At 43.0% G+C, this 71,211-nt stretch overlaps 3 protein-coding genes and 1 pseudogene across 5 annotated transcripts in view; all 4 read left to right on the top strand.

Moving 5' to 3' along the window:
• Window positions 1-9,705: 9,705 nt before the first annotated feature.
• On the top strand, window positions 9,706-11,003 carry LOC138145791 (cytosolic acyl coenzyme A thioester hydrolase pseudogene; annotated as a pseudogene).
• A 15,748-nt stretch (window positions 11,004-26,751) lies between these two features.
• Window positions 26,752-43,498, top strand: CAVIN1 (caveolae associated protein 1). The gene is made up of 2 exons (XM_069067650.1): window positions 26,752-27,378; window positions 40,742-43,498. Exons 1-2 carry the CDS (start codon window positions 26,914-26,916, stop codon window positions 41,441-41,443), a joined length of 1,167 nt encoding a protein of 388 aa, XP_068923751.1. The 5' UTR covers window positions 26,752-26,913; the 3' UTR covers window positions 41,444-43,498.
• A 5,502-nt stretch (window positions 43,499-49,000) lies between these two features.
• Window positions 49,001-59,128, top strand: LOC138145961 (alpha-N-acetylglucosaminidase-like). The gene is made up of 6 exons (XM_069067651.1): window positions 49,001-50,042; window positions 50,134-50,281; window positions 51,237-51,383; window positions 51,476-51,561; window positions 53,318-53,574; window positions 56,242-59,128. Exons 1-6 carry the CDS (start codon window positions 49,657-49,659, stop codon window positions 57,450-57,452), a joined length of 2,235 nt encoding a protein of 744 aa, XP_068923752.1. The 5' UTR covers window positions 49,001-49,656; the 3' UTR covers window positions 57,453-59,128.
• Window positions 59,129-61,033: 1,905 nt separating this feature from the next.
• Window positions 61,034-71,211, top strand: part of STAT3 (signal transducer and activator of transcription 3) — a 61,748-nt gene continuing 51,570 nt past the window's right edge. Inside the window, exons 1-2 of one of the 3 annotated variants that reach the window (XM_069067653.1) lie at window positions 61,034-61,452; window positions 65,161-65,291. The gene's annotated coding sequence lies outside the window, so the exon portion shown is untranslated. The remainder of the gene's footprint in view (window positions 61,453-65,160; window positions 65,292-71,211) is intronic. The other 2 variants (XM_069067654.1, XM_069067652.1) reach the window with 2 other exon arrangements.

Genomic DNA, 71,211 nt, shown 5'->3' on the forward strand with positions numbered 1-71,211 from the left:
GGGGACCTGCAAGCTTAAAGAAGACACAGGCATAGCTTTTAAAGAGTTAAGGCTATTCATTAGATGTCAATTAGGCTGACCAGGTGAGAAGAAGGTAGGATTAGGGAGGAGTTAAGGTGGGGCCAATGTTTAAAGGAACATGCAATCTATATGCAACTGCGAAGGCGCAGGTATATTACCCATGATTCACTGGGAAAAAGCCCAAGGGGGGGCTACCTAGAGGTGTGGTTTTAGGCTTAAAATGTCACTAAGTTGGCTAACAGTCAAGGGCTGATGGAGAAGTTCCCCGTCTGCCACCTATCAGTGTCATGTTTGACAGGATTGATGTCTGGGAACCAACATTAGGGAGAGATAATTGCTTAAGGAGTTAACCTAGAGATGGAGTATTGAAGGATTCATGGGGGCATCGGGACACTATACAAGGGGGAAATAATAGTTGCCTAAGCTGGAATGTTTATAGATACTTTTGTGAAGGATTCATAGGAATCGTTTGTTATTGTTCCAAATTGAGATAGTTGTTGCTGGGCAGTTATTGCTCTGAAGCTAGGGGCGGGGGGAGAAGGGGCAGAGTTAATTCTCTGAGACTGGGGGGGGGGTAATGTGATTTTACAAACTGGTTTTACAGACTGATGTTACAAAGTGGTATTATAAACTGATATTACAAATATAGATCCCAAGCACCCCATCATTACTGATGTTACAAATTGGTATTACAAATTAAGTTTACAAATTGATCTTACAAACATAGATCCCAAGCACCCCATCACTAAGAGGACTGGTCCAGGATGCCTTGGATTGTAGACAGAATCAAGGTTAGCACCATACTACATAATAGATTAGAAGAGGTTGTGGTTCAGAGGATTGCACCTGGCCATTAGCAGAGGATGTTCATATTCTGAATTTTGAGAGTCATGAGAATCTAAATTCAAATCCTGCCTTAGGCACTTACTGATTATGTGTCCCTGGGCAAGTCACTTAAACCGCTGTCAGATTCAGTTTCCTCATCTATAAAAATGGATATCATAACAGTACCTACCTTATGGGGTTGTTGTGAGGCTCAAATGAGATGATATATTTAAAAGGGCCTTGTAAACCTTGTTTGTTATACTTACTTTCGATGATGGTAATGGTATTTCACAAAGTGGTACCAAGAGTGGCCTTGACCAACCTTTTCAGGGCACAGAGGGATGAAGGTACCATTGCAAGAAGATGCTATTAGCATAGGAATTTGTACAATATGACTAAGTTGGGGGTGTAGACTGGATCAACTAGAGCCTTTTCATTTTTCTACACTAGCCATGTTCAGTGCATGAGATAGCATTCCACTACTGTGTTTAAAGAGAGGAAGGTGTATTTATACTTACTGCTATATTTTGAGACTGCCTACAGAAACTTCTTTAATGATAATTAACATTTACATAGTGCTTTAAGGTTTGCAAAGAACTGTACATGTGTTATTTCATTTGATCCTCACAACAGCCTGTGAGCTAGGTGCTATCTATTATCGCCATTTCACAGAGAAAACAGGCTAAAAGAGGTTAAGTGCTTGCAAGGATTAGAAGCAGAATTTGAATTTAGGTCCATCTGACTCTGGAGCCAGTGTTCTTTCCACTATACTATTCTGGCTTCTGGGAATTGAAAAAAAAAAAAGGCGATTTCAATTTGTAGCAGAGAAACATGGTTGTAGTTGTCCCAGTGACCTGGGTGAGGTTTTCTTGCCCATAAAAAGTATGTGTGTGCTCCACTGGGGCACTGACCATCTGGGAAGACAGCCAGAAGGCAGGGTAATGATTGTGCTATTTATGTGTTCCTTATTCCCTCTGCAGCATTGTGGTCATTTGGTGTAGCACTAAACTGACTTATACAAGAGTATGTTGAGATATGTAGCACTGGAATAAGGGCATAGGCACTTTACAACTGTAATGAACTCTGTAAGGAGGATTCAGTGACCAGCTGCATATCTAGTTAAATATTCTGAGCCTCCTTTCCCCTCCCTAAAAGGCACTGCTTGATTGGGCTTCAGATGTGGCACTCAGGAGTAAATCTCTAGATCTGAGAGTTTTCTGTAAAATAGGATGCCATAAAAATGCTCCCTTTTTTCTTTCTCTTTTTTAACTACCCTACTTCATCCCCCAATCCTCCTCATATACTCCCCTACACACATGGGAAAAAAATTAAAAAGCCCTCAAAACAAATATGCATAGTCAAGCCAAATAAATTCCCACACTGTATGCATACCAAAACCAAACATATACGCCCCGCTCTACCTTTTTCTGGAAGTGGGCAGCATTTTATCCTGAGTCCTCTGGAGTTGTTTTTGGTCACTGTACAAATACAATCCAGTAGGTTCACTGTACTAATCCTATAATATACAGTGGAAGTTGCTTTTGTGAATCAGTCCCTGATAATTATTTGTTTCTTTTTCATGTAAGTAGACTTTCTTATACCAATAGGAAGGAAGAATGTTCAAAGAAAAAGAAATTCCATTATTTGGCTTTCTGATTGCATTCTAAGTAAACAGCCATTACTGTATCATAAACTTCAAACTAAATGATATTTTATCATATTTTTAAAAGATAATAAGTTGAAAGTAAGCATTTACATTATATAAATAGGGCTAAGTGATTAGTTGTGAAAGGCTAAGGAAAAGCTAAAACAGTGTAAAAATAGTAGACCTGTAGAAAGTTATCAATCCTCTTTTTTGCCTTTTGGAGGGCAATTGGGGTTAAGTAACTTGCCCAAGATTACATGGCTAGCTTTTTTGTGTGGGGGTGTTAAGTGTCTGAGGCTGGAACCAAACTCAGGTCTTCCCGACTGAGGGCAGGTGACTCACTCACTGCGCCACCTAGCCACCTCTACCAATCCTCTTTTTGATTAGCCTGAAAAGGCCTAATTCCGAAAAGACCTTCTCACTTGAACAACATTCTCTGTTGCAAAAACCTCTTGTTACACCAGAAATTACAGGTCAAAAATGCTATTTAGAAGGAATAGGAAGGAGAGAATACTGTTTACATGGGACATACTTTGCTGTACATGAAAGAAACCCCTCATTTCAACTTCCTAAAAACCAAGATCAGATGTTTAACATCAAACATTAAATAAGCAGAATTAAGAATTTGGCAGCTGCCTGTATTTTAGCTAAATTAGTTTCAGTTGTGGAGTTTGGCATTTTCCCCAGGAAACCATGTTACCATTTCACAATGCAGCATCAGGGGAATACTATGAACTTTTGTTCTAATAGAGATTCCTTTTGCTCTATTCAGATTTCCACCGTTTAGTAAGGCCCTGGGTACATGGGAGTTCATCTGTGCAATAGTGGACTGACTCATCTTTCCATAAGACATATTTCTCTGAACTGCTGAGACCATTCATGGGTGTCAAAGAGCAGTCAGTATAGGGTTGGCTCCTATATTCAAATATGTCAAACAACGCAGGTTACTCTTTGTTTTTATGGATAAAATGAAATGGTCTCTTGAATTATTCAGAAATTTAAGACCTAAACTGCTTCTTTATACACAGTGACTGATTAAACATTTGGTGGCTCATAGTGTTATATGATTCTTGGGTGATGGGGACTTTTAAAAAGAGATAGTACTTTCTTGGAGCTTACCAAGAAAGTCTGGGAGATTTAAAATGAACAAAAGAAGAAAACAATTATAAATTATACACAAGTATTAAGGAGACAAAAAGTAAGAAAGTGATTGTTGAGTACTGTTAATCAATACTGAGATTCTGAGAATCATGGATCTAATAATTTTGTTGTTCAGTCATGTCCAACTCTTCTTGATTTCTTTTGGGATTTTCTTGACAAATACACTGGAGTGGTTTGCCGTTCCCTTCTCCAGCTCATTTTACAGATAAAGAAACTGAGGCCAACAGGGTCAAGTGACTTGTGCAGGGTTACACAGTTTCTGAGGCCACATTTGAACTCAGAAAGATGAGGCTTCTGACTCCAGGCCCAACACTCTATCCACTACACCACCTAGCTGCCTTAAAGAATAATGATAATAATAGCCAATAATAAATATTTACAAAGCACCTCCTATGTGCTAAGTACGGTGCTAAGTGCTGGGGATGCATTGTCTGTCCTCAGGGAAGATAGAAAACTAAAAAGGTGGGGTAAGGGGAGCCAGAGGTATGATGTTCATGGAGTTCAAATGTTATGTTTATATAAAACAACCCTGCATTCTTGGTATAATTCCAGCCCAGTTATAAGGTATAATCTTTTTCACATGTTGCTGTAGCCTTTTTGCCAATATTTTAAATCAGTTTTCCTTAAGAAATATTCTCCTATAATTTTCTTTCTCTGCTTCCTGTCTCTCTTTATGTCTCTTTAATTTAGGTTTTAGGACCATATTTGTCTTATAGAAGAAGGAGTAGTTTGTTAGGATCTTTTTTCCCCTATGTTTCCCAAATAATTTATGTAATATTCTTTGAATTCACTTTTAAGTCCATCTAGTCCTAGTGTTTTACCCCCATGGGAGTTCCTTAATGTTTTGTTTCTTTTTCTGAGATTGGGTTATTTAAATTCTCTTTTTCTTGTTTTGTTAATCTGTATCTTTTATATTTTTGTAAATATTCATCCATTTTATTTAAGTCATCAGTATTGTTATCATATAATTGGGCAAAGTAGTTTCTAATAGCTCCTTTTACTTCCTCTCCATTTGTTGTAGATTTTCCTTCATTTTAGATAAAGGGAATTTGCTTTTTCTTTCTTTTTTGTCAGGTTAGCCAATGGCTTATTTTAATAGTTGTTTTTAAAAAAAAAAGCAGCTCCTGATAGGTCAGGCTTAGCGGTTCACACCTATAATCCTTGTTAATGGTGGATCATTGGAGCTTCAGAGTTCTGAACTGCAGTGTGCTAAACTGATCAGGAGTCCTCACCAAGTCTGGGACTAATATGGTGATCCCTGGGGAGCAAGGGACCACCAGGCTACCTAAGGAGAAGCAAACTGGCCCAGATCAAAATGGAGCATATCAAACCTTCTTTGCCTATCAGCAGTAAGTTCCATTGCATGAGTGGCAGCTGCATATCCAGCCTGAGTGAGATGAGACCCAGCATCCAATCAATAAATCCACCAACCAATGATTAAATGAATGAATGAATGAATGAACAGCTTCTGGTTTTATCAATTAATTCAGTGGGGAATTTTTTTCTTTCAGTTTTGTTAATGTCTTCTTAAATTTGAAGAATTTCTAGTTTGGTATTTAGTTATTTTTTTTTCTAATTTGTTGCTTTTCTAGGTGTGTTTTTTTTTTTTGCTAGATATTAGCTCATTGATTAGTTTTTTCCTTTTTTGTTGATTAAAATGTTTAGACACATAAATTTTTCCCTAAGGGCAACTTTGTATCCTAAAAGTTTTGGTCTTTTGTGTCACTGTTATTTCCTTTGATAAAAGTATCAATTATTTGAGGCAGAGCCAAGATGACAGAGTAAAGGCAGGGACTCGCCTGAGCTCTCACCCAAACCCCTCAAAATACCTTTAGAAATGACTCCAAACAAAATCTAGAGCAGCAGAACCCACAAAAAGATGGAGTGAAACAATTTTCTAGCCCAAGAAAACTTGGAAGGTCAGCAGGAAAGGTTTGTCGCATCAAGGTGAGAAAGGAGCACAGTCCAGTGCAGACCATGCTGGCATAGCCCAGACCCCAGCAAACCAGGAGCAGGTCTTGGGAGCCACTGAATCACCAGCAGCAGTGGAGGCAGCAGCAGCAGCAGCAGCTGCTTCCAGAGCTCTCAACCCACAGACAGTAAAGGGGTAGAACAACTGGTCAGAAGGAGATTACAGGGATCCCTTTGCAAGCTCTTTAACAAAGAGCTAAAAGTCAAGTAATAGGCTGAGAATGTGAGCAAACAACAGAAAAAAATTCTGACTATAGAAAATTACTATGGTGACAAGGAAGATCAAAATACACACTCAGAAGAAAATAACAAAGTCAAAGCTTCTACATCCAAAGCCTCCAAGAAAAATATGAATTGGTCCCAAGCCATGGAAGAACTCACAAAGGATTTTGAAAATCAAGTAAGAGAGGTAGAGGAAAAAGTAGGAAGAGAAATGAGAGTGATGCAAGAAAATCATGAAAAGAGTCAACAGCTTGATAAAAGAGACACAAAAAATACTGAAGAATATAACACCTTAAAAAACAAGACTAGGCCAAATGGTAAAAGAGGTACAAAAAAAAGTATTTATTATTTTTCTATCATTTGTTCTTTGACCACCTATTCTTTAGAATTAAATTATTTTGTCTTCATTTAAATTTGAATCTTTTTTCCTTTTTTAAAAAATCTTATTTTTTTTAGTTTACAAAATTCATTTCCACAAAATTTTGAGTTACAAATTTTCTCCCCATCTTTCCCCTACCCACCACCCCAGAACAGCAATTCCACTGAATACCCCCTCCCCCAAATCTGCTCTCTCCTATATCCTCCCCAATCCCCCCTCTGTCTTTCCAGTATGGCAAGATGGATCTCCATATCCCAGTGCCTGTATATATTATTTTCCAGTGCATTTAAAAAATAATAATAATAATAATTTTTTAAACATTTGATTTTAAAACTTTCAATTCCAGATTCTTTCCCTTCTTCCCTTGTCAGCCACCCTTACTAGGAAGATAAGCAATTCAATATAGGTTGTACATGTGTAGTTACACAAAACATTTCCATAGTGGATATTATTGTAAAAGACTGACTATATTTCCCTCCATCCTATCCTGCCCCCCACTTATCAATTATCTACTTTGATCCTGTCCCTTTTCAAAGTGTGTGCTTCTAACTACCCTCCCTCCCAATCTGCCCTCCCTTCTATCATCACCCCTCTCATCCCCTTCCCCCCCTATTTTCCTGTAGGGCAAGATACCCAGTTTAGTGTGTATGTTATTCCCTCCTTAAGCCAAATTCAACGAGTAAGATTGACCCATTCCCTTTTGCCTTCCTGTTCTTCCCCTCCATTGCAACAGTTTCCCCTTGCCTCTTTTATATGATATAATTTACCCTATTCTCTCTCTCCCTATCTCCTCTCATTATATTCCTCTCTCACCTCTTAATTTTATTTTTAAAATATCATCCCTTCCTATTCAACTAATCCTGTGCCCTCCATCTATGTATACCTGTACATATATATGCACACTCACATATGTATTCATGTGCACATATACCCTCCTATATAGATATATACATGTATGTATACATATATATACATTTATATTCCCTTCAACTATCCTCATACTGAGAAAAATTTCATAAGTTACAATTATCATTTTTCCATGTAGGAATGTAAATAGTTCAACTTTGGTAAGCTCCTTATGATTTCTTTTCCCTGTTTACCTTCTCATGCTTCTCTTGCTTCTTGTGTCTGAATGTCAAATTTTCTATTCAACTCTGTTTTTTTTCATCAAGAATGCTTGCAAATCCTCTATTTCATTGAATAATCATATTTTCCCCTGAAACATGATACTCGAGGTGGCCAGGTGGCTCAGCGAGTAAGAGCACTGGCTCCAGTGTCAGGATGACCTGGGGATCAAATCTGGGCTCAGATACTTAGCACCACACCCAGAAATAACTGGCTGTGTAACCTTGAGCAAGTTACTTAGCCCTGATTGCTTTAAAAATTAAAAAAAAAAGAAACATGATACTCAGTTTTGCTGGGTAGGTGATTCTTGGTTTTAATTCTAGCTCCTTTGACCTCCAAAATATCATATTCCAAGCCCCTTGATCCCTTAATGTAGAAGCTGCCACATCTTGTGTTATCCTGAGTGTGTTTCCACAATATTCAAATTGTTTCTTCTTGGCTGCTTGTAATATTTTCTCCTTGATCTGGGAACTCCGGAACCTGGCTATAATATTCCTAGGAGTTTTCTTTTTGGGATCTTTTTCAAGAGGTGATCTGTGGATTCTTTCAATTTCTATTTTGCCTTCCAGTTCTAAAATATCAGGGCAGTTTTCCTTGAGAAATTCTTGAAGGATGATTTCTAGGTTCTTTTTTGATCATGGCTTTCAGGTAGTCCAATAATTGTTAAATTATCTCTCCTGGATCTATTTTCCAGGTGAGTGGTTTTTCCAATGAGATATTTCACATTGCCTTCTATTTTTTCATTTGTTTGGATCTGTTTGGATAATATCTTGATTTCTCATAAAGTCATTAGTTTCCATTTGCTCCAATCTAATTTTGAAGGGATTATTCTCTTCAGTGAGCTTTTGAAATTCTTTTTCCATCTGGCAAATTCAGCTTTTTAAGGAACTCTTCTCCTCATTGGCTTTTTGGACCTCTTTTGCCATTTGAGTTAGTCTATTTTTTAATGTGTTATTTTCTTCAGTCAGGTTGTTGACTCTCTTTTCATGATTTTCTTGAATCATTCTCATTTCTCTTCCCAATTTTTCCTCTGCTTCTCTTACTTGGTTTTCAAAATCCTTCTTGAGCTCTTCTATGGCCTATAACCAATTCATATTTTTCTTAGAAGCTTTTGGTGCAGGAGTTCTGACTTCACTGTCTTCCTCCTGTTCCATGCTTTGATCCTTTTTGTCCCCAAAAAAGGAATCTAAAGTTTAACTGCTGTGCTTGATTTGCTTCCTTTGCCTGCTCATGTTGCCACTCAATTACTTGACTTTTGAACTTTTTGCCACAGTTGGTCTCTGCTTCCAGAGAGGAGAGCTTTGTCCCAAATCACTGGGGTTTTCCCAGCTGCCCAATTAGTTGGGTGCCCTCTCTGAAGCCTCCACCAGTTCTGGCACCTGGTCACACACCCCCAGGACCTCCACCTAAGACAGGGATCCAGATTCAAGCAGATTAAAGCAAGAGTGATTACCCCTCAGAATGGTTGCTTGGCCCCCTACAATCTGCAGGCCAGGAGCTCTGAAGAAGCCATGGGGCAGCAGCTGCAGGGCCGCAGCACCTCTGCTGCTTCTCCCCTTCTCACCCCAGGGGTCAAAAGCCGAACCACACTCTTGGTGTCCCTGTACCCCCAAAGTCCACACTGACCTTTTACTTTGACTTTGGTATTTATGGGTTGATAATTCTAGAATCCACCACAGCTGCTGGTGATCCACTCTCCCTGAGTCCACTCCAACTGTTGCTGGTTGAGGCTGCCCTGGGGCTAAAACCCATGGGCTCAGCTCCCAGAGCACTGCAATGGACCCTTCCTGATGGCCTGCAGGTCTGCCTTCAGCAAGAGATTTGTTTCTCTCTATCACTTTGTGGATTTTGTAGCTTTGAAGTTTGTTTAGAGTCATATTTTATAAGTATTTGAGGTGATTATGGGGGGGAGCTCATGGAGTTTTCCTGCTTCTACTCTGCCATCTTGTTTCTGCTCCTCCCCCCCCAAATCTTTTTTTCCAAATGCCCTTTACTGATTACAACTATGATTGTATTGTGGTCAGTAAAGAATGTGTTTAATATTTTTGTTGTCTGCATTTGTCTCAATTCTTGAATTAGAACTTTGTGCCAGGGGCCTGCCTTCTCTCATCATAACTCTAACTGGGTTAAGTAGGGCCTTTTGGTCCTGCTATCTCTGTAGTATTCATATTGTTGTCAATGCTGCTCTAGATTGGGTGACTATTACTAGGTCCCTCCCTCTACCTCAATCCCCAAACATCTATCTGTATCAATCTCCTTATGGTATATGGTCTGGGGCTAGTTTCTGTCTCTTTCCCCTTGCACAATCCCTAATCAGAAGTTAGTTTTGTGATTTCCTCCCTGGGCCACTCGGAAACTGGCGAGACCCTGCAGTGCATCGGGAGTGGCAACACCATGTTGGGCGAAGAAACTGCATCCCCGTCCACCATCCAGATCAACAGGATAATGCGCCCAGATGATGCCAACATTGCAGGCAATGTCTATGGAGGGATGATTCTGAAAATGATTGAAGAGGCTGGGGCTATCATCAGTATCCGACACTGTAACAGCCAGAAAGGAGAGACCTGCATGGCTGCCTTGGCCAGGGTGGAATGCATGGATTTCCTGTCCTCCATGTCCATTGGAGAAGTGGCTCACATCAGTGCTGAGACTACTTACACCTCAAAGCACTCAGTGGAAGTTCAGGTCACCATGATGTCAGAAAACATCCTCACAGGTGCTAGAAGAGTGACCAACAAGGCAGCACTCTGGTATGTGCCCCTCTCACTGAAGAACATGGATAAAGTGCTTGAGGTTCCCTCCTTTGGTGTACACCCAAAAGGAGCAAGAAGAAGAAGGCAGGAAGAGATATGAAGCGCAAAAACTGGAACGTATGGAAACCAAGTGGAAGAACAAGGAGATGCTGCATCCCTCTCTTAATCCAGAGCCGTATACTGTCAGCTACAGCCAGTCCACCTTGATACATCTAGTGGGACCATCGGATTGCACTCTGCATGGCTTTATGCATGGAGGTGTCACCTGATGGATGAAGCTGATGGATGAAGTAGCTGGGATTGTGGCTGCCCACCATTGCAAGACCAACATTGTCACAGCTTCGGTGGATGCGATTAACTTTCACAACAAGATCCAGAAAGGTTGTGTCATCACCATCTCTGGACGCATGACCTTCATGAGCAATAAGTCTATGGAGATCAAAGTCTTGGTGGATGCCGATCCTGTAGCATTGCATTCCCAAGAGAGATACCGTGCTGCCAGTGCCTTCGTCACCTATGTGTCCCTGAGAAAAGAGGGGAAGACACTCCCTGTACCTCAGCTGCTGGTAGAGACTGAAGAGGAGAAAAGGCGTTTTGAAGAGGGCAAAGGCAGATACCTGCAGATGAAAGACAAGCGGCAGGCCCAAATGGATGCCACCTCTTCAGAAGTGACCTTCGACCTGAGCTGCAGCTCCTGGGAAGGAATTTGTTTGTTCGCTTAGAAGTAACTCACTTAGCCAAAAAATCCTATTCCCATTAAAAACTGGTGTTCTGTGAAGTATTTGTAATGCAGTGTTAACCTACAATATATTCTGAAAATGTGTACACCAAAGCTTATTTATATTACTCCAGTATAAATGCTATACAGTATTATTCCAAACTGTCTCAAGTCATTCCATGGAAAAACAGAAAATCCTGCTGTTGCCCATTGTAAGTTATATAAAGGATACAATTACATGAATAAAGCTATTATGGCTGGAGCAAAAAAAAAAAAAAAGAAGTTAGTTTTGTCCCATACTGTAGCCCTGCCAGGCCCCAGCTGAATGTTTGTTGAAGATGTATTGGTCTTAGGCCTCCTGGTATGAGCACCCGGGTGCTGAATTGGCACTGTCTTTTGTTGTGGCTTCCAGTGCTCAAAGGAATGTAGAGGTAGGCCCTTTCTTCCTGTGCAATGACGTGTATGGCTTCACTCTGTCCCCCCACTTCTTTTCTGACAGGCCAAGACCATGATCTGGCTTTAGTTCCTAATTACAGGAGGCTGTGCGGACTGGCGACTCCTCCAGAGCATCCTCATTCAGAGCTCCCCTGACTGCAGGCCCATTTACAGGGGCTTTCATGGACTTCCCAGTCACAACCCTTCTCCCAGCCTCTGCTGGTTTCTGGTCATCTTTTTGTACAGTTCTGGACTAGATGGAATTTTCTTGTTTCTCTTCCATTTTTCTTTGTCATTACTCTTTTTTCCAGATATTTGATGGGATGTATTTAGGAGAACTGGGCTTTTCTATCATTTTTCTTGTCACTCTCTTAACCTGGAGTCCTCATCTTCTTACCCAGAAGGTCCATCTTTTCAGTCCTAATACCAGTATTCTTATCTGGCAGCAAGATATGGAATACAGTTTCCCCAAAGAATTAAAAATTAGTATCACAAAGACGATAATGGAAAGGTGTATGGTGAGTTTGAGCAAGCTACTACTCATAGCCAGCAAGGAACTCCGAAGAACAGGAGTAAACAAGATCATCAATGAATTGTATGAAGGCAGAGAAAATGGGCCGGTTACATGGCAAAGTCAATGGATGACAGGCAGATAAGCAGAGTGAACATTTGGTACCCTTGCGCCATCTGAAGAAAGACATGAAAGTTTCTAACCCTTGTGGTAAACTTATGGGAATCTGTGGACAAGAGAACACATGATGAATGGGCATAGGTACTTTGCTGGAGGGAACTCCAGTGAGATCCTTTGAGCATTTATACATCAATATTCTCTTTTCCTAATCCCTTCCTCATTGACTTGATCACCACCTTTTATTAAATTCTTATCTGGCTCTTCCAGGACCACGTTGCTGCAAACATACCCTTCCTTTCATATACAACTTCTTATTTCTCCGTTTTCTTCTCATTTGTCTACAAACATGCTCTAGTCTTCCCAAACTATTCCCAGAAAGGAAATGGAAATATTCCTTGCTCTTTCTTGCCACTTCCAGATTCTCCCTTTGTCACCTTTATTTAACAACCTCTCTTCCTTTGAGGTTCACTCCATTCAAATTTATCATTCAATCCAAATCCTAGTAGAAGTTATCTAGCAATCTCCAGGTTTTCTCTTTTCTCAAGGAGTTCAGCATCTGACTCAGTGTCTTCCTTTTCACCCTAACTCTTGCCTTTATAGTAGGCAACTTCAGCATAAAAGCTGATGCCCTTTTAAATACTAGTTTAGTCTCCTTAATCTCCCATGACCTACTCCTTCATTCAACCTCAGCCAGACTTTGGCACTGTCACATTTTTGAGCTCCACTTCAATAATCAAAAACTCCTCAATCTCTTTATCAGATCATAACCTCCATCCTCATCAGGATTTCCAGTTCCCTCCTTAATTGTCCAAGATATCATCTCTGTTTTAATCTCCAACACATCACTTGCAATTGCCTACAAGATATTTCCACATAAAAATCCCACCAACTAACTCAGAGCCAAGCTCCAAGCCAAGCTTATCATTTTCTTCACAAATCTGCCCTCTCCTTACAATTTCATTATTTCTCTCTTAACACTCAATATGTGAAACGTTGATCTTTTATTCTTCCTTCTCCTTTATCTCTCCCATTAAATCTCTTTCTCTCTATTGCCACTGCCACCACCCCCAATACTACTCATTACCACCCTTCTGGATAACTCTATAGCTTCCCACCCCTATTCTTTGTAAACTATAATGATAATGCCTCACACTTATATAGTTCTTTGATGTTTACAAAGCACTTTACTATAAGTCATCCTTTTAATGCCACCAGAATATTTTATGCATAAATCTGACCATGTTGGCCCTCTGGTAAAAAAAAAAAATTTCATTGACTCCCTATTGCTCACAGAATAAAGTTCAAACTTTTTCTCTTAGTGTTCTGGATCTTCCAGAGTCTGCAATGACCTTTTCTCACTGTATATTACTTCCCTCTTTGGACCCTGTACTCCAGCAAAATAGGATTAACTGTCCTGTTACCCCTACATGATGGCCTATGCCCTCCTGATTTTGTGCCTTTGCTCATGTTGTTCCCTAAGTCTGGAATGTCTGCTTTGCTCTTCCCTCTTTGCTGCTGAATTCCTACCCATGTTTAGCTGTTGTTATTCAGTTGTTTTCAGTCATGTCTGACTCTTCATGACCCCATTAAGGATTTTTTCAGCAAAGACACTGGAGTGGCTTGCCATTTCCTTCTCCAGATAATTTTACAGATGAGGAACTGAGGCAAATGGTTAAGTTGTTTAGTTAAAGCAAACAAATTAAGACTTGCCCAGGGTCACTCAGCTAGGAAGTGTTTGAAGTCAAGACCAGGTTTGAAGTTAAGAAGATGAGTTCTCCTTACTCTAGGCCTGCCACTCTATCCACTGTGTCATGTAGCTGCCCTACCCATCTATTAAAACCCAACTCAAATGCCACATCTTCCATGAAACCTCCCCAAGTTTTCCTTTCTACCTCCTGCCTAATGATAGCCACCTTCTTTCTCTGACCTGACACAGTCCTTTCAACTAACACACTTAACATATAATATTGTGCATTAATTATCTGTGTTTGTGTCTTATTCCCCTGTTACAGGTAGCTGCTGACTGACTCACTATTTGAGAGGTACAGAGGCAGTTAATTATGGATCTAACTATAACAACAGAGAGGTCTTCTGTCTTCTCTGGACTTGACAGAGAACCTTTCAAGGACTTGTCATGACTGATCAATCAGAACTGGTTGACTGACCAGATTCAAAATCATTATTAAGGATGTAAGCTTGGGGGCAGCCAGGTAGCACAGTGAGTAAAAGCACCAGCTCCAGTGTCAGGATGACCTGGAGATCAAATCCCGGGCTCAGACACTCAGCACCACACCCAGAAATAACTGGCCATGTAAACTTGAGCAAGTTACTTAACCCCAATTGCTTAAAAAAAAAAAAAAGATGTCAGCTTGGAAAGAGGTCTTCAGTAGAGTGCCCCAGGGATCTGTGTAGGTCCCTCTGATATTTAACAGTTTTATCAGTGACTTGGATAAAGGTATAGATATCATGCTTATCAAATGCCCAGATGACACAAACCCCTGCCACTACCATCACTTCCCCTTAGATTCCAGAGGAGGCAGCCTAGGACCCCATGTCCAAGTGCTCAAGAATAGCAAAATACACCCCCTTTCCAAGGCTACTAATCCCACTTCTAAGTAAGGAACTCCCATTTATATGCAAACCAAAGCTGCATGAGAAGTGCTACAACTCCTTCTTCATTGTTAGCAGCTGAAGACTCAGAAAATAAAGTTCTCACCAGCAAACCCCGGGCACCATTAAATGATTCAACATCAGAAATGTATGTGATTTTTAACAGAAATTACAATAATGAAGCTGTACACCCTGCCATATCATTATACCCTAAAGACCATTGAACCTTTCCATTAGTCACACAGCTGAAATCTCCTATACATGTTGTCTTTCCATTAGAATGTGAGCTCCTTGATAATAGGGACTGACTTGCTTTTCTTCTTGTATGTCCTTTTCTTAGTGTAATGCTTTGCACATACTGAGCACTTAATAAATACTTTTTCTTTAATTAATTAATTAATTCATTGCTAACACACTGGATGATAATCAAATTCTAAAAAGATCTCATTAGGCTAGAACACTGGGCTAAACTGTATAAGACGAAATTTCAGGGGCAGTTAGGTGGTTCAGTAGATAGAGCAGTGGGCCTGGAGTCAAGGAAGACACAAGTTCACATTTGACCTCAGACACTTATTAGCTGTGTGACACTGGACAAATCACATAACCACTGTCTGCCTCAGTTTCCTCAACTGTAAAATGGGGATAATAATAGCATTACCTCCCAGGGTTGCTGTAAGGACCAAATGATTTATCTATTAAGTACTAAGCACAGTTCCTGGCACATAGATACTTAAATGCTTATTTCTTTCCTTCCTCCTTTCATAGGTATAAGTAGAAAGTCTTACACTTGGGTTCAAAATACTGACTCCACAGTTCAAGATAGGGGAAGTATCACTAACAATTTTTCTGGGCAGAGATAAGGAAGTTTTAGGTAACTTCAAACTTTATATAAATTAACAATGTAATCTTGCAGCCAAAAAGACTCATACAATCTTGGGCTGCATAAAGAGAGGTGTAGCTTTTAGGAGTAAGGAGTAAGGCCACTGTACTTGGCAGACTACTTCTTGAATATTGTATTCAGTTCTGGAAGCCATTATTTAAAGAGGAACTTGACTGAACTATTCAGCATCCAGAGCAGGGAAACCAGGACAGGGCTATGAGTCTATGCTATTTTGGGGATTAGTTGCTGAAATCAGGATGTTTATCCTGAAGAAAAAAGGTCAGAGGGGTGGGGAAAAGGCAGGAGGTAAAGAATGATTCACAGGTGGAGATTGTGGAAGGAGTCATTGGGAAGTGACAAGAATTTAAAAAGGGGGCTTTTTTTTTTTTAGCAAGTTTTTTTTTTTTGCTTTTTTTTTGGAGAGGGAGGGTAGGGCATTTGAGGTTAAGTGACTTGCCCAAGGTCACACGGCTAGTTTTTGTGAGTGTGTGTCAAGTGTCTGAGGCCAGGTCCTCCTGACTCCAGGGCCAGTGCTCTACTCACTGTGCCACCTAGCCGCCCCGCATTTTTATTTTTTAAAGAAGATGATACTTGAGGGGATATGATAAATGTCTAAGCATTTTAAAGACTGTCATGTGAAAATGGGATCAGTCTTGCAAAAAACCAGAAGAGATAGGAGTTAAAAAGCAGCAAATTTCATCTTGGTGGAAGAGTGGGAAACCTTGAGAAATAGGGGGGGATTCCCTTCCTTTCCTCGGAGGTCTTTAAGCAAAGACTAGATGATCACTTCTTGGATTTGTTGTAGTGCAATTCACTTTAAGTTTTGGGTTGAACCAGATGGCTGCTGAGGTCTTATCCACCTCTGAAATTTTATGATTTCTGATACTTCTGGTGATTCATATAGTTCAAATGATACAAAGAATCTAGAAAATATTGTTAAGAATCACGATTCTTTGATTTCCTTGAGGGTATATGCTTAGTAGTGGTATTTCTGGGGAAAAGGGTATATACATAGTTTGGTAACTATTTGGGCATAGTTCCAGACTGCATTCCATAACAGCTATACCAACTTATAGTGCCATCAACAATGTATTTAGCGTACTTTTCCTTTTGCAGGTCATCAGCATTGTTGTTTTCTATTTTTGTCATGTTTCCTAATATGATGGGTGTGAAGTAGAACCTAAGTTTTTTCTTTAATTTGCATTTCTATAATTATTAGTGGACCTTTTTCATATGGTTGTTAACTCAGATTTCTTCCTTTGAAAACAGCCTATTCATTATCCTTTGACCACTTAGCTACTGACAAACAGCTTGTTCACACACATTTAAATATATTAAATAAATATATTTAAATTATATATTATACAAAATATTGCACATATATAATTTAACATCCAATTTTATTGTCAGTTCTGAATTTTCTCCCTGCCACCTGCCCATCTCCTCCATTGAGGAAGCAAGAAAAACAAAACCTATTATAATATATGTACTCAAGCAAAACAAACTCTCACCTTAGTCATGTCCAAAAAAAATAAATATGCCTCAGTCTGCATCCTGGATCCATCACCTTTGTATTTATGGGTGAAGAACATGTTTCTTCTGGAATTGTGTCTTTTGAAATTGTTATGATCATTACACTGATGACAGTTCCTACGTCTTTCATAATTGTTTGTCTTTAAGATATCGTTTGTTGTATAAACTGTTCTCCTTATTCTGCTCACTTCACTTTACATCACTTCATACAAATTTTTCAGAAACCATCTCTTTCCTCATTTCTTACAGCACAATAATATTTCATCACATTTAAATTCTGTAACTTGTTTAGCCATTCTTCCATTGATGGGCAGTCTTCAATTTCCAGCTCTTTGCTACCACAAAAAAGAACTGCTATAAATATTTTTGTACATAAGGGCCCCTTTTCTCTTTCTTAGATCTCTTGGGATTATTTTATATATTGGAATCATTTCTTTATGTAGCTTAGATATAAGGCCTTTATCAGAGACACATGCTGCAAAGATATTTTCCCAGTTAACTGTTTCCCTTCTAACTCCAGCTGTATTGATTTTGTTTACAAAGAACCTCTCCAATTTTATGTAATCAAAATTATATCTTTTATTTCCTGCGATTTTCTCTCTCCTTTCTTTGTTTGGTTATAAACTCGTATCCAGTACATCGTTATGAAAGTTCTCCTTCTTTGCTTCTCTAATGTGTTTGTGATATGATCTTTTATATCCAAGTCATACATCTGTTTAGAGCTTATTGTAGCATATGGTGTGAGGTGTTATTCTAAACCTAATTTCTGCTATTAGGTTAGAACTATTTTCCAGTTTTTGTTTACACATACACAGCACTTAGCAAAGTGCCTGGACTGTAGTGGGTACTATATAAATGCTTATTCTCTTCCCTTCTTAGTCTTTGGGGTCTTTGGGTTTATCCAACACTATGCTACTAATATTCATTTGCTTCCTTGAATGTTATGTGTCTAATCTGTTTCACTGATTGACTTTTCTATTTTTTAACCAATACCAAATAGTTTTCATGATTACTGCTTTGCAGTGTATTTTGAGATCTGTAATTGACAGTACATCCTCTTTTCCATATTTTTTGGTTATTTCTCTTAAGATTCTTTTTTTCCCTTTAGATGAATTTTGTTATTTTTTTCTGGCTCCAGAAGTTTGATTACTACGTGTAATGGAAATGCAAATTTGGAAGATCTTCCCTGCCCCTAGGCTAAAATGCACCTGAAGACTGGGGAGGGAGGCTTGTTTTTCAGTAGATACTTCTTGATTGGCCAGTGAGTCAATAAGGTTGTTACATTCTCTGAGCCAGGAGAAGGCTATATAAGCCCTGATGTGCAGCTTTGTTTTGGGACTCACTTTGAGAAGTGTTCTGTGATTTGATCTGAATTCTGGGAAGCCGTTGTTGAGAGTCCCCCGGCTTTGAAAAACCCAGAATGTGGAAACCCAGATGTTGACTGGGTATGGATGTAATGGTTGGATAGTTTGGAAATCTGTCTACTTGATGTTTCTGTCTTGATAATTATGCCTGTATACTTTGAGGTTCAGGGTGCTGACCTTTTCTCCTGAACAAGGTAAACGATATATGTCTGACTGATTAAAGTAAGCTTGTTAACCCATTTTGAGTTGCTTTCCTTTAACAAAGCAGATCCAAGAACCTGTGGTAGCTGCAAACCCTGAGGACGCTTGGGGTGCTTGCTGCTACACTATGGCACAGAATAAGTAAATTAATTTAGGCAGTATTGTCATATTATATTGTCATAGGCTAATCATAAACAATTAATATTTCTCTGTCTTTATGTAGGGCACATGTAGCACATTTTTGGAGACTCAGTCTGATCAGGCTGGTTTCCAAGGGTAGTCACGAAAAGCTAGAGATATCTTTCTAATGCTATAATTCATAAGTCCTCACCAGTATGCTTCCTGCCATGATTTTCAGTTTGTAACAATTAGCCAGATTTAAGTAGATTTTTAGAAAGGGGTATTTACTAAGTTGGCATAGTAAAAGCTGGGCAGCTAGGTGGTGAAGCGAATAGAGTGCCAGGCCTAGATTCAGGAGGATCCAAGTTAAAATCTGGCCTCAGACACTTACTAGCTCTGTGACCCTGAGCAAGTCACTTAACCCTGTTTGCCTCAATTCCTCATCTATAAAATAAGCTAGAGAATGAAATGGCAAATTACTCTAGTATTTTTGCCAGATGGGGTCACGAAGAGACAGGCACGACTGGAACAACTAAACATCAATAGTAAAAGTTGTTATAAAACAAAAGTCTGTGATATACCCTCCCACAAGTATGTAACAAGTCCAAGGGGAAGTTAGTTCAAATTTAGTCACTGGTACCAGCTGTAAAACTTTAATTCACGGTTCCTAGAAGTCCTTTTGCTAGTTCTCAAGATGCCTTCGATGCCTTTTCTCACACAAAGAAGTGGCCCTTCTGCTTGCCAAGGCAAACCCCTTCACTTATCTCCAATATCTCCTTGCCTACTCTTCCCTGCTTGCCTGCCAAAGTGCCCATGTCTTCTTCATCCTCCAAAAAAACCTCATTTGATCCATCCATTCCCATAGTTATTGTTCCATATCTCTTCTACCTTTTGTGACTAAACTCCTTAAGAAAGCCTTCCACAATAGCTGCTACTATTCCCTTTTCTCTCACTCTTAATTCTCTACAATCTGGCTTCTAACCTCATCATTCACCTCATAACACTGAGAGGTTAAATAGCTTATACATGTCACATAACTAGTTTGTGTTAGAGACAGGCCTGGAGCCAAGGTCTCCCTAATTCTGAAGCCAGCACTCTCTCTACTACACCATATCAACATCTAGATATCACTTTAAAGTTTTCAAAGTGCTTTAAAATTTGTTGTCATTTGATGTCTTGATGCTTTTTTGTTTTAATTTCCTAATGAAATTTGTATGCTGTTATAAGGATACTTTTTTGTTTGCTTGCTTTTTTTCTTAAATGGTGGAATTTTTCAGCAATATTTTTCAGACATCCCTTTCTTATTAGTCAGAGAATTTTATTTTCATTGTCCTTTGTTAGATAGGATCTTTCATACTCACAAGATGTCATCCCATTAACATCATCTAGAAAGGTGGAATTGAAGCCACAGGATCAACATAAAACATCATCCCAGCATCCTCAGTGAATTTATCATTGAATCAATTAAAAAGCATTTATTAATTACTTAATTAATAGTAGGTAAGTAGGCAAAATTACTCCATTATAGGACTATCCAGATAGGTGGTGCCATGAATAGAGTTTTAGGTCTAGGTGACTGAGAGATTGAAGGTATTATTGACAGATATAGGAAAATCAGTAGAGAGAAGGTTTTTCTGTGGGAATTTTTTGTTTTGGGTTTTGTTTTTTATTTGTTTGGGGGGTTTTTGGTTAGGGAAAGAAAATTGTGAGTTTGGTTTTAGACATGTTGAGTTTTATATGATAGTAGAATATCCAAGTGGAAATGACCAGCAGGCAATTTGTAGATGAAAGATAGGAACTCAGAAGGAAGTTAGGGCTAGATTTCTAAGCCTATAAAGAGATTGCTGTAAGGGTTATAAAAGGTAAAATGAGAACAGCATTCTGAGGTTAAACCTTAGGAAATACTTTCATGGGGGGGGGGGGGGGATAGGAGGAAGAAGAGAAGACAGCAAAAGAACCAGAAAGAGCAATTAGAAAAGTAAAAAAGAGAACCAAGATCCTTCCTATTCCTTAAACAAGACATTTCTTCCAACTCTGGCTGTTTTCACTGTCTGTCACCCATGCCTGGAATTCTCTCCCTCCTTTTCTCTTCTAATGGCTTCCTTCAAGTCCCAGCTAAAACCCTACCTTCTATAGGAAATCTTTCTTGATCCCTCTTCTAGTGCCTTCCCTCTGTTGATTATTTCCAGTTTATCCTGTATGTAACTTGTTTGTACATAGTTAACATGTTGTCTCCTTTCTTTATATCTTTAGCCCTTAGCACAGTGCCTGGCACATAGTAGGTACTTAATAAATGTTTATATTGACTAACTAACATCATGGAGATCAAAGGAGAAAAGAAGGGATGGTCAGTAGTGTAAAATGTTGTAGAGGTCAAGGAGAATGAGAAGTGAGGAAAAAGCCATTGGATTTTGATCACTGGTAACTTTTGAGAGAACAGCTGAAGGAGAGTAATGAATAGGATCAAGATTGCAGGGGGTTAAGAAGTGAATGGGTGGTGGGAAATGGAGGCAGCAGGTATAGTCTACATGTCTGAAATGTTTGGCATAGAAGGGAAAAGAACTAGGATGGTGACTTGAGGGAGCAACAGGATCCAGAAAAGGTGAAGTTTAAGATGTTTTTTTTCTCCTCCATAAAGAAGACATAACAACTATGCATTGTACATGTTAAGGGAAAGAACACAAAGGAAGATTTTGCTGCATTTAGTTGGTATTCATTCATTACTTTGTGCTTCCTGGATGTCACCCTTTATCATTGCATTGTAGATTGTAAATTCCTAGAAACAAGGACCACATCTGGGTACTTCTCTTTGTACAGTGTCTAACACAATATACCAACCTTAGCACTTAAAGATCTATGATTCTGTCATTATGGGCACTCTTTCCGCTCTACATCGTGGCAGATGATCTTTAAGAGCTTTTGTGGACAAAAGATTTATAATCTCATGACGAACTTGGTGGTGAGCCTCTTTAAATCTCACTAGCTAGGTTGGTCCTTGAGCAACCAACCTATAGTCAGTCCTTCACTGGGCCCAGTACTCGAAACCCTTCCAGCTTGATAGGACCTGCTGGAGGTTGTAGGGTCACCTCTTTGCAATGACAAGGCATTGAAATGGGAGTGAGGTGGAGATTATGGGATAGCACTGTGTTCAGTTTAATGCATTTAATGATTAATATAATTAATTTAAATTATTTAATATGATTGATTAACATTTAGGCTTTGTATATTATTGCTTAGAAGATAGGGAGAAAGGTCTTTAACAGAAATATGTAAATATTATAGAGACATATAATATTTGACTTAATTCAGCAGACATATAGTGTACCTATCACATACATAGCAGAATAGGCAAAAGGAATAAATGCTGTATATGAAGCCTGGGGTAGCCTTAGACAATGACAGATGGTACTCAGCTGCTGCTCTTTGGTTTTCCACACTGGGCAGTTTCCCAGGGTGTGAAAATCAAGCACTTAGTCTAATCATTTACTAAAACAAAACAAAACAACAACAAAAAAAGCCAGAGTTTCCACTGGATCTTGCTGATGCAGATCCAGAAGTTACACAAAGAGCCCCTCATCCTGCTGGTGGTCCACAAATGTAAAGTAAGATGTGGTCCAAAACCTCGATTCCAGGAAATGTGATAGGAGAAAAAGAGGAATGAATATCTTATGGGCTGTTGGCTGCTGAAGGAAGCAATAGCACACTGGCACAGTTTTCTAATTTAGAACTATGATGGGGTTTTTCTCTCCTTTGTGGAGGGGTAAGGGGCTGGAGAAAACGAAGGGATGTGTTTGGTTTATTTTAGCTTCAATCAAATTTAAGCAATCTGACGCATGCTTAGAAAAAAAAACACATGGTGGGCATTGAGTAGCGAGCATTCAGCAAAAGGAGTTCACAATGAGAAATGCAGAGTGAGCATTGACAGGAAAACAACAGACCCACCAAAAATCATTTGTTTTTGCTTTAAATGTTCTGCTCCTGCCATCTTAGGTTTTCAACCTTAGCAAAGTTGATGAACCATGGTTCAGCTTGCCCCCTGTTGGTCTCCACTAGTATATACAAGATGTGGGAGGCAGACAAAAATTTACCAGGAAGATATTTTTCAAGTGTGATGAGGCAGGGGCCTTTGGAGACAAGATCCTGGAATGTCCATGAAACTCTAGGCTCAGGAGATGTTCAATGAGTCAGGGATTAGCCACTGAACCAGATCTGGGACATGATTTGGTTCATTCATAAAATCTGTAATTGAATTTTTAAAGCACTTGGAGAAGAGTTACCTCAAAGTCAATAAGCCTCTCTCAACCTGTTTTCCTCATCTGTAAAATGGGCATAATAATAGAGCCTACATCACAAGGTTTTATGAATATTAAATGAGATATGTAGAAAGAACTTTGTAAAGACTTTTGTAAAAAAAAAAAAAGTGTTTACTACTACTACTGCTGTTATGGAAAGCCAGAGTAGAATATACTTAAGCTTAATTTTACTTAATAAGTATGAAAAACTATTCATTGAATTCTTGTTCCAATGCATGAAGGCCCTAGATTCCAAAGGATGTGCCAGTAGAATACAAGCTCTATCAGGTCCTACCAAGCTGCTTTACATATAAACCCAGGGAGTTGTGGCTGTTGCCTAGGGCCCAATGTAGCTTAATTTGGAGAGATTCTTGGCCGTGTTAGCTGAATGATGATAAATTCTCAAGGATCATCTACAAAAGTTATAGATTTAGAGCTAGGAAGAGTGTCAGAAATCATTAAGTCTAACATCATTTTACAGATGAGGAAACTGAGACTCAGAAAGATGAAGTGATTTGTCCAAGGTCACAGAAAGAGTAATGGAGCCAGGATTTGAATTGAGGTTCTCTGATTATCATTATGGAGTTTTGATCTCCATAGTGATCCTAGGAATATGGAATAAGAATGCAAAAAGGAAAACAATACTCCTTTAACCAGTTCTAATACCCCACCTCAAGTCACATCCTATCCAGACCCTCCTCCCACACACACAAAAAGTTTAATTTGCAATGTAGTATAATGGAAAGAGAGATAGGCTTAGAGGTGAGGAAAACCTGACGTCCAAATCCTGGCTTTATACCTCTTTGTTATGTGAGCTTGGTTATATCTCTCTGAATACTCCTATTTTTCTGTGAGTTTCAACTGCTTTGCCTATAAAACGGGAACAGTAACATTTGAAAAACCTATTTCACACAGATGTTGAGAAAAAGTACTTTGCAAACCTCAAAGTGCTATATAAATATAAGGAGACAGTAATTTGCTACTTTGTTGTTTGTTTGTTTTTTTGTTTTGTTTTTTGTTTTTTGCTGGGGAGAAGGCAGGGCTATTGGGGTTAAGTGACTTGCCCAAGATCACACAGCTAGTAAGTGTTAAGTGTCTGAGGACCGATTTGAATTCAGGTCCTCCTGACTCCAGGGCCAGTGCTTTCTTCACTTCACCACCTAACTGCCCCTACTTCTGTTATTTTTATATACTTTGAAATAATAGCTCACGTTTATATAATATTTTTAGGTTTATAAGGCACTTTCTTCACAATAACCCCATAAAATTGTTTATGCACATGTTATTATCCCCATTTTACAGGGGAACTTGAGCTTCATAGAGGATAGGAAACTTGTCCAGGATTATACAGACTAGTAAGCATATAAGCAAAGACTTAAACCCAGATTTTCTGACTCCAAGATTAATATTCTTTCCACTATACCCTGTGTCTCTAAGATGTATTTCATCAGCAGAACACTCCCTCAACCAACACAGATAAAAATTCCATACTGAAAAAGCAATATTCATTTTTACCTAAGTTGGTTATTAAACAACAGATACAGTTCATCCCTGGGCTACATTTTTCAGTTTGGTAAGACTTTTCAGCTTTCATCAAGTGTGGAGAGAACCACACAAAAATCAATAATCATCGTAGGATTTTAGTGGAGGATACACACATGTAATTATCTATAGCTATTCTCATTATAGCTATAACTATTCAATTAATGATTCCATTAATTATGGAGTTTGCTATAATGATGGAGATCACAACTCATCCATGCCCAACCATCCTGTGCCAAATTTGGGCCATCCATGTGGCTCAAAAGGTCACCACAGGGGGTCTTCCTACTCGCAGGCTTCCTAATTATTGTTCGAATACCAGGACTGTCAAATTACTATTCTTCATTCTTGCCACTTGATCAACTCATCTTTTCAATTTTTAAAATAAATTCACACTATTAAAAACAGCAGTCTAGATTACCTTAGCCAAGGTGATCCATAAACTTGTATGGGGGGAAAAGTACATCTTTATTTTCACTAATGCCTAACAGAAATTTGGCATTTCTTTCAATTATTTTAATGTTATTCTGAGAAAGCGTCCCTAGGTTTCACTGCCCAAGGAGCACATGGCACAAAAAAAAGCCCCTGCCCTAGACAACCCTGGTGAAAGTGAAATTCTAATCATGGTAGGCTACAGGGGAAGTGCCATTGTCATTTTGGGTTACTGGAATGTTGGGGGGGAATTGTAGTCTGAGTCCTTCTGTTTATTTTGGGGACTCTGCAGAAGTTTTGTATCTAATACTTCTTGACAGGAGGTGCCAGACTGGTTATATAGAGTAGAAATAACCTTTTACTAGTACTCTAATCCATGCAGCTGAGGTGCTCCAGATTTGAACCAAAAAGTCTGCAAAGTTGGGTTTGTGTTAAGTATGGATGTTTTTGGGGGGGTAAGGAGAAGGAATTGACTAAGCTCCATACTACTCACCATCACAGTGATAAATTATTAATGATACCATTTAAATACAAATAAACAAAATATATATAAACAAACCATTTACATAGGAGGCAGCCAGGTGGCTCAGTGGATAAAGCCCTGAGCCTGAAGTCAGGAAGTTGTTGTTCAGTCATGCCCTGGATTCTTCATGACTACATCTGGGGTTTTCTTGTCAAAGATACTGGAGTGGTTTGCCATTTCCTTCTTCAGCTCATTTTACAGATGAGGAAATTGAGGCAAACAGGGTTAAGTGAATTGCCACCACTTGGACAACTAGCTTCCCTGGAATCAGGAAGACCTGAGTTCAAATTCAGCCTAGGACACCTACTAGCTGTGTGACCCTGGGCAAGTCACAACCTCTGTGTGCCTTATTCCACTGGAGAAGGAAATGGCAAACCATTTCAGTATCTTTGCCAAGAAAACCTCATGGACAGTATGGTCTATGGTGTCACAGAATCTGGCACCTGACTGAACCACCATTTATATAGCCCTTTAAGGTTTGCAGATCTCTATAAATGTTATCTCATTTTATCTTCAGAACAATCTGTGAAGTAGGTGCTAATTAGAACCTCACAGACCACAAGTGCAAGCTTCATGTACCCTAAGGGCTCTCCTTTGCTCTGAACTGCTCTGCCCATACCCTCTATCTAGGCAGAGGTTTGCATTTGGACTAAACAGAATCCTTCAACTGACAGGTACACATTAACACATTTAAAGGCGTGTTGGCTTCCTGTTCCTCACCCATGAATTTGGTGACTAGAGACTTACAGAGCTTTGCACAACCCTAACCTTCTAAAATCTGTTTATCAGCTTTATGAAGTATAGGAGCACATGTTGGAGATTGTAAGGGTCTTCTCTCCCACGGTGTATAATCAACCTTTCTTTTCTTTGGGGAAGAAGTTTGAATGAGGGGGCTTCCTACCAGACCTCCCCCAGCTCTGCAGCCTAGAGTGAATTCTCTACCTTTTTCCACAACCAAATACTCAAACTTTCTGGGCCTAAAGCTGTTGCTTTCATCTTTTTTTGAAGGGGGTGTGGTAGCGGCGGAGAAGGGTGGTGGTGACTGGTACAGGATTTTGGGGAGAGGTGAGAAAGACGTAGAGTACAGGATAATACTCATCTGCCTCCCCGCCCAACCCTGCATTCCTCCGCCCCCGTTCTAGCCCCACTCCAGACCGCCCCTGCAGCACTGCGAGGAGGCCGTCGCCTCCTGCTCCAAATATTCCAACCATCTCAGGGAGGGTGGGGCGCTGTGCTCCCGCCCCCCAACAGCCCACCGCAGTCGCTGCCCCCCCTTTTTCGCGCGGTCCCCACCTTTTTTGGGATAAGGCCAACCAATGGGCGGCGAGTCTCTGGGCTTCGGCTTGGGAGTTTACCGAGCCTCCGCCCCACTATCCTGGCGGCTGGCCGGTTGCACACAGACTCAGCTCAGGTTTCCTCTCCTTTCCTCTCCTCTCTTTTTCCTCTCTCTTTCTTTCTGCCTCTTCTTCCTCTTCCTCCTCGCAGCTTTCCACCTCCACTCATCAGGGCCACACGCGGCTCCGGGTAGCCATGGAAAACACACCGCTTCATATCATCGAGCAGCCCCTCGCGGGATACCCTGAGGCTGGGGTCCCGGAGTCGTCTCCGCCTGGGGCGCCTGCGGAGGAGCTGTCCGGGGGCTCCGAGGAACTGATCAAATCGGACCAAGTGAATGGAGTGCTGGTCCTGAGCCTGCTGGACAAGATCATTGGAGCTGTCGACCAGATCCAGCTGACCCAGACCCAGCTGGAGGAAAGGCAGGCGGAGATGGAGGGGGCCGTGCAGAGCATCCAGGGCGAGCTAAGCAAACTAAGCAAGGCACACGCCACCACGAGCAACACGGTGAGCAAGCTTCTGGAGAAGGTGCGCAAGGTCAGCGTCAACGTGAAGACCGTGAGGGGCAGCTTGGGGCGTCAGGCCGGCCAGATCAAGAAGCTCGAGGTCAACGAAGCGGAGCTGCTGCGGCGCCGGAACTTTAAAGTCATGATCTACCAGGTGAGCGCTAGTTTGCAGACCTCTTCCACCTCTTCCTGGTGCCTGCCTCCACCCCACGCCTTGTCCTTGCCATCCCCAGACCACTCAACTTTCCTGAGACTGCAGATCCTTGAAACTGGGGAAGGGAAGAGGGAGTCCAGTGCAATCCTCTTGGGCCATCCCGCCTGAGGAGAAGAGAGTTGTCCGTGTCCCCGTCCCCATCCCCCCCAGAGCTAAGAATCATTCCCTTCTTCCGGGTGTGTTCCATCTGGAGAACGGCAGTTTGTTGTTCTCAACTCACTCGAGGACCTAGCTCTCGGAGTTCTTCCTGCACGACCTATTTAGAAATTGAGCGCTTTAAACTCCCTTCACTCCCAGACCCACAGGTAGCAGAATCGCCTGTATGTTGTGGGGGTCGGGAAAAGGGGTGGGGGTGGAGGGTCACCACTTTCTAGCGCCTGTCCTCCTACGGGATACAAGGAGGCACTATTCCTTCCCGCAGGAAATGCCCAGCTTCTGTCAAAAGATGAAGTTAGAAAACTTTTCAGGAAAGCAAATGGGAAGGTAGCAGAGGGAAAGCTGTCCTGCATAGGCTGGAGGGGTCTTGGGGAGGGGTTGGGCCAAAGGGCTGGAGTGGCAGTGCCTGTAAGCAGACACTGGTTGGCCATTCCCTGAGACTGGGGCCTCCAGCGAGCCTGGCCAGATATAGCTTGGTGATTCAGAGCTAAGGCATGCACCCGTGGTGCTCCTGCCAGCAAGACTGGCCCTCCTAATCCCCATCCCGTTATTTTGCTCCCCAATCTGATAGAATGGAGCCCCCCAGAATCAGTCCTCCCCTTAAATTTCTCAAATAGGACAACCGGGAAGGGTGTGGAAATGGAGGACCCCTGGGGATCCTGGATTCCTTACTCTGGTATATAGGATTTTGAGGACTTAGAGAAACTTGGTATCTTGCTACTTCCACCCATTTGATCAGATAGGTTGAGGACAGAGACCTATGGGGTTGACTCTTGCAGGATCAGTAAAAGTTATTACAGGGCTAATGGTATTAGGGAAAATGAAATTAACTGGGATCCCCCGTTTCTAGTGAATTATACCTATATTAAAGTAAGGGGTTTGGATGGGAAGGCATAATAGAAGCACCTAGGCAGGCTCTTAGATTTGGGGGTCTTCTTTAATGTCCCATTTGGGATCTCTGCCTCATTTTCTCCTTACTTAAGTGAGTAGAGAAAATAGGAGATATTGAACTTCAGTATCACTCTACTGACATTAAAAGTTCTATTCATTCTGGCTGAGGAAGTCAGGATCAGTGGATTTATAACTGCTCTGAATTCATGGGGCCCTGGTTACAGTGGCCTTTTGGCAACCCTGTAGTTACAGTAATGATCTAACCTTAATTTCATGGGAATCCTCACACTGTTTGGAGAATTGGAGTAGGGAATGGTCTTGAAGAAACAGGAGATCTGAAATCTTTCTCCAGGTTGGGGAGGAAGAAAGGGAGAGACCAAGAGACAGAGACAGAGGCAGGCAATAACTGTGCCCCACCCAGTCAGTGTCTGGGCCCCAGTAATTTGACTTGCTAGGGATTTCCCCTCCCTATAGGCACCCACTTCAAAAAAAAAAAAAGGACCTGGTTTCCTCCTCTCCTAGCACCAGCTGGTAGAGAATGTTTTCCTGTGACTCTCTCCAATTAAAGTTCTGGTAGCTTTAGGGTGGGGTAGGGCACAGAGTGAGGAAGAACTGGAAGAAAGAAGGCTTTGGGGGGAGGAATTGACATTTCTATTAAAGACTAAAAATTGAGGCATTTTAGGGAAAAGAGGGAAAAAAAACCATAAAGGGATCATTTCTCATCCCCAACCTACACCAGCTAAATCTTCCCTTTTCCTCCAAATCATATAGTATCACACAGGGTACCACACATTATGTTGTAAGTACTTGACCAGTATCAGTTGAATAAATCAATGAAGTATTGTTGTTCAGTGGCATCTGACTCTTCATGATCCCATTTGAGGTTTTCTTGGCAAAGATACTGAAACGGTTTGCCATTTCCTTCTCCAGCTTATTTTACAGAATGAGGAAACTGAGGCAAACAAGATTAAATGACTTGCTCAGTCACACAACTAGTAAGTATCTGAGACTGAATTTGAATTCAGGTCTTCCTGACTCCAGGTTCACTGCTCTATCCACTGGGCCACTTACCTGGCCATGAATATAATGAAGTATTAGCCCCATATAATGCCTCAGTCCCAAATACATGAAAGAAACCTGAACCCTGAGATAAGCTGGCCTATTTTTTAAATGAAGATACAGGAGGGAGGGGGAAGAGAGAGAGAAATAAGTATTTATTTGGCATCTACTATGTATCAGACACAGTGCTAAGTGGTTTTTTGTTTTGTTTTGTTTTACAAATATTACCTTAATTGATTCTCACAATAACTTTAGGAGGTAGGTGCTTTCATTTTCTACATCTTACAGTTAGAGGAACAGAAGCAGAAGCTAAGTGACTTGCCCAGGGTCACACAGCTAGTAAGTGTCCTAGGCCAGATTTCAGCTTAGGTCTTTGTAACTTCAGACCCATCCATTACACAACTAGCTGCCTCCTATGAAGGTGGCAGGAAATACTTTATGAAATATCTAGGGCTGCAGTGTCAGTCCGTTTCCCTGTACCTCCATGCACATGTACACCACTCTTGGCTTTCTATCTGACCAGTCAGGCACTCTGGGCCAAGTGACCCAGGTCATTCTCTGTCCAGGATGGTGGGTTGCAGGAACTAGGACTTTAGTTGCATGAAATGATAGGGAAAGTAAGGCAGACTGGCAAACGCTGGGTTTATTTGAATGCTGCACCACCCATTCTCAGACTTAGAAAATAATGGGAACAATTCCAAACTGGCACCTTGGAGAAAACTCCACCTTGGTAACTGAGAAGAAAGAGGAAAAAAATCCCCAATACTTGTCATTTATTTCTCTCTCTTTCCCTTGGTGGGGATTAGGAGAGTTTGTTTCCCAGGTACGTTCAGCAAAATGTTCTAGTTGAGGGGAATACAGGAGGAAAAGGTTGGGGGTATAGAGGCAGACTGGGAGAGAACAAAAGTACCCTGTGCAGTTTGGCTTTGGGTCCAGGAAAAGAAATGAGGGAAAAATAGTGCCAAGACTTTCAGAAGACCTTATAGAGGTGAATAAAGTTCTCACCTTTTATTGAAAAACCCAAAGTCTAGGGATTATAGAGGTGAATAAAGTTCTCACCTTTTATTGAAAAACCCAAAGTCTAGGGATTAGAATGTTGGGCAGAATGTATAAGTGTTTTCGTGTAAAGTCTGGGGAAGGATTCATGGCCAAAATAGAGTCTCCCATGGTATATGTTAGAAGAGTGTGGGGAAATGGGTCCTATCTGTGATCATCATTCCAAAGATGGGCTATGTGATCATGACATTGATCTCTTATAGGATGTTATGCCACGTCATTCTCTAACTTAAATTTTTAAAAGGGGCAGGGATAGGGAAGGGCCCAAACTGTTGAATCAAGGTTAAAGGGATCTGGTCTCAGTATTAGCCACTCATACCCCTCTCCCAATTTTTTGGTTGGGGGTAATAAAGAATGGAGGGAAGTACCTTGTTAAGGTAGCCCTTATTAAAAATTAAATTTAAAAATTTGGTGTTCCTCCCAGATCTATGCTCCAAGGGTAATTCCTGTGTATGCCTCAACACATTGCCTTTACCCCTTTCCTGTCCTAACCCTTAAATCCAAAGTTAGCTTCCTGGTATCCAATTCTATCAGGCAACAGTTGGATGGGACAATGATAATTCATTTGGTAAACTAACATTGCTAATTGCTAATGAGTTAACTTCTAGGCAACTATTTAGATTGTATGCAGGGCCTTCTCAAGACTAGAAAAGGATGTTAATGGTGGGAATTTCTGGTGTCCTGGGGAGAAGGGAAATATTTTTAGGAAGGCCTTTTCCCAAAACCCCTCAAACTATGCCATGTTTTCCATACATAGGTTTGGTCTTGACCTAGGTTTTCCTTATTAAAAATAAGGACTGGAAGGCACTTATAGGATTATGGTTTATGGGGATTAAAGAGGAGATCTGGACAGACCTGAGGGACCTGTGGGACTCTTCTCTCTAAAACTATAACCTGGACTACTGGTAGCTCCCCTGACATTTGGAGTAAGTCAGGCTACCACCCAAAATCTGTCTCTGAAGTATAGACTCAGATAAGCCCCAAGCCTTGGTTCAAAGTATATCCCACTCTTAAGTGCTGCTTTTGAAAAGTTTTAAAGAATTTTATTTATTCTCTTCCCCATTTTAAGTACAGAAATATGGTTAGAATCACTACCTGTCTTCTATAGGCACTGATTTTTCTTGACTTTTGTAGGCAGAGGACCCAAGGAAACATCTCTGCTCATGGGGTGATCCTAGGAAGCTGGGGCCTGGGACCAATATGGTGTACCTTTTCCTTACAGACAGTCTCTCTCTCTCTCTCTCTCTCTCTCTCTCTCTCTCTCTCTCTCTCTCTGTCTCTCTCCCACACACACACACACACCCATCCCCCTTGTTAAACATTTTTAACTTGGAAAAATCTGGTTTAAATGAATGCTGGAGAAATGCTTTAAGGGAAGAACATATAGAATTGCAAGTTGCAGAAGGGACTTGAGAGAACTGAAGATTTCAAGTTAAAAGAGACCTTGGTGAGCAACTAGTCTAATCTCCTTTCCTTTTATAAATCAAGAGACTAAGGCTGAGAGAAGTTAAGAGCCTTAGCCAAGATCATACAGCTACTAAGTGGTAGAGCCAGGATTTGGAACCAAGGTGTCACAAGACAGCATCATGTATAGAAAGGGAGAATTGGTGGTGTTTTTAGGCCTTTTTTTTTTTTTGCTTTTTGGAGGGCAATTGGGGTTAAGTAACTTAACCAAGGTCACACGGCTAGTGTTTGTGTTAAGTGTCTGAGGCCGGATTTGAACTCAGATCCTCCTGACTCCAGGGCTGGTGCTCTATTCACTTCGCCACCTAGCCACCCTTGCCCAAGCCTTTTTAATGTGCATATGCAGACAAGCAGTTCTGGTTACTTCCAGTGACAGCAAGGTCTTCCTCCTCTGCTCTGGCCTTACCAAAAGCCCAGGGCTCCCCAAGGTTCAAAATTTATTGCCTTGCTTTTCTGCACCCCAGTGGTAATTGCTGTCAGAAGATAAAAGGAATCTTTACTCTCCAAAGGACATACAAATTCATTCACCGCATATTCAGTACCTACTATGTATAAGGCACTGTGATATACAACTGAGGACTCTAAGATTAGAAAAAGGAGTTTATGCTCTCAAGGAGCTTATGTTCTATTGGAGAGAATCAGACATAGAAACATGATTCAAAGTCGAATTTGATAGGGGGAAAAGTGCTTCAAGAAAATTTGAGAAGGGAAAGGATGGAGAATCAAGAAGGTTTTGAAGAAAGATAAAGATTCTAGAAGTCACAATGAGAAGAGAATACATTCTAGTAATAGAGAACAACACTCGAGCGTTCATGTGCGTGCGTGTGCGTGTATGTTTGTATGTGAGAGAAAGAGAGAGGGAGAGAGAGAGAGGCAGGAAAGATTTATACAACTAGTAATGCAGTTTTCCTATCAAGAGGACTATATGAATGTAAATGGTGTGAAATTAGGCTAAAAAGATAGTTTGGAGGCAATTGGTGAAACATCTTATATGCCAAGCTAAAGAGTCTGTGTTTTATCCTATAAGTAATAGGGAACCATTGAAGGTTTTTGAGCAAGGGAGTGGCTTGGGCATATCTGTACCTTAAGAAGATTATTTTGGTAGCTGTTGGAAGGATAGATTAGAGAAAGGAAGAAACCAGAAATATAGAGACTAGTTAGGAGGTTATTATAATAACCTTGAAGAGAAGTGATGAATAGCTGAAGGATAGTGGCTTTGTAAGTGGAGACAAAGAGACAAACATAAAGGATGTTGTGGAGGTGGAGTCTGTAAGACTTGACAGCTGATTGTGGGGTGAAGGGAGAAGGAAGTCTAGATGACTAAAATTTTGAACCTGAGTGACTGGTGGTGCCATCAACAATGGAAAGGAAATTGAGAGGGGTGTCGGACTGTGGAGGCTGTACACAACGTTTCCCTGTGTGGTATAGATGCATACTGGAAGAGCTGGGGCTGATCTTGCCATTTAGGCAACAGAAACCCAGAGCAGGCAGCAGCTGAGCAAATGGCCACAGTCAGTAGTTCATCATTGCTTTCATATAAGTTGACCAAGATAATTGGCTGCCTCCAGGAGGATGGGAGAGCTAGTCTGTGGGACAGGGGGGACAAAGAGGCCCGCCTCAGATGTGTCTCCCTCTCATTGCACATGAATGTGCACAGTCTTAGAACACAGTCTTGGAGTTCACCACTAGACCTTTTGACTTCAGAAGTGAGGTTAAGGAAAGGAGCCTTCTGAATTCATCCACAACTCAATCTGAGATGTGAAATTAGTTGCTGGGTAGAAGAAGATTGTGTTGGTTCTTGTTTTCTGTGACCTCACCAAAAATCTGTTTGACTTTCATTCCTACCTATCCCTACTGCTAGTCCCACTCACAACTTTTCCTTTTTAACTTTCAGGACAGGCTAGGACCTGCCTTTTTTTTTTTAATGGCTCCAGGCATTATGATGTAGCAGCTATTGCTTACATCATAAGCTATTTTGCATAAGCTATATTGCTTACACCAAGCTATTGCTTGGGGAGGTACTTACCTCCCCAATCTTTCTCTAGGGATAGATCTCTGTGTCTCCAAAGTCTGACACTCCTCCCAACTTCTTTGCTCTTAACAATATCCAACAAGATATATCTCCTCCTTCCTTTTCCCTTAAATTCTTCTAGAAACATACGTGATCTGTATAGAATTATTGAGGAACAGTAGAAGTATTGAGTGACCCTGGAAGTGGGATAATGTGGATTCATTCTGTTTCCTCCCAGGGTCGGGTGTAGGTCTAACTTTCATGGGGTCTCTGTCTTCTAACCTCTTTTCTCATATGCCATTTTGGTATGAAGATTAGTCTGACTTTACCCCAAGTATCTAGAGTAGGTCCAGCTCAGTGCATTGCAGGGTTTAGGGCTGACCTGTTTTTTTAAACTTCTAATCTCTTGGGCTATTCTGGTATACCATTGTTCATTGTGGGACAAGGAGGGGGTGGAGAGAAGGCTGTGGAAGAAGTGATGTGGCAGAAGGGAGATCGATCTGATGGGGAGGGGCAGGATGTTCCTCTTCCTTATCCTCTCCCCTCTCCCATCCTAGACATTACCCTATGTTCTCCCTGACTGAGGGTTTAATCAGAGTCTGGATCAGCAGCTGTGTAGGGGCTGGGCATCCAGACTGGGAAGATGGCAGAGTTGTTTACTTGCTCTCTTTACCCTGTCCTCCCAATGCTTGCTCAGCTGACTCTTCTCAACTGGCCCAATTCATGGTTCAGCAAAAGTGGGACATAAATGGGGCTCTTAAAGGAAGGACCCTGGGGGCTGGTATCCTCCTCCTACTTGAGTCTTCTATCACCTCCCTAGCCCCAAGCCTTTCATTCTCCCTCTTCTTCACCCTCACCCAATTTGCCTCTTTCGTAGTTTTGCCCGAGTCACTACAAAAGCTGCATTTGCATCTTGTTTTTTGATGGCTGTATATGTTTTGGCAGGATATGGAGGCTGAGATTCCTGCTAAGAGGAAGAATGAGGGACAGAGGGAAGTACTGGTGGAAGGAATATGGGGAAAGAATAGTAGTGGAAGATATTGTGTGTGTGTGTGTGTATGTGTGTGTGTGTGTGTGTGTGTGTGCGCGCGCGCGCGCGCGTGCGTGCGCACCCGAGTACCCCCTGGAGCACCTATTTCAGAGTCCCCAGCTCCCAGGTACCCTTTGCAATCTAGCTTCGGCACTGTGTGTCCCAAGGAGACATAATTTAAATTTGGTTTCCTCCTATTCCAACTCTCATACTTTGAGTCTAACTCCATTCTGCTTTTGTTTCTTCTCCCTACTCACCAGCTTCATCCCTGCATGCCTCCCAGGATTTCTTCTTTTCAACACATTCTTCACCTACCCAACATCCCTTTTAAACCCCTTTTCCTCACCTTAGCCTGAGAAGAAACCGAAAACATCCTCTGAGCACTTCACACCCAAGATCGTGCCCTTTGACCTGTTGCCTGAGACAGTGCCTGAGCATCCACCCTTTGACCTGGCACCCAGGACAGTGCCCTGTTATCCACAGTCTGGGTCCCCGACTAACCCTGAGGAGCTGACAGAAGCAGGGGGTATTTAAAGTGTCTTGGATCACATGGTACCCTGATCACTGAGAGGCATCTTGCCCTTAAGTGCTCAGTGGTGGTCAAGATAGAAAGGGACAATGTGGACCCTGACCAGGATCCATAATAAGTGATGTGTGCAGTGAAAATTCATAGTGTAGCAAGTTATGGGCAAAAAAGGGGGAGGGTGGGTGAGTGAGTGAGTGAGAGTGTGTGTGTGTGTGTGTGTGTGTGTGTGTGTATAGTTGAGATGTTCTACCCTCCAGTTTTGGGATTGGAGGGAAGAAGGATCTATCCCATCTTCCAGTTTTAGAATTCTAACAGGAGTCCTCAAAGTAAACTCCATATCTAAGTTACAGCCCTGCCCCCCCAATCCCTAGTTCATGGAACTTGACTGTTAAAGAATGAACCTCTGGTTCCCAGTTCTGAACAGAATATTTCTCCCTGCCTTCCCTTCCTAGAGAAGACTCTAGCCAAAAGCAGCCCGAGGTATCTGAGGGGAGTAGGAGGAGCATTATCTAGAGACCTCCTCAAAAAGGCTCCATACCTCCTTTTTCAGCTGGGGGAGAATGTTTACATTAATTGTTTTCCACTTTAAAAAATAAAATATTTTTTCAAAGAGATTCTTTGTGTTTGCCAGATCCTCCCCTGCCCAAGAGCTGCCAACCCAAGAGAAGCCAGGAGGAGGATAAGGCAATGGCCCAATAGCGTTTTAGCCTCCTTTTCTCTCCAGGGTAGGGATTAAAAGATTCTTCTAGGGTTAATGTCTCTAACTCCTTTGACTTATCAACCAAGAATAGAAGTCCTAGAAATTTTGTTTTGTTTGTCACCTTTTCCCCTAACTCTCCCACATACATACCTTTGGCTTTACAATCTTTAAACTTTCCTTCATCTTATATTCTAACAGATACCTCACAGATTGATAGACATTGCCTAGGCTCAGAAGACGCTTATGTTTAGGGCCTCTTGATGATTGTATGAAATTTTTTACAATTTTCCCTGAAATTTCTTCATTCCACAACACTGATTCTCATGCAGAAATGGGGGCTTTTAAAGAAAGGGCCTTGAGGGCCCTGGTATCCCATCAGGTGGCTCTTCTGACTTATGAGTGGAATTAATAGAGGCAAGACCCTTCATCTCTGTCTGACATAGGGTTGGTAGGAGCCCTTGTGGATTTGGTGGGGTGAGGGGCAGAATTGTGTGTGCATGTGCTCAGATTTTGGACATTAAAAGGAATTCTGGAAACCAAGTTTGATGCCAGTGGTGGTTTTGTTAAACAAAAATGTTAAAACTGAGCATGGCATAGTTTTGCTCATGAGCCTTGCCAGAGAAATAGGGTAAAGAGTGGTGGGCCTTGTGGTCCCCAGATGGGGGAAGAGTCTGTTAAACTATGTATCTACTATTATAGCAATCTATTCTATAATAGCTTTAAAGACTGGGCTCCAGGATTGAGAGTCACAGGGAACCAGGACTAGAAGATGAGGGAAAAATGAGAGGGTTAGACTTTTAAGAGCCTTGAGCTGTGACATCTTTAGGCATTTTATGATTCTACAAAAAAAGAATCAACTCAATGAAAGAGAATTTGGAGTCTCATAAGGGTACTCTTCAAAGAGAGCCTGCTAATTGGGATATTCTCCCCAGAGCTAGTACAAGTCCTGTCTCCCCAATGCCAGGACACAAGAAAGGTAACACAGGAACTCAGACCATAAATGTTCTCTTCTACCTCTCACCCCAACCAGGAAAGGGCAAATGTTCTTATCCCTTAGATCCCCTTAGCCTCTATCCCATTGCTTCCTGGGAGTGAATCCCCACCTTAGGAGTTTACAGGTTCCAGGTATCTCTTCAAATATTCAGATATTCTCTCCTTTCCTTGTTCCATTACTAGTCCACATCCCAACTCATTTTTCTTACCCACTGGTAGTGCATCATCCTTTACTCTGGTTTGTGAGATCCCCAGAGGCCAGGCTGTCAGGGACTGTGAATAGGGAGGAGGCAATAGAGAGTTCATAAGTCCTCTTCCACCCCCTCACTGTCCCGAATTCTGCCTGGAAATTCATAATCCAGGAAAATGAGCCAACTCAGCTTTAGGGGTTGGGGTGTAGCAGTGGGACGGGCCAGTGATGCTGAAGGGGTGGGGGGCAGGGCAAAGACACAATGCTGGTCTGTTTCCCAGCTGCTGCTGCAGTTTCCTGACTCTTCCAGCAGCCCTTTGTCTTTCCCAGGCATTCCCTGCCTTACCCCTCCCTAGCTCCTGAGCTCAGTGCAGGGAAAAATCTTCTCTAAGATGGCTCCTCTAGTCCTATCTTGCCCAGAAATGGAAGTATGTATTCTAGAAGGAAGGGAATGGATGGTAAAGTGGTGGAAGTTGGAACTTAAATAGAACTGAAATTAATGGAGCACAATTGAATTCCCATTCCCATACATCCTAAGTAAAAGGGCTAGAACATGGCAAGAGAAAAAAAAAAAAAAGGAGACACATTCCCAGATAAGGAAGGGACTAGTAGGAGAGAGGTTAAGGTACCTCAGCACTGGAGAAACCACCTCTTAACAATCCCAAATGAGGAGGAAGAGGCAGAGGAATGGAGAGAATTACCCAGGAAACCACTGATCTTTCCCAGCCAGCTGTAGTGGCTGGGAGACTACAAGTCCCAGCATCCCTTGTGCCACTGGTCACTTTGTCCACTGGGAGTTGTAGTTGAGCAAAAGAGAGATAAGGGTACTTCAGAGTTCTGAGGACAAAGGGGGTGGGGGAGTTTGCCTAGCCTGGAAGAAGAGGTGTGGCTCCCCCTTTGTCCTAGCTAATGATGTTGACAGGGAAGGAAGGAAGTTAGGAGGAGGGGGTGTTCCTAGCTTTTTATATAAACCAGGAAACTGGAGGATATGCAAAGGTGGGAGAAAAAAAGAGGAAGAGAATCTGTGTTGCAGGTGGTAGGTGTTGTGGAGACTTCAAGCTGCTGTGTGTGTGTGCTCATGTTCTCATACATGATCACACAGGGGCAAATAACCTTCACTTACTTTCACCACCATCCCTTGCCTTGGAATGGAGTTATTCTCAGCCTGGCTAACTTCCCAATTGTTTTGTCACAGTAGATGTCTCCTGCTTTTATCCTGGGGAGTTTATAAGGCAGGCAGAGATTAGAGGGCAAGGGGAATCCCTCTGTAAAAACCAACTTCCTCTCACTTCTAAAGTCTGGAATTCCTGTACCAAGAGAGGGATGGAGTAGAGAGAAGAGAATCCTTGGACTTCACACTTCACTGATTCCCTCTTAGCTCAGTCTCTGCCTGCTTCCATGCCCTTCCTTCTGGAGGGTGTGGGGACATTTTGGATCCAGGGAAAAGAAGGCCATGACTTTCCATCTACCCAGAAAAATGAGTTTGGTCCTGGGGAGGTAGGAAGAGGGAGCTTTGAAGTCTGTAGAGGTAGAGGTGGGGGAAAGGCAGTCTTTAGATTCTGTTCCAAACAGACTTGAAAAACAAAACAAATGGAAAGTTAAATAATTCTCTGACTTCCTTGAATAGGCAAGGGGGAATAAGGAGTAAACAGTGGACCATGAGGGGAGGGAAATAAGAGAAGAATGGGAAAGGAAATGTGTATTTGGCTCACAGGCACCCTTCTGTAGTCTCTTTTCCACAGAAGGGAATGGGTCTGGCTATAGAGAAGTCAGTAATGTAACCTGGGAAGGGAGATTAGCCCTAGCCATGCCCTCTAACTTTCTTCTTCACTCTCAACCCAGGCAAGTATGAACACACTATTCATGCCTTTTCCCCTTAGCTCTGGGAACTGGTTCTGAAGTTACAAGGAACTTGGGAGATTCTGGGGGGGGGGCAATGAATGGGACCCCAGAACTTTATTACCATGTCCTCAGTCCTCATCTTACCCCACATCATAAGTGGTACTGGACTTGCAGTCAGAAATATGTGGGTTCCTAGCTTATGCAAAATGGAAATTGTTAATGAGACTCAAAAGAGATAATGTAACTGAAGCACTTTGCAAACTTTAAAAGTGTAGCAACATTATTGTTGCTTTTACTCTTAAATTTAAGTTGACTGTTCAAATCTGTGTGCTGCTGTGACCACCAGAGGGTACTCTGCCTCCTTTACAGCGATAGTTAGAGTCACTGGCATAGTAGACACCAAGAGAATAAGGAGAATGAGGGCAGGATAAGACCTTTGGGGGGGGGGGGGGGGGAGTGGCCGTGGATATAGCCCCGTGACCATACTAGTCATTATCCTTCCCCAGATGCTTACAAAATAATATATCTCAACTCCTTTGTACTTTTTCCTCCTTCTGTAGCCTCTCAGGACTCTGTATTTCTGAAGCTCCAGCCCTTCCCCTGGGCTCACTGCTTCCCTCTTCCTCTCCAATCACCCCACTCTTACTATGGTATTTCTTTAATCATTTTTTCATCCATTCTTATCCATATTGTCCAGACTATAGCCTCCCCCAACTTCAACACAGAAACCACACCCAGAATGAATGAATGAATACAAGCATGCATTAAGTGCTTACTGTGTACTAAGCAATAGGGAATACAAATAGAAAAAAGCAAGACAGTCCCTACTTTCAAGTTCATGTTCTAACATAAAAGGCTTCAGCTGCAAATCAGATGGAAAGGTCCAATTGTCCTTAAGGTACAACAGCAAAGCAGGTTACATCTACCAGCTTTCATATCTTTTCTACTGATAAAATATCCTTTTCTGATGTTGAACCATTTGGCAGTGCCAAGGACTTTGGTGGCAAGAACTTTTCTCGTCTTCAGTAGGTATGGCTGCTGAAAAAGCAAGGTTATGACACCCACAGAAATTGACATGGTCTCATACACAAGGCTTGCTTCCTAGGGTGATGGCTGGAATTCTTGTGAGTGATAAACAGTGAGTGATTTGTGCTGCCACTCCCAGGGCTCTTGGGCTTAGACATGCACATTGATGACAGTTCAGTGATGAGAAAGGTAGACTCCTTCTCTACAGTGATTGCTTCCCTCAGTGATGACTGAGAAGGCTGGCCAATAGTCTGGGAGGCACTGCTATGACTGCAGTTCTTGGGTTCATGGTCCTAGGCACACATTTTGTCTGATTTCTCTTCTCTTCCCCAAACCATTTTTTTGTGTTCTTCCACCAGGATGAAGTGAAACTACCAGCCAAACTGAGCATCAGCAAGTCTCTCAAGGATTCTGAGCTGCTGCCAGAAAAGGAAGGTGATGAGCTGGGTGAGGGCGGAGAGAAGCCTGAAGATGATGCTACCCTGGAACTGTCCTCTGATGAGGCAGTAGAAGTTGAAGAAATCATTGAGGAGTCCAGAGCTGAGCGCATCAAGAGAAGTGGCCTTCGGCGAGTGGATGACTTCAAGAAAGCCTTTTCCAAGGAGAAAATGGAGAAGACGAAGGTGCGAACCAGGGAGAACCTGGAAAAGACCCGACTGAAGACCAAAGAGAACCTGGAGAAGACAAGGCACAATCTGGAGAAGAGGATGAACAAGCTGGGCACGAGGATTGTGACAGCAGAGCGCCGGGAGAAGATGAAGACTTCCCGGGACAAGCTGCGCAAGTCCTTCACCCCTGACCATGTGGTCTATGCTCGCTCCAAGACCACTGTATACAAGGTGCCTCCCTTCACTTTCCATGTCAAGAAGATCCGAGAAGGTGAAGTGGAGGTTGTCAAGGCCACAGAAATGGTGGAGGTTGGAGGTGAAGAGGATGGAGTTGAAGATGATGGTGGTGAGGGTACCGACCTCCTGAGAGGGAGCAGCCCTGACATGCACACCCTGCTGGAAATCACTGAGGAGTCAGATGCTGTGCTAGTGGACAAGAGTGATAGCGACTGAGCTGGACAGAGAGGAAAACGAAGAGCCATGCTCTTCCCCTATCTGGGGATGGGGAAGGAAGTGGCAGGAAGCCTACCCTCCTCCCCCATCCCCTGATCCTTTCTTATTTTGAACTCTCTCTGTCTCTGTTTCATTCTGTCTGTCTGTCTCTCTGCCCCAAACTGGGGCATTGGCTGAGAGTTTTATAAATTGAAAATGTATCATTAAGAATTTACCCCTTTCCCCTCTATTACCCTGCCTTTTAGGAGGAAAGGAGACTTTGGAAGAACCTGCCACTATGATATGTTTAGTGGTAGAAAGATAAAAAGACATCATTCATTTTCCAATTATTCAGTTTGGGTTCTGCCAGAAGAAGTTGCTGCCATTTCCATTATTCTGGGGATGTTCTGTTCCCCTTTTCCTCACCCCCTCCCAGATCTCATTCCTGCCTTTTTAGCCTCCCCCCACCCAAGTTATTCTGTAAACATGCCCCTAAATCCCATCTTTTGGGGTTTAAGCCATATCCATCCCTAGAGGAAATGGAGGCTTTTTCCTGGAAGAACAAGAAAACAGTTTGGAGCTTGGGGCAGTGGAGTATGGAGCAAGTAGGGCCATGATAATTGTCTAGAGGTAGGGTTTGGGGGGGGGGGGCAACATATGTCCCGACCAGGTCAAATCCTGGTCTAGGTCCTAGCATAAAAGGGATGGAGCCAGAAGGGACACATACATCTATGTGTATGCACCCGTGCAGTCACGTACACACATGGCTATGTGGGAAGATGGATAACTGGAAGGTGGGGCCTGGGGGAAGGGGGAGGAGATACCCCTCCCTAACAGCATAGAGAACAGACTAGGCATCCATCCAGTGCTCCCAAGAGTACAGCAGAGTCATTGCCAGCTACAGGAGGAAAGTCTGAGAAGGAACAAGTCCCAAGCTAAAAGCCCAGCTCAGCTACAAGATTTGGGGCAAGCTCTCTGCCTTGGTTGACCCACTGTGATAGCCCTGCCCAGCTGACAGTGTCAGGAGGGCTCTGCCAAACTTTACCCCTCGGGTAGAATGACCCAGGACCTAACCCATTTCTTGTTGCCCAGCTGTGTCTGGATCAGTGAAATGGAAAGTTGTAAGAATGGAAAACTATGACTAGCTAGGGTTTTGGAGGTAGTTAAGGGCACAAGTGCCTCTGACAGAAAGAGACAGATGCAATGTGAGTGTGTAACAGGAAAGGACAGATAGAAAAGAAGAGAGGAAACCAAGGTTAGGGGGATCTTATTTATACCCTATCCCAAGTTTATTTGTGGCTCTGTCTGGCGGTTTGCTTAGTACTTCCTCCCCCACTCCCCCAAGTTAGGCACAATTCTGGCCTTGCTTTAGCTTTGTTTTCCCAGCTCCAAGGGGTTCCTCTCCTGTATCTTTGGGGGTGGGGTGGGATAATGTCTGCAGTTAGCAGGACATGATCTCTGCTAACTTTTGACCATATTCCCTTCAGTATACCCCAGAGCCAACCCCACCCCCTTAGCCCAATTTCCCCTCTGGGGATATAAATTGCCATGGCAGCTTAGCCCCAATGATGGCATCCACAACTCAACACTCTTTAATCGAAGCCTAGAACTGGGAGCTTTGTCTTTCTACACCTAATACCCACTTCTTCCTTTCCTTCTCCCTGCCCCTTCATTTCTTCCAGAAGGTGACTTGCTTTATGATTATTTTATACTATAGAATTGCATTCAGCTGTTTTCAGCCAAGGGTGGGGTTGGGCGGTGGGGTGGGGTGGGGTTGGGGCTGTTTCTGAGAAGAGAGCTTAGGGACACAAACCTCTTTTATACATGCTTTGCTTTTTTTTTTTTTCCTTTTGTTCCCTTCCTCCTCTGGAGATATGAAGAAATAGATGATGGAGGATGGGGTGTGTGTGGGTGGGGCCCAGGGTCCCTTGGTGCTGACGGGCTGGTGGGGGCCAGGCTTTCGGAGGAATGGGAGGGGGGAGGGAGATGCAGAGCTATGAGGCCATTTCTCTTGGGCTCCAGGGCTTGTAGTCTCCCATGACTGCATCCTGACCAATAAACCTGCTTTTCTAAAAAGACCTGTGTTGGATTGTACTTCTCCAGGGGAGCTGTAGGAGTAGTCATATTTCTCCATCCTCATTCCCCCGTGTCCCATAAATTGTGCACTTGGATTCAGTCTACTGTAGCCAGGACCCCAAACCTCTGCTTAGTCTGAGAATTAGGAGGAATGTGGTGGGGAAAATGGGGGAGGAAGAGATTTGAAGGCAAAAGAAAGAATGCTGAATCTGTAGTGAGAGGACCTGATTTAAATACTGGCTCTGACACTGTTCATGTGACCTTGGGCAAATCATTTCCCCAGTACCTGTTTCCTCATCTATAAAACCAGGAGATGAGATTAGCTAGCCTCCAAAGGCCCTTCTACTTCTAAATTCCCTATGGAACTGGATGTATTTGGGAAAGTGTCCAGGAGTTCTTTACTACTAGCAAGTAATCTGTCCACTATTGAATATAGGCTGAACTCTTCCTTACCTGGCCAGACCCCTAACCCTATCCCTCTTCTCCCCTACTTCTTTGCCACCTCTCCACATCCCCCACATCCCAACACACACAGTCACACAATGAGGAGATGCAGAGAGAGAAGACCATTTTTGGTTAGAGAAATCTAGAGCTTAAGTCAGCTTCCCAGTCCCCTGGGAGGAATGGGAAATGAGCCTGATGCCTGATGACCTGAAGCCATCTCACCCAGCAGGCTGGGCATCCTAAGAATTCTGCTTATTTTTGGACTAGGAGTCAGATTTGCAGCTACAGGAAGAGAACAACGAGACCTTGACCCCCCAATTGAGGAGGGAACGTAGGTAACCCCAGGGACAACTGAGAGACCTTAACAGGAGTGGTTGTATAAAGCTTCACTCATTCCTTCTACACTCTATCTTCCAAGTGCCATGCCTCCCCACCCATAAGAATTAAGACTCCCTACTCTCCCTAATCACCATTTTGGTCACCTATGCCTTTCCCTAACCAAGTAGTTTAGCTCCAACTTTCTAGTCCACATCTTCTACTCCAGGGAAACTGCCCTTTGATACCCCTCCCACCTGGTTTCCTCTTGCCCAAAGTCTTTGTCAAGACTATCACCTAAAAGATTGTGTGATACAGTGGAAAGAATGTTAGATTTGGAATCTAAGGATGAGGGTTCAAGTACCAGCTCTGCTGCTTATTATGTAACCTTAAGTAGATTGTTTATCCTCTGGGGACTTCAGTTTCCTCATCTGCTAAATGACAATCTAGTTTGTACCAGATGATCTCAGAGGTTCCTTCCAGTCCTGAAACAATGATCCAAAGAAGTTCAAGATAGCCTGTTATCTATTGTTCACATAATTAATTCCACAAAATGCCAGACCATCATTCTTCATGTACCTCTTGGATCCAAATTCTAATTCTCTACTGTAACAGATGGGGGCAGAGCTGGCTTGTGTATAAGTAAAGTAGACAGCTGACCAGATAGTGGAATCTGAGGGCACCTCAAGATTTTCTCTACCATTTATCATGGCACTGCCTTCTCTTTCTACTAAGTCAGAAATTTCCATCATCCCCACCAATTTATTTCTCCAAGTTAGACAACAAAGGGGTGTATGTGTGGGTGTGTGTATAGGTATACATATATAATATATGCATTGTTAACAGGATTTTTACTGTAACCTGAAAATGCTCAGTGCCTCACTAAGCAGGCCTAGAGATGTGAGTACCAGTAATCAAGTAGCTTAATTAATCATTTTCAGAGTGAGGAATGTTCTCTTAGCTGAAGTGAAAGCACAAGTTACACACTTAAATCACAACCAGGGAAGGAGACAGGGAAGGTGGATTACAAACAATCATTTAGTGGTTTCCCACAAGAAATCCAAAAGAGCCACAATTTAACAATTCTGGAGTCAAATCTTTTGGAGTTGTGACCATCTTCCCTAAAGTACAGAAACAGACTTCTGTGATGGGAACAGGTTCTACAGTCTTTGATTTGCTTCACATCAGGTTCAAAGGCAGAAGGATGCCAGTGATTGGGAGCCTTGTCAAGGTTTAATTGATCGTTTCAAGCTGCATTGTGAGTGATTCAAAATCTGGAAAAGGCAACTCTGCAAAATCTAACATATTAGAATATTCATTACACATATCATATTATTATAAAAATTTTATATTCCTTTCTCAGCATATATTATAGTCTCCTAGACTTTAGAGTTGAGAAGAACCTTAGACATGTAGTTCAACTATCATTTTACAAAGAAGTAAGAGATGGAGAAAGGATAAGTGATTTACCTAGTTAGTGATAAAGCTGAGATATAAATGCAGGTCAAATCTCTCTTCAAATTCAGGACTCTCCATTATACCATATGACCTGTGCTGAAGTTTCATATGTCATTATTTGTGTGACCTTGAACAAGTCTCAACCTTTCTGGGTCTTAGTTTCTAAATCTATAAAGTGAGGGAATGGTTCCTTCCAATTTGAGCTTTAACAACAATAAAATAAGGAGTTAAACTGTGTCCATAAACTGAAGAGGGCTGAACCTCTTACTCTCCTGCACTTTAGAACAGATTAGTCAAATTCAATAGGTGACACCTCCAAAGTGCTTGGTGCTAGACCCTAAAAGAATAACATGAGTAACCATAAATTTTGTTATTTCAAGGTGGCAGGCAGTTGGGATGTGAGGCAATAGGCCTAAGGCAATGGAGACAGGCAGGAAAGATAGGGCTAATCCTGTAGTGGAGACAGAACAGGCAAATTTAATCATCAAAATGAAACTTCATTTTCTTCCTCTGTAAAATAAAAGGGTTGGCAGATTCATTTTATGGTCTTTTCTAGATGTTAAGACCTACCAGCCTGTAGGGCTGAAGGACCATAGAGGATGATATAACAGAGAATTTTTTTTTTAATTTTGAAGTTTTTTTTAATTTTGAAATTTTTGAAAATTTGAATTTTGAGTTGTGTCTTTGGTTCTTCTGGTACTTAATAGTCCTGTAGCCTTGAGCAAGTGTTCTCTATATTTTAGTTTCCTTGAATGGAAAATAATAGCCTAGATTTGTTATTTATTTATGTCAATCAAGAAGCAGCCCAGCTTAGTGGAAGCTTACTAGCCTGTTAATTCTGGTTGTCCTGGCTTCAAGTCCAACGATATAACTGTAGTGTGACCCTAGGCAAATCACTTAATCTCTCAATGGAGTCAAGACAACTCTCGTATTATAAATTATAGCACAGGTGCTGACCTTCATGGATGTACAGAGTTTCTTCCCCCTCAATGTATATATCAATGAAATTTTATATATATATATATATTTATATATATATATATATATAAGTCCTATATCAATGAAATTATATCCTTAAAAAAAATCAGTCACTACCACCTAACTCACAGTCATATCATGCCTTGTAGGAAGATATTGGATATGGTAGTGGCACAAAGAAGGTCTGTAGGTTAAAAATGCAAACACAATTCAGTGACTGGTACCACCTCACTCACTGTTCCACAAATGCTGAGGTTCGACCTCAATACAGGGGAGTATTATTTTACACTGTACTTACAGCCCAGAGGCAGCCTTCTGTAGTGGTTAGAATCCTTGAAGTTAGAAGTTCTAGGTTCAAGACCTGTCTCTGACAAATATTAGCTTTGTAACCATGGCCAAGTTTCTTCAACTCTCAGTGACCCAGGGATTCTCAAAGGGACTGAAAGTTGCTAGTGTGCGTTGGTGGAGATATTTTCTACACTGGAAGCATTCTGTGTTGATTAGACACCTCTCAAATATATATATATATATATATATATACACATATATACATACATATGAGTGTGTGTGTGTGTAAAGACAGAGAGAGCCAAGAACAGAACCTTGGGGGACATCCTCAATTAAGGGGAAGGGTATGTATTATGAGCCAGCAAAGGAAACTTGAGAAATAGTCAGATATTCCTTAGTAGAGGATTTTTCCAAGAACTTCTGATAATAAGAAGCACCTCTGCTACAGTGGAAAAGATGTGTGTGTTTTGGGGTTTGGGGTGGGGGAGGTTTTCTGGGTAAAGAGAAACTGTCTAGGGAGGCTTAGCCTGGGGAAAGGAAAATAAGGGGAACATGGTAGCTGTCTTCAAATGTTTAAGGTGTTCTCATAAAAGGGGATCTCTGCTGTATTTGAGTCACGGGACTGGGGTTCAAATCCCAATTCTGATACTAACTAACCTGTGTGACTTCGGATAAATCACTCAACCTCTCCCAACAAATTTCCTCAAATACAATATGACAATGTTGGACTAGATGACCAGTAAGGTCCTTTCTGTCTAAAATTGTCTGGCTAGGCCCCAGAGGTCAGAACTAAGACCCATGGATGGTAGATGAAAAGGCAGATTTAGGCACTTCCTAATAATTAGTCAACCACTGGAGGCATGGGGCTCCCCCTCGATGGAGACCTGCTTAGGAAGGGATCGTTATTCCAATACTAGTTGGATTAAATGGTACAAGGAAACTTCCAACTCTGAGATTCTGTGTGTGTGTGTATTTCAATTCTAGCTCTACTATTTATTCCCTGCCTGACTGGGGACACCTTCCTTAAACTATCAGGGATAACTATTTAAACTATCAGGGAAACTATTTCCTATATTAACTATATTAAACTATCAGGGAAACTATTTCCTCTTCTTTAATTTAGGCAGTTGGATTTAAAGGTGTCAAATCTCCTGTAGCCCAACCCAGATTAAAATGTAATTAAGAAATATTTAACAAAATAAATAAAAATATAACAAAGATAATGATAATTTGTGGTTTTCTAAGTCAACATATAGCCCAAAGTGTCCTATTTCTATTCTATGATCTCTAAAATCTCTACCAGATCTAAATTTTATTAGTAGTCCCAATTTTACAAGTGACACCATTGAAGCTGAGAGGTTTTGGACTTATCCAAGGTCACATTAAAAAAAAAACAAAACCAAAGCAGGGGCAGCTAGATGGCCCAGTGAATAGAGCACCAGCCCTGGAGTCAGGAGGACTCAAGCTCACATCCAGTCTCAGACACTTAACACTTACTAGCTGTGTGACTTTGGGCAAGACACTTAAGCCCAATTGCCTTGCCTTCTCCTCTCAAAACAAACAAAATTTTAAAGCTAAAAAAAAAACAATCAGTGACAATCCTGGAATTTAAAGCTGGTGGGTCAGTCCACCTCAAGTCTGGTGTTCCTTTCTCTACACATTTGTGCAACAGTGAGTGAGGTGGTACCAGTCACTGAATTGTGTTTGCATTTTTAACCTACCGACCTTCTTTGTGCCACTACCATAACCAGTATCTTCCCACAAGGCATGATATGACTGTGAGTTAGGTGGTAGTGACTGATTTTTTTTAAAGGATGTAATTTCATTGATATAGGACTGATATATATAAAATTTCATTGATATACACTCATTGAGGGGGAAGAAACTCCGTACATCCATTTCTCTCACCTTATGCTATGCCTAGCATAGCAGAAGACACTGCCATAAAATATAATATGCATTTGTTAAAGGTCACAATGCTGCACATTGGTAATAAAAATAAAATAAGATGCAGTCTCTGTTCTGGGTTCAAAGAATATTTATGGGGGATAGGACAAATACAGGGATTATTTCATCTTAATTTTTGCATCCTCCGCTGCTAGTACCTCGAAATGGCACATAGCAGGAGCTTAATGAGTATCTGATGATTGCTTACAGAAATTAACTAAGACAAGAATAGTACTGGTGGTGGTGGCAGCAGCAGCTAGCATTCGTAACTTGAAAGTTTGCAAAACCCTTTACAAGTTATATCCTGTAAGAGAGGTGTTGCTGTTAGCTTCGTTTTACAGATGAGGAAAATGAGGTGAATGCAATTAAGTGGTTTGCTCAGGGTCCAGCTCCAGTTTTCCAGACCTCCAAGTTCAGCATTTCATCCAGCCATTACGCCCCCTGGTTCCACAAGAGGAGAAAGGATCTTAATGCAAAGGAGAAGTAGCAGTCAGTAACTAATCCTTCAAAGCAGATAAATCAAGTAATGCTCCCTAAATTCGACCAAACCTGACACTTTTAAGAAACCAAACCGGAAGGAAGATGCGCCGGGTCCTTTTAAACCCTACAATCACGTGCGCGAGATCATGAATGCTGATTGGGCGACAGTGGCACCGCCCCCTCCGGAGTCTTAGGCAATTGGTCGAGGAACTTAAAAGTTGGACTCCAGGGCGCGGGAGCCAAGAGCTATGGCGGCGGCTGCGGCAGCTGTTCTAGCCTGCCTGTTCCTGAGCGGGGCGGAGGCCGACACGGCGGGGGATGAGACCCGCGAGGCAACGGCTGTGCGGGGTTTGCTGTCGCGGTTGCTAGGGCCCCGGGCGGCCGCGGGGTTCTCGGTGGCGGTGGAGCGCTCCCTGGCGCCGGCACCGGGCATAGACACATTCCGCCTGAGCGGCGGCGGCGCCGGGAGCCCCGTGCAGGTGACCGGCTCCAGCGGCGTGGCGGCCGCAGCCGGGCTGCACCACTACCTGCGCGACTTCTGCGGCTGCCACGTGGCCTGGTCTGGCGCGCAGCTCCGCCTACCCGAGCCGCTGCCCACCGTGCCCCAGCCACTCACCGAGACCACGCCCAACAGGTAACGGGCGGGGCTGGGGGGAGCTGGGCGAGGAGGCGATCTCGGGCCAAGCCTCATTCCCCCCCCCCCCCCCCCCCCCCGCTCTGTGCAGGTACCGCTATTACCAGAACGTCTGCACGCAGAGCTACTCCTTCGTGTGGTGGGGCTGGGAGCGCTGGGAGCGAGAGATCGACTGGATGGCCTTGAACGGCATCAACCTGGCGCTGGCCGCCGTCGGGCAGGAGGCCGTCTGGCGGAGGGTGGGTCCGGCCCGGGCCGAGGCGGGGACCGAGCTTGGCCCGGCGCTTCTCTGCTCTTCTGCTTCTTTACCTGTCTCTCCCTCCTCTTTCCTCTTCCCTCTCTCCTCCCTCTCTTGGTCTCTTCTTTCTTTTCCTCCTTTCCCTCCTCCTTCCCTTCTCCTCTCCCTCTTTCTTTCTCGACTTTTCCTTGCTTTCCTTTTCTCCCTCACCCTCTTTTCTTCTCTTTCCTCCCCTATCTCTCCCTGTCCCTCTTTCTCTCCTCTTTCTTCCTGTACCTCCATGCCTCTCTCCTTTTCTTTCTCCTCCCACTGTCCTTCTTTCTTTCCTTCTCGTTCCTCTCCTATCTCCCTCTTTTTCTCCTTTGCTTCCTTTCTCTTTCCCTCCCTGTCTTACTCCTCTTTCCTTCTCTACCATCCTCTCCTCTTCCTCTCCTCTTTCCCTCTTCCAGCCCTCTCCTACTCTCTCTAACGCTGTCCTTTTCCTCTCCATTTCCTTCTCTCATTCTGTTTACTTTTCCTTCTCTTCTCTTTCCTGCCTGTCTCCCCACCTCTCTTCCTCCTCTCCTTCATTTGGAGGAAAACAAGTTATTTCCCTTCGCTAGGGCTCAGTTTCTCTCTCTGTAAAAGGAAGGGTTGGACTAGAACGGTCCTTTCAAACCCTGTCGTTCCTTGAGTCTATTCTAACTTGACCTGATTTATCCCTTACTCAGTTGTCCAAATATATGTTGGGAGGGGTGAAGGGAGAGGCACTCAGGTACATTTCGAAAAGTACTAGACTAGGAGTCAGAAGATTCCCCACCCAGACCCAGGCCTCAGTTTTCTTCTCAGTCAGATGGTATAATACTACCTACCCTGTCCTAATCTTATAGACTTGTGAGAATGAAATGAAATATGTATTGAGGTGACTTCTAAACTGAACGAGGTGTTCTTATTGTTGTTATCTCTCTTTTCCCCAGGTGTACTTGACTTTGGGCCTGAATGAGACAGAGATAAATGAATACTTCACTGGCCCAGCCTTCCTGGCATGGGGGCGCATGGGCAACCTGCACACCTGGGGTGGCCCCCTACCTTCCTCCTGGCACCTTAAGCAATCTTACCTGCAGGTAATGGGGCAGTGGAGAAGAGGCTTCCCTGGGCTGAGTGAAGGGGCTACTGGTGATCCTGACCCAGCTGTCCCTCTTTTTGTCCTTCTCAGTACCGGATTCTGGAGAGGATGAGATCTTTTGGGATGAAGCCAGTGCTCCCTGCATTTGCTGGACATGTCCCCAAGGCATTTACTAGGTGAGTTTACTGAGCAAGAACAAGGCAGGACTATAGATGGCAAGTCTCTGTATGAAGCAAAGGTCCTATCTGGGAGAGGCAATAAAAAGCACGCTAAATCTGGTGTCAGATGACCTGGGATTGAATCCTGCTCATCTGTGTGACCTTGGGCAAATCTCTTAATCTTTCTACTCCTCATTTCCCCTTCTGTACAATCAGGAGACTAGACAGCCTTTAAAGACCATCCCTTCCAGTGCTCAGCTCATCTTATAAACCCCCCTTCAGAGGACAAGACATTCCACTGCCTTTTTCTAGAAAAAGTGTAACATGATAGAACAAAGAGGGAACCAAGGTTTAAGTCCCAGATCAGACACTTGTTAGTCATCTTGGACAAGTCACAAGTCACTTCCTTTCTCTGAGCTTTCATTTTGTAATCTGTAAAGTGGTAGAAAATCAGAGCTGTATCATTTCCAGCAGTGTTTATAGATTTGGAACTGTGAGGGACTTCAGAGGTCACCTCTCCAGTTTGAGACCTTCCCTGGTCACCTCCATGCCGTCTGGCCAGGTGCTAGTGCCTTTCCACCAAGGTGTCCTGGTATCTGCACCTGAATGTAAGTAGTGCCTTGTGTCTCCTCTGTCGGGATATAGATCTTGGGGACAGGCATGTTTCCTTTGTCTTTGTATCCCCCCATCTGTCACAGAGCAGATACTTGTGAAGTATTTGTGGCCTGATTAAACTGATAAAGCAATTTAAGTTATAAAAACTTTCTTCACCCAAACAGTCCCAAGAGGTAGGTAGGATAAGTGTTGTCATCACCATTTTACCAATGAAGAAACTGAGGCTGAGAAAGGTTAAAAGTGACTTATCCATCGTCACACTGCTAGTAAGCGGTAATAAGAGCTGACGCTTTTATAGCTTTTTAAGGTTAGCATCCATTGACATCCATTATTTCACTTGCACCTCACAACATCCCCACCAGGTTAAGTGCTACAGTTATAATCATCACCATTTTACAGAGGAAACTGAGTCTCAGAAAGCTTGTGGCTGCCCAGGGTCACTTAGTAAGTGCCTGCAGCAGGATCTGGACCCTGACTCTGTCCAGAAGAAACTCTTAGGAAACCCTTGTTACAGAGGGTACTCGTGGGATCACTTGCCTTGAGCCTCTCCCCAGAATCCTTGCCTTTGCTCTTCCCTCCCTGCCTTCCACTAAGTATCATATGATTCTAACTGTGAACTGGTGACCACGTTAAGAAGTTATTTTATCAACATTGTTCCAAAAAACAATGATTACCTAATTTAGGTTTCTTATCATGGTGTCTGTGAATTTGTGTTTTTTTAATGTGTTTTCATAGACTTAGTTTCCTTTGTAACTATCGTATTTTACTTCATACATTTAAAAATATTATTCTGAGGATAGCTCTATAGGCCGCAGCAGACTGCCAAAGGAGGTCCATGTCACAAAAAGGTTACAAAGCCTCACTGTTCTGATGGTTAATCCCTGAAGGAGGAGATACTTTGCCACAAAATAACAGCCAGTGTGTTAAGGTTTCCTGAAGGTGAGAAAAGGGACAACTCCTACCCCCAGTCACCCAACTTCTTTCCCAGGAGGGTCACTTTGACCTCAGTCCAGTCTCCTGCGTAGAGTCTCTGTGTGGGGGTGGGGAGGTGCCCTGGTCACATTTTCTCTCCTTCACCAGTATGATCTTGCCTCTGGTCTCTTCCACCACCTCGCCTCCATCACTCTTCCTCTACCATTGTCTCTTCCTTCCCTTCCAGGGTGTTCCCTCAGGCCAATGTCACCAATCTGGGCATGTGGGGCCACTTTAACTGTACTTACTCCTGCTCCTACCTCTTGGCCCCAGAAGATCCCTTGTTCCCAGTGGTTGGGAGCCTCTTCCTGAGGGAGCTGACTCAGGAGTTTGGCACTGACCACATCTATAGTGCTGATACCTTCAATGAAATGGAGCCCCCTTCCTCTGAGCCAGCCTACCTGGCTGCTGCCACAGCGGCAGTCTATGAGGCCATGATTACAGGTGAGGAAGGCAAGGTGCTGAGGCTATTTGAGGGAGGTGGACGCAGAGGGCAGGACATCCCAGGAGGGATCAGAAGAAGAAGTGAGATGGGGACATCAGGGGAATGTCAGCTAAGGAAATAAGAGGTTTAGGGTGAGTGTGTGAGGTGTCAGGAGGGTGGTGGTGAGTATAAGCCTGCTGTTAGTGAATGTGAGCCAGTCTCACCTCAGATCCTTACCAGCTGCATGACCCTGAGAAACCATTTAACTCCCTGTGAGCCTCAGTTTTTTCATCTGTAAAGTGGGCATAATAATAGCACCTACTGCCCTGGGTCACTGTGAGGACCAGATGAAATAATAATGTTTGTCAGTTGCTTTGCAAAGCTTAAAGCCCTTGCCAGATGTGAGCTGCTAATGTGTTCCCTGCTCAAACCCTGGCCCAGAGTTCACAGATTCATTACAAAACATCAGAATGGGCTTGATGCCTTCTGCCTCTAGCATTTACTGTTTGTGTGACCTTGGGCAGGTCCCTTTAGCCTCTGGGAGGAGCCACAGACTCCTCATGTCCCAAGTGCAGGAGTCAGACTAAGTGGCCTCTGAGATCCACTCCAGCCCAGTGTCACCCTTTTTGTATATGGGGAGGTGACTTCTGAGATGCTACAGCTACCGAGTGACAAGGCTCAGGCTGGAGCTCAGGTCCCCTGACTCCCTCTGCTCACTATCTTTGCCCTTTGCTTGGGAGTCTAAGCCCCGTCATTTGGAACTGCTTTGTTCCCTCCCAGACAATCCTTTTCTCTCCACTCTCCATCATTCCTGTTCATTTGGGAGGCATCAGCCTCTCCAGCTAATGGCTGCTTTCCTCCTGCCTACAAACCATCCTCAGGATCCCTCCCTCACTCTCCAGCCCTGATCACTCTCCTCCCTCTCTTCCCTTTGTTGTGGTTGCCCTCCATGAGAAGCTGCCTGACCTGAGTGCCTCTGCTCACCTCTTCTCCACTCTGCAGTCTGGCTTCTGACCTTGTGCCTCAGCTGAAACTGCTCTCTGTGGTCCGCAATGATCTCGTACTTGCCAGATCTGGTGGTCTCTCTTCCATCCTCATCCCTCCTGACTCTCTGCAGCCTTCTACACTTTCATCCACTCTCTTCCCTGGGTACTCCCTCTCTCTAGGTTTGTGGGACACTGCTCTTCTGTGGATCCCCTCTTACTTAACCTGGCTGGTCGCTCCTCAGTCTCCTTACCTGGGACTTTGTCCAAGTCTCACCCACTAACCCTGGGTGTCCCACAGGCCTCTGTCCTGGCCTCTCTTCTCTTCTGGCTCTATACTGATTTCACTTGGTGATCTCATCAGCCCTCATGGATTCAACTATGATGTGCTCCCTCTTGATCATTCTCAGATCTCTGTATCCTGCCCTAACTTCTCTGCTGACCTCCAGCCTCACATGTCCAACTGCCTATTGGACATCTCCAGCCAGATAGCCCATCAGTGTCTTAACGCAGTATGTCCAAAGGTGAACTCCTTGTCTTTCCTTCCCAAACCCTCCCATCTTCCTAACTTCCCTATTACTTCAAGGGTATTGTCATCCCAGGCTTATAGTTTCAGTGTAATCCTCAGCTCCTCACTTTCAGATGTCAAAATCCTATCACTTCATAGCATCTCCATATACAAGTCCTTCTGTCCTCTGACACTGCCCCACCCTGATCCAGGCCCTCTCCACTTCACCCTTGGACATTTCAGTAGCCTGCTGGTGGTCAGCTGGCCTTCAGTGCCTTCCCCTCCTGCATTCAGCTGCCATATGGATCTTAACCTCCAAGTCTGACTCAGTGCCAGTAGCGCTCATCACCTCCAGAACCAAATATACTTGGTACTGATATAACTACTGTCTTTGGCTTAGATATCTCCCCTCCAGCACCTTTCAAGCATCATTACACTTCCCTCCATCCCACTTACTCTGATCAATGACACTGACCTTCCTGCTACTTCTTTTTTTGGGGTTTTTTTTAGAGGGCAACTGGGGTTAAGTGACTTGCCCAAGGTCACATGGCTAGTTTGTGTGTTAAGTGTCTGAGGCTGGATTTGAACTCAGGTCCTCCTGACTCCAGGGCCAGTGTTCTATTCACTGTACCACCTAGCCACCCTCTTCTTGCTACTTCTTGAACAAGATCTTCCCTCTGCTGACTCTGTGCTGCCCCTCCTGCCTGATATTTCCTTCCCCATCTTTGTCCCTCCCTGGCTTCCAGCTAATATCCTGCCTTCTACGGGAAGCTCTCCTGAATTCCCTTCATACTGCTGCCTTCCTTCAATCCTGTGTATATCTTGTTTGTACACAGTTATTTGTATGTTGTCTCCCTGTTAGACTTTGAGCTCCTTGAGAATAAGGAGTCTTTTTTCCCTTTATGTGTATCTCCAGTACTTAGCAGAGACTGTTGCACACAGTAGGCATTCATAAATGCTTGCTAACTGACTGACTAGGTAGAGATTCCAAGATTCCCTAGAAGTGGAGATGAGTCAGAAGTGAGGCTTGGGTGTATCCCATGTAGGTGCATTCCATGTAGGATGGCTCCAGAGGGTCCGGGGTCAGGGGTAGTGAGGCTATAACTTCTTTCTAGGCTTGGAGTCCCCTTTGGGAGAGACTCACATGTTTTCTTCCTCTCACTAGCAATCCCTTCTACCACCCCTTATTCCTACAGTGGATGTTGATGCTGTGTGGCTTCTCCAGGGCTGGCTTTTTCAACACCAGCCATACTTCTGGAAACCTCCCCAGGTGAAGGCTGTGCTGAAGGCTGTGCCCCTTGGCCGTCTTCTCATCCTGGACCTCTATGCTGAGTCCCAACCTGTCTACTCCCACACTGACTCCTTCTATGGCCAGCCATTCATCTGGTGCATGCTGCACAATTTTGGGGGAAACCATGGGCTATTTGGGGCATTGGATGCTGTGAACAGGGGACCCTCAAATGCCCGTCTCTTTCCCAATTCCACCTTTGTGGGTACAGGCATGGTCCCAGAAGGCATCAACCAGAATGAAGTAGTTTATGCCTTGATGGCTGAGCTGGGCTGGAGGAAGGACCCCTTGCCTGACCTAGGGTCTTGGGTAGCAGGCTTTGCAGCTCAGAGGTATGGGACTCCCCACTCCCATGCAGAAGCTGCCTGGAAGCTGCTGCTGCAAAGTGTCTACAACTGTTCTGGTGATTTGTGCACTGGCCACAACCGCAGCCCACTGGTGAAACGCCCATCCCTTCACCTGGACTTCTCTGTCTGGTATAACAGGAGTGATGTGTTTGAGGCCTGGAGGTTGCTGCTGGAAGCAGCCCCAGTGCTGGCAACCAGCCCTGCCTTCCGCTATGACCTGCTGGATGTCACGAGGCAGGTGGCTCAGGAGTTGGTGAGTCTGTACTATGGGGAGCTCAGGACAGCCTTTGAGGCAGGAGCAATGCCGGCCTTGCTCACTGCTGGAGGCCTGCTGGTCTTTGACCTACTGCCCTCCCTGGATGAGCTGCTGGCCAGTGATGAGAGGTTCCTTCTAGGAGGCTGGCTGGAGCAGGCCCGAAAAATGGCAGTCAGTGAGGCTGAGGCCTGGCACTATGAACGGAATGCCCTCTACCAGGTGACCCTGTGGGGGCCCACAGGGAACATCCTCGACTATGCCAACAAGCAGTTGGCAGGACTGGTGGCTGGCTACTATGCTCCCCGATGGAAGCTCTTTGTGGAGATGCTGGTGAAGAGCCTGGCCGAGGGCACCCCCTTCCACCAGAGCCAGTTTGAGAATGAAGCCTTGCTGTTGGGTCAGAACTTTGTCTTGGGAGGGGAGAAGTTCCCTACTCAACCTCAGGGTGACACTGTGGACTTAGCCAAGAAATTTTTCCTCAAGTATTACCCAAGGTGTCAAGCAGGAGTTGTGTGACCCACCCCCTCACCAGTACCACCTGGGACCTCTAGCAGTTCCTTGTACTTTCAAGCTTCCTCCTAGGATCCTAAATCCTGTCAGTGGCCAACTTGGGACCCCTGGGAAGGGATAGGTTATAAAACCATGGACAGTTCTTGGTGAGAGTGTTTCTCCCTTGCTTACAACTGGACTGTGTCTGGTTCCTAGGGTCAAGAACTGGACTGGGCTCACTGAAGAGACCCTTTAGCTGTCGGGAAAGTCTGGGATAGATAGTAGGTCCTGTGAATTGAGAGTAATGGAGGCAATATCCATGATATTCTCTCCTCTAGTCCAGAAATGGACATAAGGTCATCATTTTTTAATCAATCAGTATGTCTATCTAGGTCTGTCCTTGGAGGAGCCAGAAAGAGGCAGCAACAAGTATAGATAAGACCGCAGTATAAATATGACTGATAAAGTCCATCTGCCTCTTCTCTGAACTCACTGCACATCAGGTAGACTTGGCTCCTTTGTCTGCCCCTTAACTCAGTTTCTCCCAACCAGCTTTCAGAGGTGAGACCCTGTGATGCCTCCCAGCAGATTAGGCTTGAGTAGAGAGGGGGGGAAAGTTAAGAAAAGGGGCAGTGAAAGCTCACTGGCCTTGAGATAATGAAGTGGACACCACAAATTAGATGCTCTTGGGACTCAAGGGCTGGGCCAGCCTCATCTTCTCCCTGGCTTTAGCTCTTTTTCCTTCCAACCATCCCTTTCCTGTCTCAAAACTTTATCTTCCTTGTCTCTCTGTCTTCCCTTTCTCTTTCCATGGAGCAAAAGATAGTTCTCATCATATTCTGATCCTTTAGAATTTGTCTGCATTTGGTGATATGCTTGCCGACTGATTCTTTGGGCAGCTTTTAAGGTGGAAGGAGAGAAAAGGCCAAAGACCAGCTATGGGGGTGAGGGAGAGTCCCTGGTTGGTGCTGAGGAGGGAAGGGAACATTTTTCTCCTCGATGGAAATCCTAATTCCAAGTCATCTAGCCCACTGGAGGTCATGCAGGGGATAAGCTTGGGCACTGATTAGACTTGAGCATCGGGGCATTTGGCCATTAGCTCATCCCCTTCATCCCTCCTCTTCCTGACTCCAAAGGCTTGCACTTTGATGCAGTTTACTGGCTAGCAGGTTTGTGCTGGAAGATATGTATGAGAGTCTAGTTTTGTTGCTGCCGCCCATCAGGGTCCAATAAATAAGCAGGATACACCTGGGCATCCCCATCCCACTGAGGGATAGTCTTGGTTTTCCTATCCCAGCCCTCTTTTAAAATTATGTGCCTCTTCTCCCTTCCCCCTTGCTGCATCAAATGGGTGGAAAAAAATCTGCATCTGGAGTTTGAGGCCTTGGAGTTAAACTTGGATGCTACTCCTTCCTAGCGAGGTGACAATTTGGATGCAAAACAAGACGGTTGGATTTCGAATGTCCCTTCCAGCACAGATGGTTCTATGAGTTTTTTATGATTTGTGACCTTTGCTTTGACTTCATCTAATTTTGGAGGGAAAGAGGAAGAGCAAACTTCTATGTTGATTACATACCTGTGTGTATATTTTTTTCTTCCACTAAAACATGCTTAAAACACAAGAGACTCACGAGCTTATATTGAAGCTGAAACAACCTATGATCTACTGTACTCTTCAAATAAATATACTTTATGGATGCTGAGCAGATATTTTAATTTCCTCCCCATCTGTGCTATGTAATTCACCAATTTGGATCTCCTGGGTACCCTGGGCTGTTTTAGTCCTTTCAGCTGCAACATCCTGCTGGAGTTTTCTTCTCTATGCATTGTTGAAGATGTAGGAAACACCTACCTATGGGCAGTCAGCAGCTACTTTTCCCTTGAACTTACAAAGCGTCTATATTTTCAGGATCTTTTTTCAGTCACCTGTGCTATCCCTTCTCTTACTGTGAGTCTCATGTCCTTTTGTGACCATACATTTCCTGTATGATATCCCAGTGATGTAAAGGATTTTATTAGAGAGAAGTCTGATCAGAAAAAAAGGTGTGTTGGTCATGTTGCAAGAGCAAAAGGTAGCAAACAGCCAGCCTTCATGGGCTGTAGGTTTCCACAGCATTTCTTCTTTAAAAGCGAAAAAAAAAATTCTCCCACTCTCATAGAAAAAAAGAATTTTTGGTAAAAATTAAGCATAGTCAAGCAAAACACATTTCTGAATGAATGAGGGGAAAAGCATGTGCAAAGAAAGTGCCATGCTAAGTGCTTGAGATATGAATGGAAAAGTAACAGTTCCTCTACAGTCAAGGAGCTTGCATTCTAATTGCTCTACTAGTAATGTATAAAAATTAGTCATTGTTTGGTCAGGAGGTAGGTATGGCACATTTTCTGTCACCAGTCCTCTGGAATACCACAACCAGTACACTGAATAGCATCAACACTATCTTGAGAGATTTTGAGCTTGACATGTTGGGTAGATTCCCTATGGAGGATTTATAAGAGAACAAGGACAGAAGTTGGATAGGATGAGATGAAGAGTGGATTGGGACCAGCATGGTTGGAGGGAGTACCACATCTGAAAAGTACAGGCTGACCCACAAGTCTTAATCCTAAAACTTGGGACACCATACATAGTTCCTCTTTTTATAAACATTAAGCTAAGTATTTACTGAAGTAGGTAAACAAATGATCCTTCTATTGGGTGTACAGTTAAATTGAGCCTGAGAAAAGTCAAGGTTACACTTCAACCCAGGCTTCTGGATTGTTTTCACTGAAAACTAAGTGAGCCTTTGAGTACTAACATCTCTAAAATAGGTATAAGCTCTTCTATGTATGTAAAATGCAGGCGACGGTAAGGGCGTTCAGAGAGCAAAGGAAACGGAAGGTTAAGCAGACACATAAGATGACGTTAAATAATATCATTCTAGTGTGCAACGCTCCAGTACAGACACTGGCTACTGTATAGTCTAATTGTCCAAGGTCAAGTGTAAAGTGGTCTGGGGTCCTTAGATGGGGAAATCCGACTACCGAGTTTCCCTCCTTTTACTTGTTTTTATCCTTATTTTATGTATGCGTCATGTCTTTCCTCATTTCCGTGAGTGGAGCTGAGGGTGTCGCACATCAACCTGTAGGTGGACAAGGACTGTGCCCTATCTTTCTAGTTCTCCCTAGCCCGGGGCCTTGGCCCTTCCCGCTAGCACGGACTACCCCAAAAAGGGGTGGAGTGTAAAGGGGTCTCTTAGATGGACCCATTCCCACGTGGCTCCCTCCGTTTTTCACACCTTGTCCTAGCACCTGGTAGGACCGGGGGTCCGGGATAGCGTGGGGATGGGGGGAGGAGGGAGCCGCACCAGGGGCATTTAAAGTTCCTTTGACGTCAACGCCTTGCCAGGAACTCAGCTGAATTTTCAGCAGTACATTCCCGTCATCTTCCCTCCCTCCCTCCGGGGCTTCCGTGGCCTTCCCTTGCTGTTCCGGCTGCTCCGGCGGGAGGGGCAGCGCCACCTAGGGAACAGCTCGCACGGGGGCGTCCCCCCCTCAATACGTCACTTATTCTGCATAATTTTCCGGGCGATGTTTGCTCATTGGTTCGCAGGGCGGGGTTCCTGAGGCATAATTAATCGACACAGGACTCTGAGTGGCAGAGGAGGCTGGTACCTTTATGAATTATGCATTAGGGGCGGGCCTTGGCTGGCCGGGATCCTAGTGGCGATTGGTTGGGTGGCCTGTTACTCAGCCGTTTCCGGAGCAGCGGTGGTAGCGGCGGCGGCGGCGGCAGAGGAGTGGGTTTCGGCGTTAAACTGAGAAGGGACCTTGGGAGCCCGAACCCCAGCCAGGAGACGTAACACTCCCCCACACACATCCTGATCCAGCCGCCTCCAGCTCTGGGTCTCCGGTTAAGCTTGAGCCGAGGCACCTTCGGAGCCACCTCGTCGCCTGCACGGGCTGAAGGGACTAGCCGCTTGGCCTGCGCCTTGGGCCACTCCAGCAGCGGGGCCGCGGGGCCTGTCACAGGCCGCAGCTCCGAGAGCAGGTGAGGGGCGGGGCTCCCGGGAAGGGAGAGGGTCCTCCCTTTCTCTTTCCTTCTCCCCCCACTCCTGTCCCTCCTAGGGAGACGGACCTTTTTCTCTCTCTTCCCCCGCCCCCCTCTTTCGTCTCTCTCCGCCCACTCGTCCTGAGGGAGATAGTCCTTCCTCCATTTCTCCTTCCCTACATCATCTCTGGTGAGAGGGTGCTCCCTTTCCCTTCCTCCCCTTCTCTCTCTCTCTATTCCTCCTAGGAAGAGAATCCTCCCTTCTCTCCTCCTTCTTTTCCCCTTCTGGGGAGAAAGTTCTCTTCTCTCCCCTTTCATCTCCTTCCTCCCATCCCTGCTGGGGACATAGTCCTCCCTCCTCCCCTCCCTTCATGTCACTCCTAGAGAGTCCTCCCTCTTCTCGTCTCCTTCCTCACGTCATCCCTGGGGAGAGAGTAGTACTCCCTTCCCCAGTTCTCCCTTTCATCTGGTGGGGGTAAAGAGTCTTCCCTTCTCCCTCTTCTGTGGAAAAAAGGGTTCTTCCTCTCCCTCTTAATAGTAAAGACTGGCTTGCCTATCATTCTCGCTCTTAACATTCCCCCGGGGAGAGATCCTTGTATCTTTTCCTCTAAGGAGAGTCAGGGCTTCCCCTTCTGCCCTCCAAGGAAAAATAGACTGCCTCATTACTCCCTTTCCCTTCATCTCCCCTCCGAAAGGCGAGAGCCCCTTCTTTTCAGTCAATCAAGAAACATTTATTAAGCACCTACTATTTGCCAGATACTGTGCTAAGCAATTTTTTCCTTCAATAAAAGACTATTAGTATTCTCTCTTAACCATTTTTCTTCTTCCTATATTCTCTTTCTTCCATTCTTCATAGAAAAACAGTTCTACCTCTTCCCCTCCAAGGAAAGACAGTTTTTTTTTTTCTCTTACCCATCCTTCCTTTCCCCTTTCAGTCATTCTTTAAGTGAAGACAGTTCTTCTTCCCAAGGGCATTCTGTTTTCCTTACCCTTCAAGGGAGTTTTCAGAGAAATATCTGGGAATCTAAAGTTGACCATATTCTTTGTTTTTGTTCTTTAATAGGCAACAATGTTGCCGTGGATCCAGGTGGGGTTGAGGGATGATAGCCTGGTTTAGTGGAAAGAATGCTGGATTTACAATAAGACACTTAGGTTTTATGGGAATTAGGACTAGAAAGACCTCTAGAAATTATCCAGTCCATCTCCACGATTTGACAACAAAGTAGCTGAGGACCAGAGAGGTTAAATGCCTTTCCCCAAATCATCTAGGTAATAAAGGCCAGAGTCAGTATTTGACCTTAGGTGTCTTGGTTTTCTTGTCTGTAGAATTAAAGAGTCAGACTGAGTCAGAAATGGGTGTGATGTATCAGAGAGGGCTGGACTTGGAGTTAGGAAAGACAGGTTCAAATCCTGGTTTTGACACTTAGTATCTGTGTGACTGGACTTAATCTCTGAATCTCAATTTCTTCATCCATAAAATGGAGATAATACTTTCACCCCCCTCTCACAGTGTGTAGTGAAGACAGTCCTATGTAAACCTTAAAACATCATGTAAATGTTGCTTTATCATTTCATAATCTTATGATCCTACTTTTTGGCAAGAATATATGAAATCATTGAGTTGCATGGATATCAGTTTTCCTTTTGTACTCCCCTCTACCCCATGTAATTGGGTAGACATAAGTGACTTTTCAGAGACTCTTCTTAAATTCCTCTCCACTCTTTCTGTCTGGTTATTAGCTAGATTTCTTATATAAATAAATTCTTCAGCTTCAGAGAAATGTAATACTTTCCTTGAATGCTTTCCCCCTTCTACTTGTTCGTTAAAAAAAAAAAATACCCAATAAAGGAGGACAGAAGATAAATAATTGAACCATTGCACTTATTGGATTGTGGTGTTGCTTAATTGTACAGGTCAAAGTGAAGTAATAACAAGTGGGAGTATTCTGTCTCAGGGCCAAGATCTTGGGTAAATGCAAAAGAAAAGGGAAACAAAGGCCCCTTGGTGAGACCTTGTACACAAACTGAAATGATATTTGGTGTACATGGTTTAATATGGGGCACACTGCACAACTAAGCATTACTCAGGTTGCCTTTTTCATGTCGGTTACATGTTGTTTTCTGTTGTCTTTATTAAGTAGATGTGTGGGTATAGATTTAGTCTATCATTTTCTCTCTCCTCACTTATATATCATAGAGTACTTCTTATCCTATATGTGTACTAAGAAGTATTCAGTTGTCTTACTCATAAAGAATATACACAGTTTGTAATTGGTCATTATCATAAACATAATTCAAAACCAAATGAACATAAAAGCTTCTTCTGTGAGTGCTTAACCTGCTCATCAGTATTAAAGTTACTTTTCATTAAGAGCCTCAGAGAGCTAGCATGCAGCCATATCTTAGTATGGATCTCAAATATAATAATGCAGGATTTCAAAACAAGGGAGACAAGAAGACAAAATAGTCTTTAAATCATAGGATTTAGAGATGAAAAAGACCTTAGAGAAGCTTTAGATCCACTTGCTTATTTTACAGATGAGGAAACTGAAGTTCAGAGAGATTAATGACTTAACCAAGGTCACATAGGTAATCATGACCTAAATGTCATTGAGCTAGGTGAGTTATGGGCTGAGCTCTGGGGCCTCCTCACAGTCTCCTTAATAGTAAGTAGCAGAACTGGAATTGGAACCCAAGTCTTCTCTCTCTAGACCCAGTATTCCATTCCCTTATAATACATTATGACCTCCTCAGGTCTGTAGCTACTCAGCACTGCTGTTTACAGATTCACTACCTAGTAGCAGGGTCAAGTCAAAAGTGCTTTGCCATTTATTGGAAATTGGAAGTATAGCATTTGGTAAAGGCAAAGCTGCCCTGACCAAAAGGCCTGTTCTCAGCTACCATTTGATTAGAATACATTCTTGTTCTTTGAATGTCACATTTGATCTCTTTAGGTACTCAGAACAGGCTGGTGATATTATCTCCATTTTGCAAATGAGAAAGTAGAGACTCAGAGAAGAAAATGATTTGCCCCAAGTCACACAACTGCCAAGAAGTGGAACAGGTCATAGAAAAAACCCAGGCCTTAACTCTTCATTCAGTGTTCTTTCTATTGTACCAATTCTGTCCTGCTTAACTTAAATGTGTCTAAGAGTGAAAATATTGACTGAGCCTGAGTCCTTGCTGGGAAACATAAGTGACATAATGACATTCTCAGAATTATAGTATTTCAGAGCTATATGGGACCGTAGAGCATTTTGTCCAGCCCTGTCATATTATGGATGGGGGCTCTGAGGTTAAGAGAATGGAGATGATTTATCCAGGATGACGCCATAGGCTAGTGGCCTTGTGCATTTTTCACTGCATTAGGCTACTTTCTCTTCTGCACATTAAAACACACTTTGATTCAATGTTGAGTATTGGGTGATTTTCAAGTTGCCAAAAGATCATTTAAATAAGTTTATCGTAATGCCTTAGTAGAGTTGTTCTTCAGAATAAACTTGTATTTGACTAATAGGAAGGACTATTTACTTTATTCAGAAGATTCTGCAGATTCATTTAAGTCATGACCTAAATGTCACTGTGCCAGGGTCAGTTGTGGTCTGAGTGCTGAGAGTTAGCACACTTTTGGAAGCACTGTTTCTTTTTTAACATCATTTCTCTTTCCTTTCTTGCACAAGTCATTTCTTTGTCTGCTTGTTTCCCCAGCTCTAAAATATGGAACATCAGGTTGTCTTCCAAAAGCATCCTTTTGATCATGCACTTCACAAACCAGCCAACCAATAAAGGCCCAACTCAATTCAACAAGCATTTGTTAAGTAGTGAATACTCTGTGTAAGGTAAGATATGATAGTGGCCACTGAGGGAGATATAGAAGTACTCTTTTTTTTTTTTTAAAGCAATTGGGGTTAAGTAACTTGCTCAAGGTTACACAGCCAGTTATTTTTTGTGTGGGTGCCGAGTATCTGAGGCCGGAACTGATCCCAGGTCTCCTGACGCTGGGGCCAATGCTCTTACTCACTGCTCCACCTGGCCGCCCCTTAGAAGTACTCTTCTTAACCTCAAGGACTTTACAGGGGATTTGGGGAGACAAGATTCCAACTGGGATGGAGACATAAAATATGACATATGATAGTATGAAAATTTATATGAGAGAAATAACAGTTTAATATAGCAAAATAAATGTTTCAAGGCAGTAATAAAATCATAACAACTGCTATTTGGATAGTGTTTTGAGGTTTTCAAAGTGCTTTACATCTGCCATCTAATTTGACCATCCAGACAGGCCAGTGGGTTACTACAGGTGAAATTTTCCCATCTTACTCTTGAGGGAATTGAAGCTAAGAAAATTAAAATGAAACATGCAGCTAATAAGTGTCAGGGGCAGGATTTGAACGGACTTCAAGGTTCATACTCTTTCTGCTGTGCAATTAAGTACCTAATATCTAGGAAAGACAACTGAGGAGAGATCACCACAGATTAGAATGATGTCGGAAGCTTCATGAAGGAAAAGGGAATTTAAACAGGCTCATAAAAGATGCGTAGAGTTTGAGTCACAAGATGGGTAGACAGTGATCTCCAGGTCCCTTCTACATTTGTGATTAAATATGGTTATGAGAACAGATGTACCAATATCATTCCTTTCATTGAAAAAGACACATTGTGCTTGTTTGTGCCAAAGAACTTAACATTTTTAGCTTCATTCTGTATTTGAAAATCTTGATTACAGCCCTTTGACCATTCCTCAGTTCCTAGAGGGAGTTGACAGATTCTAAAGGACCTTCAGAGTCCTGGGACAGCAGCACCTGGATGTCGTGAGAACTAGAGAACAAAATTACCCAACTCTTTGCATGTCTTAAAGTAATAGTGAAAACATGAAAGGTTGTGGTTATGTACTTGTTGGTAGAAACCAGAGTTTAATATCATGAACTTTTGTCTGGAGGGCCGTCCAGTGTGATTGCTTTGATGGCATATTTCTAAAGTTTTTAGAAGAGTAAACTTTTACTCTCATTACTTCTCATTTTGCGTGTGGATCAGGCACAGAAAACTTTCCATCACAGCTTAACCTCCCTCTGTCACCCCTTTCCCCTTCTTCAGCGGAGTTGACTACTTAAATCTCCTGCCTCCTTCCTGCCCCCTATCCTTGTTGACTTTTTGGATAAATAGGCCAAAGGAACCAGTGTTTCAGGGCTTTGTGTGGGGTAATAGAAAAATGTATTGGATAGGTGTCGAACACCTGGGGATTAGTCTCTTTTCTCTTCCTAACTGAGTAAATTTGGGCAGATTCCTTAACCTTTCTTGGCCTCAGTTCTTGCATCTGCAAAATCCTGATTTTGGGGCTCCCTGATCTCTTAAGGTCCCTTTCAGTTTTAACATTACTTCCTGCAGTAGCCACCTTTTGTCACAGTGTACAAGATCTTTTAATAGAGTGAGTTTGGGATTTCATAGGCCCAAACTGCCTCACCGTCCTATATAATCTTTATATATAAATGTGTATATAAAGGAAAGTTATGATTTGTTTTGGATATGTGAAGATACAGGGTCTCACCAGTTGGGCAGTTGTCCAAGGGTCTTAGTTTCCTCAAGGAGCTAGAGACAGCCTGCCAAGGGATCGAACAATTTGGTGTCATCCTAAAAGTACTATTTTCATTCACCTCATATTTTTATGAAGTTTCCAAATATTGTTCCTTTTTCTACAACATTGCTCTGCTTGGTCCCCCTCTCTGTTCACACATCCATCCCTCTCTTCTAGCATTTTATCACCATTGGTCCAGGCTCTTGCAGTAGCAATCTTCTGATTGGTTTCTTCTCTCTCCCCACCACAGTCTACCTTAAGTCCCAGCTCTGACCCTATCACTACCCTATTTACTCCTTATTAAACTCCAGTTGCTCAAGTATAAACACTTTACCTGGTTATTTAAAGCCATTTACAACTCAGCCGTCTCTTACTTTCCTGGCCTTCCCATTCATGCATACACCAGGCCAGTCAGATTTTTCTTGTACTGTTCTTCACACCTAGCTTTTGAACCTATGCATGGATTGTGCCCTCTCCTCACTTTCAACTCTTTGTATCCCTGGTTTCTTTCAAGGCTCATCTGAAGGGCCAATTTATACATGAAGTCCTTCCTGATTCCCCCCAGCTGCTTGGGCCTCCATCCTTCTGTTTTGTATAAACTTACACATGTACACTTGTTTACCCCTCACTAGATTTAAACTACTTTAGAGCAGAAGCTTTTTAACTTCTGTCCTACTACAGTGCTTGACATATACTAGATGTTTCATAAATGTTTGGTTGATTGACTTGATAATTAATTGTAGAGAGATTTGAACTCAGGTCTTCCTTTACTACAGCCCAGTCTTCTTTCTGCCACCCCACATTCCTTCCATGTTGTAGCCCATTTCAAGCAACATTTGACACAATGAACCATTTAAACATCCTCTTCATTGGCATTATATCTCATGACATTTAATCTGAGGTACATAAATGACCCCTGAGTATGTTGTAGAAGGACTTCTTCAAGTATAAATTGGACTAAATGGCCTCTAAGGCCTTTTTCAGTGCTGAGATTCTGTGATCAGAGTTGAAAGGGGTTCATCTAGGAAACCTTACTGGAGGAAATGAGTTCTGAGGCCAGATAAGAGCAGAAAGGAATGACATAGTTTAGGAACATAGACAGTGGAGAGCAGGGTGCTTTAGGTAGAGGGAACATCATGAGTCTTATTAAGTGTCTCAATTTGTCTTTTCCTGTTCCAGTGAAGCCACCATTACTTCACAGCTCTGGGTTGAGTCTAGCTGAGTTTCCCTTGTCCTTTTTGTTCTGGCAAATGTTGTTTACAGACTGCCCCATTGTCTTCATTTGCTGGATAATCTTTATGCTGAGCTTTATGGTTAAGAGTCTGAACTGGTTTCTCTCACTGTAGCTCTGAGGTCTTAGAAAATAAATATAATGATGATAGTGATAATTTATATATATATATATATAAAACTTTTAAAGTTGCAAATTTATATACATGTTCATATTTCAGCTTCACAGCCCTAAAGGTAAATATTGCCTATGTTTTACAGATTAGGAAACTGAGGCTCAGAGCAATTAAGTGACTTGCCCATGGTCACTGCCAGTGTCAATCAGATTTGAACCCAAGTGTTCTGACAGCAAGTACTTTATCCATTATATCACTAGAAAGGCTGGGGGGGGGGCAGGAGCAGTTAAGGAACAAGCAGTTACTAAGTGCCTGCTGTGTGGTGGGCACTGTGCTAGAGAGGGAGAAGCCTTTTTTGCTTCTTAATTCTCTTTGGGGCAGCGGCCAGTGGCTGAGCAGTGTCTGAAACAGAAAGTAAACCTGTTAAGTCAGCCATGCTCTTGTTGTGGAGGAAGCCCTCTAGGCAATCAATGGTTGAAGGTGGAGTTTGGGTAGTTTTTATAATTGCAGTTTCTGGAAATTGGCTTGGATTGGTGAAGGGGAGGCCAGCCAGGGGGGTGGGGCAGGGAAATCCTGCCCTTGTCTAAGGCTAACCACCTGATGTCCCACTATATTCATAATTTGACTTGTTTATAGAACATTCCCCCTCCCCCCAGTTTTGTTGTAATAATCTAAGGTTGTGAAAGCTTGAACTTCAGACAGCAATTGCTGGGGAGAATCCTCATAAAATGCTGGCTGTGTGTTCATTGCTACAAACCATAGGTACACAAGCTTTTAAAAATTGAATCCATTGTGAATTGGTCAGTAACTTTGGTTTACTAAAGTCAGTTTTAGATAGCAAGGATAATAACTCACATATATAGTGCTTACACCAAACTCAGTGCCTGCTACATAGTTTTTGCTTAACAAATGCTAGTTGATTGATGGTGGTTACAGTTTAGTTTGGGGGGGAGGTGTTTATGACACATATAACTATAATCCAAAACTCTTATATATGCTAAATGTTTTAGAGAGTTGAATGGAAAGTATCTTCTGGGATCTGATCAGGAAAAGTAATTGCCCCAAGGATAGTGTGTCTTGGAAAGAGCCCAGATTTTGGAGTCATAGGGCAAGGGTTGGAATTCTTGCCCAGCTCCTGGGACCTGAGAGGCACATCATTCTGTCCTTCTGGACCTCAGTTTCCTCATCTCGAAAATCAAGGCTTGGTCTAGGTGATATCCAAGGACTCTTCCAATTCTAACTCCTAGAAGATATTTGAATTTTTTCTCTAAAGATCCAGAAGAAATTTGGGGAGGGGGAGCATTTTGCGAAGAAGGGAGAAAAGTCATGGAGACAAAGAAGTGCCTGGAATGTATGGGAATGACAAGTCATTTAGTTTGGCTAGCAGTACAATAAATTGGAAGATGTAATGTAAACTAAGGAAGAGAATCACCAGAAGGTGGAGAAGCTTTAATGCAAGGCTAAGGAATTTTAAACCTTACTTGCTAAAGTATTGAATTAAAGGTGGACAGTGGAGACATAATACAAAAAAAAATTTGAATAGAGAGGTGGTCAGATCTGTGTGTATAAGATTAAAATAGAAGTAATATGAAGGATGACTTGGAGGGAGAGAAAATGGAGGCGAAAAGACTTTAGTTAGAAAGCTACTGTAATAGTCCAGATAATAAAGGGATAATAACTTTAAGCATTTATTAAGCACCTCCTGTGTGCAGGGCTAGAGGAAGCATTGTGTAGTAAATAGAGAGATAGCCTTGGGGCCAGGAAGACTTGTGATCAAGTTCTTCTGACTTTTTGACCCTGGGCAACAGGGTCATTAAACTCTCAGAGCTCTAGGAAAAATTTCCGAGAAGCTGCCTACCTACATTGGTAGAGGAAGTTTCTATAGCTGAGGGTTTTCTATATGAAAGAAATCACAGGTCCATTCCCTGTCATTACGTGCTAGGCATAAGGATAAAAAAGGACAAACAGTCCTTCCTTTCAGGGGCTTATATTCCATTGAAGGAGACAGCATGTAAAAAGTTAAGTAAAAGTCAGATAGTTTGGGAAAATGAAAGAGCATTAACAACTTGGGAGATCAGGAAAGGTTTCACATCGAAAGATGTCATCAGAATTGAGCCTTGAAGTAAACTAAGAATTCTGAGAGGCAGAGTTGAGGAGGGAATATCTGTCAGGGATGGGGGTCAGTGACACAGAGGTGGGAGATAGAAAGTCAAGTTTGGGCACTGACATATAGGCCAGTTGTCCAGAACATAGTGTAAATGAAGGGAAGTGATATGAAATAATTGTGGAACCATGCTGATGAGTTTGTTTCTTGTCTTAGATTCTGTAGGGACCCCCTAAAGATTCTCAAGTTGGGGAATGATGTGAGCAGACCTTTATTTTAAGGAAGATGATTTTTTCAGCTCTGTAGAGAATGGATTAGAGAGGGAAGAGACTAGAAGCAGAAAGACCAGTTAGGAGACCAGGTGAGAAGTGATGAGGACCTGAGCTAGGGTGTGGCCCAAAGTAGAGAGGAAGGGATAAATCTAGGAGATGTCAACATAGTGGAATCAACAAGACTTGCCAGCTCTTTAGATATGTAAATGGTAATGGAGAAGGAAGTGTTGAGGACAACTCCAAAGTGTGGAACCTAGGTTACTGGAAGGATGATAATCAGATGCCTCATGAACAGGATGCCAGTACTTCTATCTTTGAACATTCTGTATTCAGCTAGGTCAGAGTCACCTGTAGCTATAAAACTATAGAGCTAGAAGGGAATTTAGAAGTAATCTTGTCCACTTCCCTTGTTTTACAGATAAGAAATCTGAGACTGAGGGTTTGTGACTTCCCTAAGGTCAC

This window comes from Petaurus breviceps, unplaced genomic scaffold (assembly GCF_028583685.1).
Source record: "Petaurus breviceps papuanus isolate PSGF00001 unplaced genomic scaffold, PetGlider_PUasm1.0 90750, whole genome shotgun sequence".
NCBI classification, from domain to species: domain Eukaryota; kingdom Metazoa; phylum Chordata; class Mammalia; order Diprotodontia; family Petauridae; genus Petaurus; species Petaurus breviceps.

Excerpts from the sequence above, each read along its gene's own strand:
- CAVIN1 (XM_069067650.1), top strand. The coding sequence starts at position 26,914 with ATGGAAAACACACCGCTTCATATCATCGAGCAGCCCCTCGCGGGATAC. Across the intron at positions 27,379-40,741 it reads TTAAAGTCATGATCTACCAG|GATGAAGTGAAACTACCAGC; the intron begins GTGAGCGCTAGT and ends TTCTTCCACCAG.
- LOC138145961 (XM_069067651.1), top strand. The coding sequence starts at position 49,657 with ATGGCGGCGGCTGCGGCAGCTGTTCTAGCCTGCCTGTTCCTGAGCGGG. Across the intron at positions 51,562-53,317 it reads GTCCCCAAGGCATTTACTAG|GGTGTTCCCTCAGGCCAATG; the intron begins GTGAGTTTACTG and ends CTTCCCTTCCAG. Across the intron at positions 53,575-56,241 it reads CTATGAGGCCATGATTACAG|TGGATGTTGATGCTGTGTGG; the intron begins GTGAGGAAGGCA and ends TTATTCCTACAG.